General features: G+C 43.2%; 1 pseudogene; it reads left to right on the top strand.

The window, feature by feature from the left end:
• Nucleotides 1–31,352: 31,352 nt before the first annotated feature.
• LOC147726607 (dnaJ homolog subfamily A member 1-like) lies at nt 31,353–45,219 on the top strand (annotated as a pseudogene).
• Nucleotides 45,220–72,089: the final 26,870 nt, after the last annotated feature.

Genomic DNA, 72,089 nt, shown 5'->3' with positions numbered 1-72,089 from the left:
AAAGAATTGTCAGGTTTTTTTTTTTTTTTAATAAGGTGCGATCTCGATCCGTTGGTATTGGAGTGCTTTACATGCACACCACATACGTTACAGAACAACACATTCATTTTTGGTAGGCGTGCTGAGATTGTTATGACACCTGGGTGGAGGGGGTCAAGGCTGCTCTTGTTACACTCTGTGACTCCGGTTTCCGCTCCCGTATTGTGTATTGCTTGTTTTCCTAGAAATAACAAATGGGCCGGCCCCAGATGCAATATGATTACCATAGGTTGAGACTTCTCAAACTGTACAACAGGTGAACATCATTTTAGCGTCGTTAACACCCAGAATACAGTTTTTTTTTTTTTTTTTTATTGCATATGATGTCCATAATCACTCCAATTACCAGTGCTGGGATCGCACTGCACTGCAAATGATACATTTATTTGCAAGCAGTGGGAAAGTTGGCTCTCTTTCGATGTGCTTTATTGAATGCTATTGGGAGATGATCAGCGTGCAGAGTCAATGTGAGAAGATACAACAGGAGATCGTACAGAAAAATACTGGGCTTTTTTGGCAACAGAGTGGGCTTACACGATAAAGTTCGGGCTCTTGGCATGAAGGAGTGGCCATGTATGCACCCATGGTGTGAATCGGAGGAGGATCAAACAAAGACAACATGGGAAGGTGCTCACGCATTAGGCATAGTATCCAAGGTATTGTATTGTATTAAGATATTTGTATAGCGCTTCCTACCCCTATGTGGGTTAGTGAGTGACAATTTTTAGACTGGGGGAGCTAATGCAGGCCACACCTACATTATGCCTATTGGTCGATCCGAGTGTGAAGCAACAGCTCTAGATCAGAGAGAGTCCACTGTCCGCTTTCCTATTTTCTCATACTGTAGTCCGTGCAAGAGGACGGCGACCCTAACCCAATAAAGTAGCCATGGTGAGCCAGCAATTTTCCGTCTTACATCCAGTGTGGCACAAACTCAATGGATGAGGATGTGGGGGAATATCAAAGTCTGACCACCATGTCAGACGGCAGAGAATACAATGTGTATGTCTGCTGCACATTCTTGTAACCCACCCTCCTCATTCTTGTTGTTTGCCAGACCCAAACCCCCCTACTGTTTTTGCACTTGACGTCGCACAGCAGTACATTCTGTAAAATAAAAATAACACTATTACGCAGTTAATGATGGCTGCGTCATGGCGCTTTTTTAACTTTTTCATTATTCATTAAGTTGCTGTTGTGCTCTTGTTTACAATGCAAGAAGTGTTTCCAGATATAAATATAATTGTTTGCTTGGTTTTGACCCTTGTTATAGTTTATTATTAATTATTAATGATAGTATTGATTATTTAAAAAAAATAAAAGCCATTGTTATTTGTAATATCAATACATCTAAGTCATGTAAATACAACACATATTGCATTACAAATGCTATAGATGTCACATTTGCGAAAGTTAAAACTATTGGCATTGTAAATGACAAAACTATTAATTTCGCTATTTTCAAAAACCAACACAAATAAAAAAATTCGTCATTTACAATACCAATAGCTCAAACTTTCCTAATGCGAGACCTATTGCATTGCAAATGCTTGTTTTATAGTGTCATCACTTTGAACCCTTGGCTGCGGTGCTGTTTTCCCCACTGTGCTGGGGGAGTAGGGAGAGGGCGCCCCGGTGCTCATGACGAGGTCAGCTCGTCATGACCCACGGTGCTCGTGTGCTCATGATGAGCTGAGCTTGTCATGACCACACCCGATTTCATAGAACGCTCGCACAGCAGGGGAATTAACCCAGCGTGCAAGTGTTTCAACGGTCATGGCGAGCTCAGCTTGTCATGAGCACACGAGAACCGTGGCTCATGACGAGCTGACCTCGTCATGAGCATAGGAGGGGTTAAACATTTGTTTTAGGTCGTGGCATAGGGTGGTACCGCATTTACTTGGCCAATGTCCCCAATAAAACATGTCTAGTTTTATTCAAAGATGTTTGCCAATTAGTGTTTCCCTAGTGGCAACGTTTTCCACCAATTACTGCTCAAATTACCTAAATAGATATCCCAAGAGGTTAATGGGGCTACTAAGAATTAAAGATCACACATTGGAGTCGAAGGGGTAAATTGGCTCATCTGTTTACACTGACTGCCCTTCTGACAGCAGATTTCTTGGTGATATCTAATATGTTAATGTATTGGCTGTGGGCCTTTTTATGTCTTTATGCTTACCGACTCTCTGTTTCCCGTGCAGTAAAGTATGTGTCAACACTATTTTGCGAGTCGTTATTCAGTTAGCGACTTGCATATTAGGTTTAGCAACTCGCTATTAGGAAGGGGCGTGCCAAGGGCGTCCCTTCCTAATAACGAGTCCAGAACCCAAGCATGAATGTTTTATGGCTGCAATGGCTGGCAGTTTACCAGCCTTCTCAGAAGGGTGGTAAGGCACACGCAAACAGGAAGGGGTCCCCAGGGCCCCCCTTATCCTGTGGGAATGCATGCACAAATATTTTCTAAGAGCAAGCAGTGGTCCCAGGGACCACTGCCTGCCCTTCAAAAAATGAAACTGAAAAAATTAATTTGTATTTTTTAAATGCAGCCCTTTTTCCTTTAAGGAAAACGGGCTGCATTTAAAAAAACACCACCGGCTTTATTGACAAAGCAGTCCCAGACACGGTGGTCTGCTGACCTCAGCAGGCCACCATCCCTGGGAGTGCTAGCCATTCCCAATGGGGTCGCAAATTGCAACAGCCTCATTAATATTCATGGGGCATGCAATTTGCGAGACCCATTGTGAATTGCAAACTGTATCTCAAACACTGTTGTGCATAGCATTTTACGACTCGCAAATTGCGACTCGCAATTTGTTGCAATTTATGAGTTGCAAAATGCTATGGTCATACATTTGGCACGGTTCTTTCAGCAGCCTTCAGATGTATACTACTGTCACATTTTTGTTGCCTGGCTCTAATTCATTTTCAGCAGAGGTGATATACCTCACATACCTTTATATGCAATAGATGATAAAGAGTTGTGGCATGTTGCCACTAGGAATGTTACAATCAATTGTGTTTAGCTCACAGGCATGGCCCGTGCAGGTAAGAGTGGTGGGGATGGGAGTCAACCGACAACGAAGAGGGAAACGTAAATTAAAAAAAGGAAAAACACTCCTTGCGCTTGCCTCATCGCAGAGTCAGCGATGCTGCAAGCCCAAGGTAAGTAGCTTTTGTTTTTTTTGTTTAAGTTTCTCTTGTAGTCGTCTGTCGATCTCCCTCTCCCCCCCCCCCCCCCCCCCCGACCGCTCTTACCTACATGGACCGCGCCTGGTAGCTCCCTCCCTCAAAAGTCCTTCTAGCTTCCAAACTGCGAACTTCGGGGTAGATTTGGAAGTTTGGTTGCATAGGACTGCGCAGCTACCCACCTTGCTGCACTGCGTGACAGGGAAAGGGCAGGAATGCACCATATTTAATGCAATATGGTGCATTCCTGCATTTTCGCCTGCGCTGGTGCCATTTTGGCTGAATAGCGTCAACGCAAGCTTCCTTGCTCCCTGCTGTGCATGCAGGATTGTTTTTGCACAGGAAGGGGCACCTTCCTGCACAAAAAACAATCCTGAGAGGAATATTCCTCTTTCTATCTGTGCTGCAGATTGCAGCACACATAGAAAGAAGAAGTAACATGGAGAGATAAATATATTTCTCCTTGTTACACCTCTCCTGGGAAGGCATATCTTTTTGGTGCATTCCTAGGTCTACCAATTCTGGTAAATTTGTGACTTTGTCAAAAACCATGGGAGTTCCGTGGGAATACCCATGCAATCTTCATGGAATGCCTACCCAGAGCCGAGTTAGGCAATGCAGCGATTTGTGCTGCATTGCCTTACTCCAGATTGAACGAGCCACTCAGGGCCACGCAAAGTAGCCTTGAGTGGCTTCATAAATCACATGTAAGGTTTGTGCCACTCTTGCACCACTTTGCGTGGTGCAAGAGCAACGTAAATTGGTTCATAAATACGCCCCTATGTGTTCCTCTTTATCAGCAGTTGAGTCCAATAAACATATATAAATGTACATTTGGCCATTAGCATTGTTTAAAGCTTAATAGGAACTAAAAGCAATTTCACAACGGAGAGAACTGGAATTTGATTTTGTCCATTAATAATTAATGCTGCATTCCAGGTGCCCATCGTAAGCAAATTCAGGTCATTAAAGTCCTATTCCATTTCTACTGCTTTGCGGTGGTAATGGTCAAATTCTAAACCCTCGATGAAGCGCATTCGTGGCTCACCAGCATGTGCACCTGGGCCACACCCCTTATGGACTGGTTGGACGCTTCCCTTTGAATTACTGATCCAAATCATCAAGTATTAGTGTCTGTCTGGTCTGACATGCTTTGCTTCCAAGCCACGAGGATGTGGAACAAATGTCCTCATGTTTGTGGCGAAATCTAATTCATAGGAAGGTAAATATCTACAACGATGCAGATGATATGCTGTTGGCTTTCCCAATTGAAGAGACAGAGGACTCTAAGACATTTTTTCAAAGTACCATGCTATTTATCAAAGACTGGATGATTCATAACCACCTCAAATTGAACTCTGATAAAACAGAGATAGTCATTTCAAACAACAGACTACACCATTGGACGCCAGCACACTGGCCGGATACATTAGGAACTCCACCAATCCCTAAGAACTCTGTAAAGATCCTTGGCATCCAAATTGACGCTAACCTATCGATGCAATCGCAGATTAACATGGTCACACCATCTTGCTTCTATCAACTAAGGATCTTCAAAAAGATCAGGAGATTCTTCACTAGGGAAGCAAGTGCAGTAATCACGATGGCTATGATTATGTCCAGGTTGGATTATGCCAATGCCATCTACTTAGGCCTCTCAGCCAATCAAATCCACAAGCTTCAGCTGATACAGAATCAATGGCAAAGTAATTAATCAACAACCGAGATACTGCCATACTAAGCCATTGATGAAGGAGCTTCATTGGCTTCCCGTGGTCCAGGGGTCTATGTTTAAGACAGGCTGCATGATCTTCAATGCAGTCCACGATAGGGGCCCCAAATTTATTTCTAAGTAGATCCATCCGTAACTCCCTTAACAGAACCCTAGATCAGCAACAATGAACATACAGACGATTCCAGAATTTAAGCCCAAAAAAATGGGTGGTTTACGATTTTCTATGCTAGGCCCCAAATTCTGGAATATCCTTCTGATTGATACGAGGCAAACCTTGGATAACAAGTGTTTCAGGAAGAAACTGAAACTTGGCTTTTCACCCAGGCCGATTGCTAGACATTATCTTTGGGGTGGCTTACTACTCAGCTCCAAGAGACCTTTGGTGTACGTGCGCTCAATAAATTCCCTATAACATAACAACATAGCATTGCTCAAAACTTACCACAAATGAAAGAATGCGCTTCCTGTTAGACCGAGGTAGGGGTGCACGTGGGAGAGCAGACACAAGGGGGCGGCCGTAGAACACTCGCGGTGTTTGATTCTTGATCATGAGGTCACCATTATCCTACATGCTGTAGCAACAACTCAGGCAAAACTAAAGTTCAAGTTTCTCATCTGTGACTCATTTCCTGAGAGACGCATGCTTATTTCAATGAATAGTCTTGTCATGACTATGATGGTTATGTAAGAGGGGAGTGGGCCCTTCTCGCGAGCGCTCGTGACTTGTATTAAATAAAGGGTATTGAAGGGTTGCTATTAAGGTTCTTAATTGACACATTACAGATCCACCATGACACTTGGCGCTTAATTTTGACATATCGAAAGAATGATCTAAAAGATGCCTGTCAGTCATTTTTTTTTTTTACTGTAATGTTATGTGTTTAGCTGTAGAACATGAGTTCACTGAATTCTGGCATCTTATTCTTTGAATGTTAATGTTGAATAATAAAGAAATAAAGAGCAAAAACAAGTTTCCACCAGTATAACAGTTCAGTGAAAGTGTGCAGCACTAATCAACATCTTTTTCATGGGTACTCTGATTAACAATGTGATGGGCAGGTCAAGGGTTTAAGAATGTGACTTCTTCAGCAGTGGTCTATTTATAAACAGGGTCTATCGACCCTACCCACCACTTGACAAACTGCGTTTGTGGTTTTCCCGGTGCTCAGAACCTTGGCCCGCCCGCAGTGGTCTCGCGCCCGCCCGGATACGCAGTACGGCTCCTGGCATTTGTCCTCGCGGTATATTAATCTTAATAAGAATTCCGTTTTTACGTCGGGAGTCTCCAGAGCTCATTTAACCTGCCTCTTGCTGTCAAAACCTAATTAGCATTGCATGAGCCTTGCCTCGCGATGGCTGTAACACTAAATTATTAATTACAGTAAACACAACGTGCCGCCTGAGCCACGACCCCGGCAGTTAACGGCTCATCACAATGGCGGCGCGGCCTGTCTGCCGCAGACATCCAGTCGCCCGGGAGATATTAACGTGACTTCGCGTCATCTCTGCGTCTGAAACGAGCATGGTGGATGCAATGTTTTTTAACACATACCTTGGCTAGGCGTGCATATGCTTCCACATTTTATGGAAAACGAACCTTTTCATGATTATTTAATATGGGTGTTCTTTGCAACAGCACTAGAGCAGGGACTCGGTCATTTGGAATGCATTTGGACGTCAGAGCGTGGATGTGAAGCCTAGGGGAATGCGCTTGTACACCAAGGGCTTCCCGCTAAAACTAAAAGTGTAGGGGCAGATTTATGTTGGGAATGCGTCACGTTTGCGTCACGCAACTGCGGCGTAAACGTGGCACTTCCCTGCGACCCATTTACAACGTGACGCATCTAGGCAGATGCGTCACGTTGTAAAGCCCTGTGCCACTTGTGGGTGTTCCGGCGCAGGGTGGGCGTTCCGGGGCAGGTGCGCCTCGCAAAAGTGGCTGAGTGAAATCTATAAGATTTCACTCAGTCACTTTCAGGCCAATGCTGCGTCAAAACCCTGCGCCTGCTTGAAGCAGGCGTAGGTCTTGACGCAGCATTGTGTAGATGGGGCACCCCCGAGCCTTGCTGGAGCTGCGTCACGCTTGCGACGCAACTCCAGCAATGCGGCACCTTTACGGCACAGATACGTCACGCATCTGTGCTGTTTTTGCCCCATGGTGCGCCGCATTGTAAATGCGGCGCACCATGGGTGGCGGAGCAGCGGCGCAAAATAACTGGCGCATCCCTGGGGATGCGCCAGTTATCATAAATCTGCCCCTATATATTTTGCTTATCTGTGTCATTTTAATGGTTTCAGTGCACTTATGAGTGACATTCGACTACTAAATGAATGAAAACTAGAATGACACTTTTTTGCAAGTAAATCCAAACAATGAAGTCCATGGAAAGAGATAAGTATCAGAAATGACACACTTTTGAGTAACTAAAAGCTTTAAAACGATCTTTTAATTGCCACAAAGCACTTCGGGTCAGTTGTACGGTCACAAACTGGAAATCGGCCCCTTTGCAATGCCAAAAGTTGTCTATGCAATGTACAAACCCTATTTTGAGAGTCAGTAACCTATTACCGTCTTGCAAAATTGGGTTTGCGACTTGCTATTAGGAAGGGGCGTGCCAAGGGCGTCCCTTCCTAATAGCAAGTCGCACTTCGATGTACGATTGTTTTGCAACCGTAATTGCAGTGACAAAACACTTGCAGTTTACCACCTATTTCAAAAAGGTGGTAAGCCACTCGCAAATGAGAAGGGGACCTCTTCCCCATTGTGACTGGCAGCGGAAATATTTGTAAGAGCAGGCAGTGGTCACACGGACCACTGCCTGCTCTTAAAATATGAAACAGAAACGTTTCATTTTTCGTTTTTAAATGCATCCTGTTTTTCTTTAAGGAAAACGGGCTGCATTGAAAAAAACTGCTTTATTTAAAAAGCAGTCACAGACATGGTGGTCTGCAGGGCCGTTTCTAGGTATTTTGCCGCCCTAGGCGAGAATTGAAAAATGCCGCCCCCTCCCTTTTACTACCATCACTCTCTCTCCCCCCCACTCACGCCATCCAGGCTAGAAGAATCAATTAACAGGTGAGGCTTGTGAGTACCAAGGAACATCACTCCGGTTCTATGCATGATGATAAGCAGGTGACGCAGCCCAGATATAGTGTACCGAATTCACCCACCATAACTGGAATGCGCTTTATTTTATTGACTGGGCAATCATTGAACTACAAATACAGGGCCATATGACGTGGATGCGTGTTTGTGCAGGGTACAGATGTGTGTTTGTTTTTAGGTGAATTTAATGTGACTTTTAAGCTGGGGACCAGGTTGGAGTCTGGCGGGAGGCTCAATCATCCTGTGAATCTGGGCAAATCACTTAGGGGCAGACTTACAATTACTGGCGCATCCCTGCATATCGGCAGGGATGCGCCAGTAATTGTGCACCGCAGCTCCGCCACCCTTGAAGCGCCGCATTTACAATGCGGCGCATCATGGGGCAAAAACGGCACAGATGCGTTACGCATCTGTGCCGTAAAAGCGGCGCATTGTTGGAGTTGAGTCGCAAGCAGAGACAGACCTACCTAAAAAGTGGATCTGTCTATAATCATTCAAGGACCACCAAGATTGGTAAAACAATGGGGCACCTGGTGCTGTTTCACATATGTCTGAATTTGGAGTAGTTGCAAAACATGTCCTAATGAAAACGACAAAACCATAATTTAGAATGAAGAATTGTTATGCCATATCCCCAGTAAAGTCCAGCTAATAAGACTGCACCTGTCTATTACCTTAGTGCTTGTGGACGATCAATTTGTCTGATTGAATGAAAGTACTGTCCTATGATCATAAGATGATGACTGTGTGCCCTGCTGCTAAGTCTCCAAACGTTAAAGCTCAAGGCTGTATTGACTGTATTGGATTTTGTTTCAACAAACAACGGCTGTATTGACTGTATTGGATTTTGATACATCAAGCTCACCAAGCAACAAAATTTATGAATAAAGAAGAACGTCACGACCTACATATAATTGTGGACATTAACTTTATATTTTGACACCAGATACGTTGGAGTGTCATACCAGCATTAGAGGAATAATGACTATTGTTCAATTTTGACCAGTTAATTATGGTCATTAAGATACTGTGATAGAATTGTGATTGATTATAAATTCACGTGTGTAGCTTAATTTATTATTTTGAATTTTACACTTGGTTTACCCAATTGAGATATTTGGATGCGCAGGTGAGAACCCCCACTGTAACAACTATTACCTTTCTGATACTTATTGGGAATCCCAAATATGAAACACGTTATCCCGCTGGCTGGTTTAAAAAATAGGGTAATTCCTAGATGAGGCCCACTGCAAAATTTATAACCTATTTCTCATAGAAACGTTCTTCCTTTTTCGAGCCTGTAACGCCAAATATAAGCAAACGGAGGTCATGAGATTATTATATATACCTAAAATTTTCAGAGACACCATACGTATGCAAATGCAATACAGCTGGATCAATTGCTATAAAGTGTCCTATTGTGTAGTCTACACATATGAAGATATCTAGAAATGACACTCTATATGTCGCAGCTGTAAAAATGTAATAAAGATACCTACTCAATGTTACGCACAAAAGAATACGGGGATGTTTAATGGTTCAACACTCCAACCCCAAAGTTGCTTTGTGCCTATGCCGAGATAAGATGGAAAACTGCACCTAAATCATATTTACAGGCAAAGTAGTGGAAACGAAACTTTGCTTCCTAAAAACACCCATGCATGGGTTCCTCACTGGAAAAACTAATTAAGCACAAAGGCTCACAATGCTAGACTGTGCCAAGAGATAAATATTATGTTGGAAAACTGCCTACCAGCTATGTGTTCAAGCATAGTGATAGAAGCAAAACTTTGTTTACAGAGGCTGCCAAACATTAGCCCCTCACTCAAAATGCTCGTAAAGCACAATACCCCCAAAGTTGCTTTTAAACAGGATGAGAGCGACCTGAAAGCTCGATATAAATTGTACATGCGAGCAAAAAGCGAGCGCACCCTAAAGGCCTAGTTCTTACCTGTGTCTCGAATGTAAAAAATCTCTTAAGAGATCAACAGACACGTCGGTGTCCGCGCTGTTCATGAAAAGGGAAAACTTCATGTTTTGCCTACAGCTAAATACATTTTGTCCTTTAGATATATTCCTTTTCAACGGTTCGAAAGGCATCTTGGTTTGTTTATATCATAAACAGCTTATTGACAGACACTGTACAAAAAAAACAACTCTATTAAATAAAAGGCACACAAACGACCGTGCAGAGTTTTGGTGTCTGCATCCTGTGTCGCCCCTTTTAAAGTCTTCGTCAACTACATTATCTTTTTCAGAAGCGCTTTCTCTAACAAGCACGGCTACATGCGTGGCTGGTTACAAATGAACCAGCCTGGGTCAGCACAAACTCATGTTTTTGCCGCCCTCCCCCTTTTGCCGCCCTAGGCGGCTGCCTAGTCCTGCCTAATGGTAGAAACGGCCCTGGTGGTCTGCTGATCCCAACAGGCCACCATCCCAGTGAGTGCTGGCCATTCCCAATGGGATGGTAAATTGCGACCTGCCTCATGAATATTAATGAGGCAGGTCGTTTGCGACCCCATTGAGAATTGCAAACAGTGTCTGAGACACTGTTGTACATTCCATTTTGAGAGTCGTAAATAGCGAGTCGCAAAACGACGCAATTTGCGACTCACAAAATGGAACGGTGGTACATCTTGCCCTTAAAATAGGTCACAAATTTGCTACCCCTTTGTAAGTTGATCGTATTGTAAAATGTGGTGATTGTCTGATGGAATCACTGGAACGTTCATGATGGTGACAAATATGTATTCTTTTCAGAGGTAAAGTAAGGGTGTGTTTCCAACCGAGTTCTGTAGTGCCTCCTTTTAACAGACACTTTCTAACAAGCATTCACAAAGCCAATAGGTATCGCTTATGAGACCTGTCAGCTTTGTTAATGTTTTTAGCCATGTTGAACAGCACCATGGCTACCAGGGCACCAGGACAGAAAAAAAAGACCGATTTATGCAACTGTTGCATCATTTTGTGGGCACACGCATGCGTTCAACACATATGCACACAATTACAAAGGTCACTGTTTTGGCTTTTTATTAACCAATCTGAGATGGATCAGTAAATTAAAAAAAAGTAGTCTGTAAGCGCTATTTTAAAGCTAAGCTCAAAACACTTCTTTAAAAGAAAAAAAAATAACGCATGAGCTGGTTGCAGGAGTGGGTAGGCAACGGGGCGGGTGGGGAGAAGCAGGAAGTGGAAGAGAACATATGCGAAGGAAAGCAGCGTGGAGTGTGGGGGCAGAAGCATATGGTGAAAGAGCAACATGGAGTGCGGGGGAGAAGCACAAGGACAAGAGAGCAACACAAGTGTGGGTCGTGTGAGAGAAGCTCATGGACAGAGAGGGCGAGGAGGGATAAAAGCACATGAGGGAGACAGCTGGAAATCACATACACTCTCATGGAGTGCCTAAACCAAAAGAAAAAGTTGTTCTCTAAAAGCGAGCAGCAGAGGCACAGACGTCAGCCAATCAAAGACATAACTAAAAAGGCTATACTTCATGGCAGGTACAAACGCAAAACTCACAATTAAAAAATCTAATAAGAAGCAGGCAAATGAGAGGGTTAGGACAGAAAGTAATAGTAAGCAATGGGTGGGGTTCAAGGCCCTATGTTTTTGGTAAGCCCACAATAAGTATTTTGCAACCAGACAACATGTGCTGTCTGGAAGGCCTGACCTAAAAAAACTTTCAGGTGGATAACAAAACACACTGAAAACCAGATATAGCCAGGTTTTAGATCAAGAAGCTAAGGTTAGTTAAAAGTGGAAACAAAAACGCATCTGTGGCTAAGTTAATATTCATGGTGAGCAACATAAAACAGCCTCTCACTGTTTTAATAAAACATGTACAGCTCTGTACGTGATGTGGCTGTCTCCTTAGTGGTTCTAGAAGATGACGATTGTGTACTATCTTTATTTCCTCCGGGATAAACCTACAGAAGCCCTACTGGCCAAACTCACATCTTGGGTTCAGTTTATTTTTTCTCTACCAGTTTATCGTTTATACATTTCTTGATACTTTCCTTGTTACATGCTAATAGTAGCCACCCTACTGCTCTTAAATGGAGCATTCTTAACAGTCAGATATTGTGGGCTATGAATATTTGACAAAGAGATGCATGAGATGATTAAAACGTTCAATGAGTGGGGGTTATCCTAGGAGCATTCTAGAAAACACAAGAAGAAGAGCCAATGAAAAATGAGGGAATAACTCTTATATCCACAAGAGACAGATACACATATCACAAAGTGAAAAGGTTATATTTAGAACATAGTATTGCACAGACCAATATTAAGAGGATAATACAAAGAAAATGGCATGTGTTGAAACAGGATAAATATTTGAAGGATATTGTGCACGCCGGCCCTTAGATAACATTTAAAAAAACGAAATCATTGGGAGATCTGTTGACATCCAGTCACTTTGATTCTAGTAGAAATGATAGAGATTGGTTGTCTAACAATATGAGAGGCTTTTTAAAATGTAGTTCTTGCAAAGCCTGTCTCAATGGATTACATTTTAAAAGCTATCAAGATTTTGAGGGCCGAAACTACACAATTAATGATAGAATTACCTGCAACGCGGACCATAAAGAATATGTTCTGAAGTGTGGATGTGACAATCTATATGTGGGGACCACGATTAACAAACTGAAGAGAAGAATTTCACAACATATGAAGGCAATCACAAATGGTGATAATAATTACCCCCTGGCTTGTCACTTTGAGCATTATCATTAGCGATCAATGGCAACCTTTCAGTACTATGGAGTTAAACATATCAGAGCTCAAGCAAGAGGTGGTGACAGAATTGCGGAGACAAGAATCGTGGCTCATTGTAACATTGGGAAGTGAAACCTGGTGGGGGTACAATACCGATGCTGAACTGTATGTTCATCTATGATTGGATTTTTCTCTCTGTTGGATGCCCTTCCATCTTTGGTGTAATGGCTCAAGGAGCTCCATAGGTTGATAATTGTTGGACATGTACCATATCCCTCTCAAAAAATTAATATATGGATTTTTCAAAGAATGTGACAATTTATTATATGTTTGGGACTTATATGAATACTGCATATAGCACTTAATTTTTCTCTTTCTCTCTTGTTTCCTTTCAATTGGTATACAGGAATATTGAACATAGCACTTTTTCGTCCCGTTCCATTTTCCATTTTCCATCCTCTTTCCTCCCACCTTTTCTGGGCTTGCCAGTTTTAACCTAGAATGAATTGCAGGAATCCTTTGAATGTTTTAATTGTTTAGACGTACTTTCTAGAGTCATGATTTAAGGGTTTTTTCTATATCTGCCCTATATATATCATACTGAGATATTTACAATTCCAGCAGCACTCTATGCATAGGACGGGCATTAGTAGAGTTACCCTTTATCGATCGATTGCAATACCTGTTGCATATCTTCTCCAGAGTGCTTATAGAAGGTGCTATAACATAAGATATCTCTCCTCTTTAGGAAAAAGAAATGTGGAGTACTTTGATCTAATTATGTTTACATAGGCGATATGCACTTTAGTGTTATATCTGTGTTTACATATTCGTTATACACTTTAGGATGGATTTTAACACCTTCAGCGCAGCACAAATTTTCACGCTGTGCTAAAGGTTCTAAAAACGGGCGTGGTCGTGATGGAACGGTTCTGTCATCAGCACAGTCCAACCGGCACTGATGACGGAACCGTTCCGTCATAAGCATCGAAGGGGTTAAGTGAAATATGGCATAGAAATTTGTACCACTGAACGTGAGAAGTGATATGTGCTATGCAATTTAATACATTAAGCCTCTTACAAAATGTTCTCTGATATAGAATCATAAATTAAGAAATATTACGCTTACTGAAGGAGAACCTAGAGGTGTGAAAAAATTGGATATGTTTACATACATGCTTAATGCACTTTAATGGTTGGGAGGATTACTTCACAATGCTTTTAAAAGTGTGCATTATTTTGCACAAGGCACTATGCACTTTGAACATATGACATTTTTCATTTGAGTGATTTTGAAAATGTATGGACTAATTTGAGGATTATCAATAGATTCATTTACAATAGATATATTTAAAGATTGCGGGCCAGATGTAGGTAAATCCGATTTACCGACTCTTAAATACCAAGTCATACCGATTCGGTATTTAAAAGTCGGTAAATTGGAAGGAGGCAGATGTAGGTAAAAATTTACCGAATCTGTAAGAGTCGGTATTTACCGATTCTGTAAATACCGAATCTGTATTTCTCATTGATTCCTATGGGCCTTGAAGCCCATAGGAATCAATGTGAAATACAGATTAGGTATTTACAGAAACGGTAAATACCGAATCCTGCAAGGGTGCAGGGGGTGTCACTTTGACACCCTCTAGCACCCCAATTCTGGACTTGTGTGCAATGTGGCACACAGACATGCCCTAAGGGCATGTCTGTGTGTCACATTGCACAGGTGTGCATGCACAGATGTGCATGCACACCTGAATTCGGCATTTTACCACCCAATAGGATTGGGTGGTAAAATACCGATTTTTAAGGGCCTGTGGCACTCTTAGGAGTGCCACCTACATGTGGTTTTTCCGAATCGGTAAATATACCGATTCGGTATTTTACCGATTCTGTAAATTTACCGATTCGGTAACTTTACAGAATCGGTAAAATGTAGGCCCCCTACATCTGGAAACCCTAATACCGGTCAGTAACGGCCGAATTCGGCCGTTACCGACCGGTATTAGGGCTCCTACATCTGGCCCTGCATATTGTATAGAAACAGACATTGAGTATACATCTGAAAAGGATATTGGATAATTTATGATGTAAAATGTATGGGAAAACAAAATGTAATATACATATGAAATGACCGACCTTAGAAATTGGGTAATTTGATGTTAGAAAATGGATGATGCTTCTTGCCAAAGAAATGCTGCCAGTTATGGCTCTAGTGCTCGGGGGCCAATGCAATTGAGAGAGGACTAGAGGTTAGAATAGTGTTCATTGTGGTTTTTACTAGGCCCGGTTGAAGGCATATAACCGAAACGCCTCAACCTGATTTTTTAATTATCTTGTACTTTTTGGACATGAAGCATTCAATTAAATGATGAAACTCATCACCAACCCAACTGAGAAGAATCCTGTATTGTGCCTCTGTGTCAGTGTTGATACGAAGTACGCTGTGTTGAGGCGCATATATATATATATATATATATATATATATATATATATATATATATATATATATATATATATATATATATATATATAACAATGTTCCTGTTTCACCAATCCACGGTGAAAAAAAGATCAGGTAAGGACCTCTTGACATGACTTTTCCTTTTAAATCAGGCAAATAGAAGCAGCAACAATGTTATCCAGTGAAAAGTAAGTATCTATTCCACACAGATGAAATAAAGAGACATGGTGTCGTCCATGACGCGTTTCACTCCTATATATATATATATATATATATATATATATGTATATATATATATAATATATATAATATAATTATATATATGTATATATATAAAAGCAAGCGGAATTGCAGGTAACCCACTGGAGGGTTTATTTGGTTTGGTTGCCATACTACGAATACCGTAAGGTAGAGGGTGTCTACAAGGGATTTAATTGATTCAGTAATTTCATTTATTCATACGCATTAGTCTTGGAGTATGTTGTAATCAATCTTACTCAGGCGTGTCAACTAGACATCTAAACAGATTCAAAATTCAATTAAGCAAAAGGAGAGAAGAAAAGAACACATCTCAAAGGTGGACCACCTTTGAGATGGAGGAGGAAGCCGCTGGTGAAAGGGGACGCCTGGCAGGGGAATTCTCCATCTATTGATGGCACAGCAGTTTCAGAAACTAATGAAGGTGCAATGACCTCCGGGGCACACTGAAGTGCCTAACATTACAGTGGACTGCTAAGAAACCACTGAAAACTTGCATATTTTTCATGTCACTGGGGGACCCACTGTGGGAAGTTAAAGGCAGAACTACAGCTCCCAGAACTCACTATGAGCGATCATGTGCTACTAAGTGTAAACACCTGAGGCTGTACTACGATATACAGCGTCAGGTATTGAGCTGGAGAAGCCTTACAACATCGCATTGCCGTGAGCCCAGGAAGAAGGTGCAGACAGCACTGAAACGTGTAGGCTGGCAAGCAAAATGACGGATGTTAAACCACCTTTAAAATATGAATAAAAGAGGATTTTTACCTTGCTGCTGTCGTATGCGCCTCTGCTGCAGAGCAATTGGATAAAAAAATAAATACATATATATATATATATATATATATATATATATATATATATATATATATATATATATATATATATATATGATACAAGCGCCTCCTCTCGCAGAAAGAAGCAGAAGCCACTGTGGGGGTGAGAAGACAGCAACTTTTAATGCAGTAACAAGGCGAATGCATTTCGTCCGGTTTGGCCTTCGTCAGCGCCTGCGGTTAATAAAAAGGAAGTCCCAATGTTCTGCAGGTAAAATGCACCACACCGCACTCTGATAGGTGCATTATAACAGCTCCGCCCCTCAGCAATGTTAATCTCAAAAATGTGTTTCAGCTGATCTGAGGAAGTCAACGGACTCAATCCCCCAGGATGCACCAGTGGCTCCCAGGTAAGTTTTGCTGACGGGCGTTCTTGATGAAATATAAGAGAATAGCGGGGGTAGGGTGTACTGCAAAGCATAGAAACCCGCAAATGTAACTGCTTGTGCTGCCTCGGGTCCCCGTGTCTCGTCCACCGAAAGTCAGAGTAGCAAATCAAAGGGGGTAGGAGGACAGTGCATCCCGTCCTGGCAGAGGCAATGTCTCAGTAAGCCAATTCAAATTGCTCTGACTGCCGCGGGTCTGGAGATTACCACAAACGTGAAGAAACGAGCAATGTCGTAGCAGAAACCAGATTCTCCAGGCCACTTGCGACGAGCGAGCTTCTGAACGCGCCTCTGGCATGCACGTGAAATGAATGATACAAGCGCCTCCTCTCGCAGAAAGAAGCAGAAGCCACTGTGGGGGTGAGAAGACAGCAACTTTTAATGCAGTAACAAGGCGAATGCAATTCGGCCGGTTTGGCCTTCGTCAGCGCCTGCGGTTAATAAAAAGGAAGTCCCAATATATATATATGTGTGTGAACCAAATCCTGTGTTCAAAATCCTTCAGAAAGCAGGCACCGACTCCGTGGGATTCATAATCAAAGGTCTTTATTAACAAGAAAGACGACCAGACGCGTTTCGGCGGACAAGTCCGCCTTGCTCACTACATCTGGTTTCACCAAAATTGTGAGTCATATTTATAGTGATAGGCAGTAACCCATTGGTTCAGTGAAAAACGACAGAACTGACATGTGACAAAATCATAGACATGGAGGGTGAAAAAATACATCAATTTCAGGCAATCATGTGAAATGCAACATTAAAATGAAATAGAATCTCTGTAAATTTGATTAGTTTCACATTTTGAGATTCTGCAAACCCTCCTATGTATTGTGCTCCTCTTAAATCCGAGATTGTACAATATAAATAAATGTACTGCGCTGTGCCGCAATTATGTGCGTTAATTGTGGACATAGAAGAAAGGTTGCAAGGTTGCATTTCCCTTAAAGCCTATCAGCGCCTTCCTGATCTGTAACTTTCCAGCCACTGTATCCCTTCTGGCTCGTGTGCGTGGACACTGGAGAAAACCGTGAGTAAAGGTTTGCTCCTGTCGTGGATGTTTGTAAGATCATGTTACAACAAAAGAAGGGCTGAAATGAAAATAAAAGTGCACGTTCCACATTCATTTTGAAACGGTTTGGTGAATTTATGTTAGCGATAAATGTCGGGAGAACCTTGTGTCACAACATAGAAGGGCGTCGAAGACAGGCCAGGTGCAAGAATGTCGAGTGTGGGAAACAGGGAGCCGTATCGGATTAAGATAGTTAACATCAGGTCTGGGGCACGATATAGTGGACGCACCAACAGAATATATTGAAAAGTGTTATGGACATGGCCCACTCATGAAGCACGTTTGTACCTCGAGCAATACATGGTTCATAAAAACCACCGTTAAGCATTTGTAAGAAGGTCGGTGCGTGTTATTGCCCAAGTGGGCTGTGACAACTTGGAGGAAGTCTGCCGAAGAGCCTGTATGACTACGGTCAGTGAATCATGAATTGAATAATTCAATGCGGTCTCTGTGGTTGGAATCCCGCAAAATAGAGCACTGTGTGTGAATATTTCCAAACAAGTATGTATATAGATACACACACACATATATATATATATGTGTGTATATGTATATATATATATATGTATATATTGATATATACACACAGACATACATACATACATACATATATTTATGAATAAAACACATCTCCGGACAATATTTATATATATATATATATATGTATATATATTTTTTAGAAAGACCAGGGAGGTGGTCAAAACGCTTCACCTGTAGCCACAATAAAAATCCTTTGGAAGAGAGCCCGAGCATGCTGGAGCCTGTTTTTATATGTCAGCAGGCAAATTGAAAATATGTATATATTCTCTGAAAAAACCAAAGGTTACTGGGACGTTATAGTTAGGCTCAGATTTCACTTGTACAAAACCAGTGAAATTCAGCAGGTATAGTTACCTGAGTTAACTATAACTTATGCCCCGCAATGCACTGCTCATGACCTCACATATTACATCTCTCATGACATGATCAGTGACACCACTGATGACATCTCAAATGACATTACTGATGACACTATCCAGTAAGTGTAAGTATTTTGTAAGAGTTTATGATTGTTAAACATATATACTAAGGTACTACAAATGTTAAAGTAGAATACTAGGTGTACTATTAATGAGTGATACAACTTTTAATATATATCATGTGAGTGGCTGTATGACTGTATGTATCCTTGTGTGTATTGGTGTGTGAGTGGCTGTAGGGGTGTATAAGTGGTTGTGTGCATATGTGTGTGGATGAGTGAGATGCTGTGTGAGTGGCTGTATTGGTGACTGAGTTGGTGTGTCAGTGGCTGGATGTCTGGGTGAGTTACGGTGTAAGTGGCTCTATGGGTAGGTAAGTGGGTGTGTAGTGACTGTATGGATGAGTGAGTGGGTGTCTGAGTAGGTGTTTCATTAAGTGAGCTCATGTGTGTGACTGTATTGAAGAGTGACTGTCTGTGTGTATGGTTGTATGGGTGAGTACAGGGATGTGTCAGTGCTTGTATGGATGTGTGTATGTGTATGTATGTGGTTGTGTGAGGGAGTGTTTGAGGGCTTGTATGGGTGAGTGAGTGACTGTATTGAGAGGCTGATTGGGTGAGTGAGTGGGTGTGTGTGTGACTTTGTAGGTAAATAATTGGATGTGTGAGTGAATAGCCTTATGGATGAATGTGTGGTTATGTGACTGGCTATATGGGTGAGTAACTGGTTGTATGAGTATCTGTATGGGTGAGTGAATGGTTGTGTGAGGGCTGTACGAGTGAATGAGTCAGTGAGTGAGTGGCTCTTTGGAAGAATGAGTGGCTGTGTGAGTACTGGTGTAGTTCTGTGAATGTGTATGTCAGTGGTTGAGAGGGTGTGTGAGTGGGTGTACGAGAGGTTGCATGGAGGTGTGAGTAGGTGTGTGAGTGGATCTGTAGATGCTGTCATCAGTGATGTAATCAGTGATGTCATTTGAGATGTCATTTGTTATATCATCACTGATGTCATTGAAAATGAAAATGTCATGAGTGATGTAATATGTGAGGTCATAAGCAGTGCTTTGCAGGCGTAAGTTATAGTTAGCTCAGGTAACTATAACTGCCAAATTTCACAGGTGTCGTATGAGCGACATCTGAGCCTAATTTTAACCTCCCTGTAACCTTTGTTTTTTTCCAATTAATTTCTATGCTTTAAAAAAATTGTATTTGCTACCTATAATGACCCTGTAACCTTTAGTTTTTTAAACTCTATTTCCTAACTATAACGTTCCTGTAACCTTAATTTTTTTTAAAGTGATATTCTATGGTTTTTTAACTAGTAGTCGCATTTGCAGAATGGTGGAGAAAGGGGCAGGTCCTCCAACAAGCTCTCAGGAATCCCGCTATTTCGTAATTACTGGAGGTAACAGGAGGTCCTCTTAGCTCCCAAGGTCCTTCAGGAGTAAAGTGGACTTCATACCCCAACCAGTAGAGCACCAGGAGGCATGTTTGCAGAGTGGAGGAGAAAGGGGGCGTTGCCTCTGAAGACCTCTTAGCAATCCCTCTGTGTGGGACTTACTGGAGGTACAAGAGGGCTGTGCTGGCCCCTCTCATCACTTTTCATATGTTTGCCCCAGGGAAGTGGCGGTCCCCAGGGCATGCCACATGGGCACCCCAGCACTATTATAAAAACTGCTCCTTGCTGAATTCTTTTTTCTATTTTTTTAATGCTTTTTTGGTCCTGAGGGTCCTTCTGGTAACCCCCTCCCCCAAGAGGCCTAGGGGGTCAGGGTGTTTCTACCTTTTTCCTTATCTTTTCTTTAAAATGTTCAACCAAGTCACAAGAAGGCTGCCAGCATTTCCTGGTATGAAGTGTTGGCAGCCAATCTGATTTTAGCACGAGATTGGAGGGGTCGTGGATCCTCTGCTTTCCAGATATACAACTGGAAATTTCTTTAAATATCTCTGAAACTACTAAATGGATTTACCGCATTTAACAAAAAGGCACTTTCTGGACCAACAGCTGCCTTTCTGCCGAATTTGATATAATTCCATTCAGCAGTTTGGGCTGTGTCTAAAGTTTCCTATGCAAATGAACATGGGGAAATGCATTTTGGGACCCCACCCCTTTTTCTCCATCCCCACTTGACGGATCACCCCTTAAACGTCCAGCACAGCAGCTGAAGTAAGTGGCAAATCAGTTTTGAATTTTTTTTGAAGATTTGTCAAATTGAGGCCAAAGTTAGTGGCAAATGAAAAAAATGCTCTTCCTATGGAAGCATTTTGGGTCATCTCCAGGTTTACATTGTATTGTAAATCTGGGGAAGCATCAAAATCCATGGGTGTTGTGTGGGAACACCCACAGCAATGCCCATGGAATGCCTCCCTAGCTTAGAGTATGGCAACGCAGCGATTTGCGCTGCCTTGCCTTACTCCATATCTATGAAGCCTTTCAAAGCCATGAAAAGCGACTTTGCGTGGCGTCATAGATATGATTTCAAGGTTTGCTCAGCCTGACCATTACAAAAAACGATGCTATGGCAACGCAAGGGGCTCATAAATATCCTCCCAATTGATTTGCCCAGAATCACAGGATGTTGAGTTGACGCCAAGACTTGAACCTGGTTCCCCAGTTCTAAAGTCAGCAGTTCTTGCCATAACACCACAACCTCTCCTTGCTTAAGCAGCTTAGCCTATTAAAGAGTAAGGGAACCAATGGGACCACTGCCTTACCTTGATACTCCTGTGACGTGCCCCCACTTCAACCTCTCAGTCCCTGCTTTGTGTATTCATTGATTTCCATGTATTGTTTATGGCCACCACATGCTGGCAGAACATATGTGGTAGTTGGCTCTGCTTTTTATCATTGGGTGATTCATGATTCGCCAGCACGGCACTCAGAGTTCATTGGATCATCATGTAAGTCAAGTATCGGCTACCAGAAACCATGTCGGACACTGCCTCTGTGGTCTGGAATCATTTTATTTACAACACCACGTGCAGACAGTGAAGAGAGGTAGCGGGCCCAGCTAGATTATTTTTGGCTCATCGGGATATGTATTTGTCAGACTTTCACACCACACTCTCCATAGAGTACTATCTCTTCAGCACGCTTGCAGCTTAATTGCAGCTTCTCTTAGAGTACACCTCTGGGTGGTCTGGGGTAACTATAAATGCATGACTAATGCATTTTAGTGCAGTTAAGCGGATACCAGCACTAAAATGCTTGAGCCTAACCTCTGCGGCGTAGTACTTGGCAGGGCTGTATATAGGCGTTTTGCTCTGCGCTATTAGTGGGCTAATATTGCTCTGTCTGCATGACCTATTGTTGCCGCATCTTTACATTATGCATAGGGGTTGGCTTTACCTCTCACATCATGCTGTTGACTGTTTGAGGTATCATTTCATTTCATACGAAGTGTTTTCATTGCAACGCATAAGGAACTATTTTATACCTCTGGAGTACATTGAATCATCTCCCATTAAATTATTTATCTCTTACACGCATTGCATTCACAAAATATTAATTTGTTTATTCATTCACTACAGAAAGGTTTTTATAATGTTTTTGTCTGGACTTGACTACATCTTTTCCTTGCCTCCGCCTTTGCTATTTTTCCTCTGTCTCTTTCTCATTGACTTTCCATTTGTGTTTATTTAACATTGTTTAATCTCTGCATTAATTTCTGCTAGTTGTATCCGTGTGTCCCTTATTTCATGTTCTTTCACCTCTGTTTTCCAGAAAAAGATTTTTCCAAATCTATTAGTTTTACCTGTAATGAGATGAGACATGCCAATACAAGCATGCACAGATGCTGTTTCCATGTGTTAGCACATAAAAGGCAAACCTATTGGATTTACCAGTGCTTGTTTTTTGGGGTTATGCGTGCTGTATGAGCTTCAGGAGCTCCCTTGATGTAGTTGAACCTCTAGAAATCACATTGAAACAGGACTAGATTCCGTGGATATTTTTACAATAGGAGATTATTTAAGAAAAAAAGGAAACCTAACAATGTGTTGCAGATATTTGGATAGTCATTGCTGTATTTCCATGAATCCAAGTGTAGTTGCAGTGCCTAATTTACATTCTCTTTATCTTAATTATTCTTTTTTTGAGAACAGCATAAAATCCATTTCTCCCCCTCGGCCACCCTTCCAAGCACATCTGTAATTGCAACAGAACTACCATCACAGTGAGTTTCACTAATTGCCAGAGCAAGATTAGCCGGTATGATCAGTAATTAAGTACCCCTGTGTATTGTCGAGCAGCATTGGAAATTCGTATTTCTGCACCAATTTCTGTATGCGAGTACAGGGTCAAAATTATTTATATACTATTAAATAAGGTATTTTCAGCCTTATTCATGAAGGCTACATCGGCTCGCAAAGGGCCGGATTCTGAGAATCCGGCCCTTTGCGAGTGCGATTTTTGCATTTGGGATTCAGCATCCCAAATGCAAAAATCGGTAATTGCTAAATCGCTAAATTGCGAGGAATTACATTTAAGGAATCTCTATTTGAGATTCCTTAAATGCAATTCATGAAGCATTTGAAAATTGCGAAAATGCAATTTTGGGCCGCTATTTACCGAGAGGTCAGACCTCTCGGTAAATAGCAAAAACTTAGAAAAATGCTTTTAAAAGCAATTTTCTAAGTTGCATGTTGCACACACACATGTCCTTTGGACATGTGTGTGCGCAACACCTGTTTCAATTTGCATTTAAGGGGTGCTACAGGGTGTCCTTTGGACACCCCTGGCACCCTTTAAATCGCTATCTTATTTGCGAGTAGCAAATTGCTAATCGCAAATAAGGAATAACTCCCCATGCATTCCTATGGGCCTTTTGGCCCATAGGAATGCATGGGGAGTTATTCCTTATTTGCGATTAGCAATTAGCTAATCGCAAATAAGGAATTAGTGGGAATCGCAATTAATATTGCGATTCCTACATGATTACCGTTTTGCGAGTCTCAAATAGCGATTCCTTATGATTCGCTATTTGAGCCCCGCAAAACGGCCCGATCATGAATCAGGCTGTTTGTGTTCTGTTATATTGATTTGTCTAGCGCACTAATCAACAAGAGGGTATCCAGGCACTTGAGCGAGTGTGTAGGTTTGTGGCCCCAAGGTGCTTACACGAAGAGCCAGGTCTTTTGCTCCTTGCGGAACTCAAGAAGTGAGGAGGAGGCTCTGATGTGTTGAGGGACAGCGTTCCATGTCTTGGGTGCTATGTAGGAAAATGAGAGACATCCAGGTTTGCATTTGCAGATGAGTGGAATGGGTGGGAGTGATGCAGAGCGTATGTGCCTGGTGAGATTGTGAAATTGTATGCAGCTGTTATTGTATGTGTGGGCGAGAAGTTTGAATTGGCTGCGCTGGTGGATGGGGGGCAGTGAAGCTTCCTGAGGTGCGGTGCAATGTGAGTGTGGCATGGGTGGTCGAATATGAGTTTTGCACCTCAATTTTTTCTTGTAAGAGCCGAGAGAGAGTATTGAGTTGCTCAACACTCAGAGTATCATGTCACCGGTCCAGTGGCCCTTGATTTCGCAGACCTTTCCCCTAACTCCGCTTTACTCCCCGTGCCCTTAACCAGTCAAACTGAGGAGCCCACTTTCCCTGTACCACATTCTACCACTCTTCTGCCTCCTTTCACACACACACACACACACACACACACACACACACACACACACACGCACACACACACAAACACATGCGCGCACACACACGCGCGCGCGGGCGTGCACACACACACACACACACACACACACTCGAAGTGATTTTACAATAAGCAGTCTCATTGGCTAGACAAAGCACTATCAGGCTAGCCCTACAGTCACTGATTCTGAATGGAAACGGGCAGCTCAGATTTCCATCATAAAGGACACACACTACACTTTGAGCTGCACGGCAGATGCTCCACGGAGACCATCATTAAAGCCTATGCTCTGTTTATAAATCCACTTAACGAGAGTAAGTACACACCATAAAGTGTCCTAATTAGTTTAGATGCACAGCCGTTATGTGTCACAAATCACAGAGACTATATGATGTGCTATTTAAAAATGAAGCAATCTGTGCCTCCTGCTAACACCAATCTTTAATTAACTTGAGTATGGACCTCACCTTCACTGTTACTCATTATTTGTTCCTCTTGTTCTCTCCTCCAAAATGTAATTGAAATAAATCACTTAGATAACCCACATAAAATCAGGAAATGAAGATCTCTTGTTCATTAGTTTCCTATCACAACCAAAACATCTGCAGTGTTTAATCCCACTATTAATTTGAAAAGGCACATATGACAAAGAGCCTCATTACGAGTGGCTCGACAATTCAGAGGGGGCTGGTAATGAGCGTTGTCGGCTGAAGGGGGACGGGTCAATACATTTACAGGGAGAGCTGAGCCAGAGCCAAACCAAGGGCCTCATTTATGAGGCAGTGCGTCACTTTTACGCCGCCGGTGCGTCACTTTTTGTGACGCACCAGTGGCGTAAAAAATGCGCCTTGGTGTGCCATATTTACAAAGTGACACATCTAGGTAGATGCGTCACTTTGTAAACCCCTGCACCACATTATACCTGCGCCGGGTATAATGTATGCAAGGGGGGGCGTATTGACGCAAGGAAGGATCGTAGAAGTGACGCAGTGAAATCTATGAGATTTCACTGCGTCACTTTTAGGACGCCGTTGCGTCAAAATCTTGCGCCTGCCTCACAGCAGGCGTAAGACTGACGCAGGCCCTTTCACATGGGTCTTGCCCCATGTGAAAGGACGCATTGCTGGAGTTGCATCACTTTTGTGACACACTCCAGCAATGCGTCACTTTTGCGCTTACAAATACGTCAGAAATACTGACGTATCTGTAACTCCTTGCGACATGATACGTCATACAATAAATATGACGCATCAGGAATGTCACAAGGAGTGCGCACTGAGAAGTGACGCATCGCTGCTTTCACGCAGCGATGCGTCATTTCTCATAAATGAGGCCCCAAGAGTCTGGCTTGGATCTTAGAGCATGAGCCGAGCCCTGAAAATGTTTGGGGTGTAAATCACACAACAAATATCACTTAAAATATGATAAAGCCACTTCAAAATTCAAGAACTGCTCCGAGTAGTACTTATTAAAATTGCGCCAATTTTGCGTCACTTTTCCCATGTTAAAAATGACACAAAAATGGCGCAAGGGGCTTGTAAATCTGCCTGATAGTTTTTACACATGAACCATTAATGCAGTAAGAGGCAAGACAGTAGTCATGTAAACCTTGTATGTTACCCAGAGTATTTTAGAGCAACTTGAAAGTCTATTAAATCAAGCACAATACGTCTTTGTACTACTGGGACTTACATTGTTGAAAAGGTTTTTTATGCGCGCTAAAAGAAAAGTGAGTTTTGGTGAAATAAAATATTTGCCCAGGATCACACAATTAAACCATGATGTATGTCGTAATTTATCCATGCTTTCTGGTTTCACTTTGTACACAACTGCCTGGAAATGAGGATCTATGTATCTTTACTTATGTTAAGGCTTTATTTTGTCCTCTTTGTTCACTGCTCTGCAGTTTTTCTATAGTAGAAATTCGACCGGAAGATATTGGGAGAACTTTACATGAGCATTAGTTACATACCACAAGGTCACATTGATTGTTTTTCAGGGTGGTGGGGAGATTAAGTGAATTGCATATAATATTGAGCCGAAGCAGAGACTCAAACCTGGTCAGCAGATCTGGCCGTAATGCCACATCCTGGGTAGAAGGAAGCAGGAAGGCAGAAGCCACATGAAAGTGTAGCTCTTTATGGGCTCAAGGGTCCAAGAGGACCGTGAGCTGAGCCAAACCAAGGCGTCAGGCTCAAGCCTGTCTTGAGCTTTCAGTGACTCGCCCAACTCTAATGCTCACCCTGTTGGAATGCATTTTGCTGGAACACCACAGCTTTATGGTGTTTCACTCAGAGATTTCAGAGATATGTTAACTGATTTGTTTAGAGCAACAACTCACTACCAAAGGATTATCCGGGTGCTAATACTGGGTCTTTGGAGGAAGATGAAAAGCTTATTAACTTACAAGATCTTAAAATAACCAAATTTTTATACGTTTCTTAAGAATAAGAATGTTTTGAACAAGAAGGAATATGGTCTGCAACAGATTCCAATTATATGGGGCAAATAGAAAAAGAACACTCACCATTCTGGGTCAATTGAATCAGGCAGGGTAATGCCGGTGCCATATTTGAGGATCCAAGGCATCTCCATGGATAATGAAAACTGAATATATATTGAAGATAGTGGGGCCTACCGTGTACAATGCTCTAAGAGCATGGCAGGGAAGTTTAAAAATATGTTTCCTGATGGGAAGCCAGTGTAAGGACCTTAACATAGTGTTAGAAATGGGGTCTCAACTCTCAAGTTGGTTGAGGTATGCACTTTGTCCAAGTAGAGACCTTCCTTCTAATCAGGATTACACTTATAAAATAACCCCTGCTCACCCCCTTGGTAGCTAGACACGAGCTGTCAGGCTTATCTCAGAGGCAATGTGTAAAGCATTTGCATATAACACACAGTAATACAGAGAAAACACTACAAAATGACACCACACTAGCTATAGAAAAATAGCCACTATTTATCAGTGTAAAACAAGACCAAAACGATAAAATTGCAACATACAGTAATCCATTAATGAATATTACAAGACTGCCCAGTTTCTTGAATTTGATTGCTCAGTCCGGGGCCATCACGGCATCATGAACAAACAAATCCATCAGTGCAGACCGAGCCATACAAAATTTCACTCGGTCAGACAGAGCGATTGTCTGCTACGCTGATAGCGCTTTTAACCTGTTTTAATTGTGTTTTAAAAATTGTACTTTGCACCGCCTACCTGTCTTCTCCGTGTTCCCCCTGGTCCGCCGCGGCTTGTGCCATTTGTGCGGAGGGGACACACACATCCATTTCTTCGCTCCCTCACTTCCCTGGATGCTTAGGCAGCGGTCCATGCGCTGGTGTAGTTCCGCCCACTTCCTGTAGTTCAAAAGGAGGTGCGCCGAGCGGACACACAGCTGAGCCTTACAAAATTTCACCAGGTCAGACAGAGCGATTGTCTGCTACACTGATAGTGCTTTTAACCTGTTTTAATTGTGTTTTAAAAATTGTACATTGCCCCGCCTACCTGTCTGCTCCGTGTTCCCCCTGGTTCGCCGCGGCTTGTGCCGTTTGTGCGGAGGGGACAGACACAGCAATTTCTTCACTCCCTCACTTCCCCGGACGCTTAGGCAGCGGTCCATGCGCTGGTGTAGTTCCGCCCACTTCCTGTAGTTCAAAAGGAGGTGCGCCGAGCGGACACACAGCTGAGCCTTACAAAATTTCACCAGGTCAGACAGAGCGATTGTCTGCTATGCTGATAGTGCTTTTAACCTGTTTTAATTGTGTTTTAAAATTTGTACATTGCCCCACCTACTTGTCTTCTCCGTGTTCCCCCTGGTTCGCTGCGGCTTGTGCCGTTTGTGCGGAGGGGACAGACACAGCCATTTCTTCGCTCCCTCACTTCCCCGGACGCTTAGGCAGCGGTCCATGCGCTGGTGTAGTCCCGCCCACTTCCTGTAGTTCAAAAGGAGGTGCGCCGAGTGGACACACAGCTGAGCCTCACAAAATTTCACCAGGTCAGACAGAGCGATTTTCTGCTACGCTGATAGCGATTTTAACCTGTTTTAATTGTGTTTTAAAAATTGTACTTTGCACCGCCTACCTGTCTTCTCCGTGTTCCCCCTGGTCCACCGCGGCTTGTCCCGTTTGTGCGGAGGGGACAGACACAGCCATTTTTTCGCTCCCTCACTTCCCCGGACGCTAAGTCAGCGGTCCATGCGCTGGTGTAGTCCCGCCCACTTCCTGTAGTTCAAAAGGAGGTGCGCCAAGCGGACACACAGCTGAGTCTTACAAAATTTCACCAGGTCAGACAGCAATTGTCTGCTACGCTGATAACGCTTTTAACCTGTTTTAAAAATTGTACTTTGCACTGCCTACCTGTCTTCTCCGCGTTCCCCCTTGTCCGCCGCGGCTTGTGCTGTTTGTGCGGAGGGGACAGGCACTCCCATTTCTTTGCTCCCTCACTTCCCCAGACGCTAAGTCAGCGGTCCATGCGCTGGTGTAGTCCCGCCCATTTCCTGTAGTTCAAAAGGAGGTGCGCCGAGTGGACACACAGCTTAGCCTAACAAAATTTCACCAGGTCTGACAGAGCGATTGTCTGCTACGCTGATAGCGCTTTTAACCTGTTTTAATTGTTTTAAAAATTGTACTTTGCACCGCCTACCTGTCTTCTCCGTGTTGCCCCTGGTTCGCCGCGGCTTGTGCCGTTTGTGCAGAGGGGACAGACACACCCATTTCTTTGCTCCCTCACTTCCCCGGATGCTAAGTCAGTGGTCCATGCGCTGGTGTAGTCCCGCCCACTTCCTGTGGTTCAAAAGGAGGTGCGCCGAGCGGACACACAACTGAGCCTTACAAAATTTCACCAGGTCAGACAGAGCGATTGTCTGCTACGCTGATAGCGCTTTTAACCTGTTTTAATTGTGTTTTAAAAATTGTTCTTTCCACCGCCTACCCGTCTTCTCCGTGTTCTCCCTTGTCCGCCTCGGCTTGTGCCGTTTGTGCGGAGGGGACAGACACAGCCATTTCTTCGCTCCCTCACTTCCCCGGACGCTAAGTCAGCTTTCCATGCGCTGGTGTAGTCCCGCCTACTTCCTGTAGTACAAAAAGAGTTGCGCCAAGTGGACGCGCGCAGCGTCGCGCCAAAGGCAAGCCCATCTGTGCCCGTCCGTGCCAGACCATGCCAAATGCCAGACACCCAGCTCGCTCTGCTGCAACCCCCCTCATAACCCTCCCCCACCACCAATGTTGACTCCTTATCAATATACGCGCCAGGAGCTTCTCTCACTTAACAAAAGCCTACCCGTTAGATTAGGCGCTATTCCTTCTCATATCACCAGGATGCCTTCAATTCAAAAACTTCTTCCTATCAAAGGACAAACCAGACCAACAAAGAACAAAGTTAAACCTCCACAACTCAGTCCAGACCAATCCGAACTTAAACAATTAACAGGCCTATATTGTAATACACATTCGCTCCCTAAACACGCACTTGAGATCTGGTCTCTCCTAGACACCAAGAAACCTGACCTCTTCTTTATGACTGAGACATGGCTACATGAACTATCACAACCTGACCTCTCAGTTGCCCTCCCACCTGATTACCAAATAATTAGACTGGATAGGAAAAATATGAAAGGTGCCGGCATAGCAATTGCCTTCAAAACAAATATCAAAATCCATATGGTAGAGGCCATTCAGACCACCTGGGGTGAACTCTGCATTTTCACTATTGAGAACTCAAAAAGAGGAACCTGGAAAGACTTCCTTCTTTACAGACCAACCGGAAATAAAACCCACTTCCCCAGTAACCTCATTGAGACAATTGCACCATATGTACTAGCTGCAGACAACTTTCTGCTACTAGGCGATTTCAATTTCCACGCCGAGCCTAACACAGATCCTCACACTTGTGACCTTATCTTCAGCCTAGAAACTCTTGGCCTAAAGCAGGTGGTCACCGGCCCTACTCATGTTGCAGGCCACACTTTAGACTTATTATTCACTAATTCCCCGAATGTAAAAATAGATCAACCTATCCCTATTCTCTGATCCGATCATCATGTTACAAAATTCCATCTGAGCAGGTAAGAATCACAACCCCAACCCACAAAAGAATACAAGCTAAGTAGATCATGGAATAAAATAAAACCAAATTCCTTTGCCGCCCATCTTACTCCCCTCCTTCTCTCTGAAGAAATGAATACTAACCAGGTAGCAAAAAAGTTTGACTTAGCAATCAATATTTCCTTGGACATTATTGCTCCGAAGAAAATTACCAAAATGCCCAAAGAAACTATCCCCATGGCTTACCCCGACTTAAAAAGTGAAAAACGAATAGTAAGAAAGGCAGAACGCAAATGGAGAATCACGAAAGATCCTGTGGATAGACAACACTATAAAACTTTGCACCACCATTACATGGAAGGCATAGCGACAACCAAAAAAACGTATCTAGGCAACCGGATTAACCAAGCAGCTAACTCCCATAAAGAATTTTATAAGATTGTGAAAGAATTCACCAACCCATCTCTTAACTCACCATCTCTAAGCGCCTCCCAGGAATGGGTAGACTCACTCTCAGATTTCTTCATTACCAAAATAAATGACATCCACAAAGCATTTCCTCAATCAAACAGTTCTCCACTGCAGCAAAATTCTGCGGTATCTCTTCCCAGCACTATCAAATATCTGGAAAATTTCAAAACAATAATAAGGAGGAAATATCTCTACAACACTTAGGAAAATGAAATCCGGTTCGCCAGATGATCTAGCATCTCCACAAATTCTATTCAAGATTGAACAAACTCTCATTCCCAATCTGACCAAAATCCTGAACTTATCACTAGCACAGTCAACAGTTCCTTCTCACTGGAAAGAAGCCGTAGTTAGACCGAAAAAAAAAAAACATCTGCTGACCCTAAACAACTATCAAACTACAGGCCTATCTCACTCCCCACCCTGTTCGGGAAAGTAATGGAATCCATGATCAATATTCAATTATCCAAACACTTAGAAAACAATAAAATCCTTGATCCATCTCATTCGGGCTTCCTGCCCCATCACAGCACAGAAACGGCCCTGGTTGAGATTGCCGATAACATCAGGCTCTCTCTGGATGCCAGGCAGTTTGCCATCCTAATCCTGCTTGATGTGTCGGCGGCCTTCGACCCCATATCTCATAGCATCCTTCTGGAGCGCCTGAGGGAATGTGGTGTCAAAGTTCCCGCTCTACAGTGGATTAGAAGCTACCTCTCAGACCGGTCCTTTAAGGTAAAAATAGAAAGATTCTCATCCAAAAGCCAGTTCATCGATAAAGGCATTCCCCAAGGATCAATTTTAAGCCCGACCCTTTTTAACTTATACATGTCACCCTTGGCTAAAATAATTAGAGCGCATGGTTTCGATACCGTGACTAACGCCGATGACACACAGTTACTGATCACTCTTGGTCCCGACCACATCAATACGCAGCACAGATTCATACAGTGCATGTTAACTATCAATGACTGGATGTCCAACAACCATCTCCTGCTCAACGCAAGTAAGACTGAGATTCTGCTTTTTGGTGACTACCAAAACCTTTGGTCTTCCGACTGGTGGCCACCCTCATTAGGGCCGTGCTCCCCACCCAAGCACGCTGTCCGCAACTTAGGAGTAATAATGGACAATAAGCTTTCTATGGCTGATCACGTAAACACCCTGGTACGTACGTGCTATGGCATAATGCGATCCCTCAAGAACATTTTTAAATGGATCCCACTTCAGTCTCGCCTACCCCTGGTTCAGGGACTAATTATCAATCGCCTAGACTATGGAAATGCACTGTTTGCATCCATAAACAATAAACTCCTATCTAAGCTCCAGGTGCTGCAGAACACCGCAGCACGACTGGTTTTAAATCTCCCTCCACTCTCCCCATCGGTTCCCAACATAAGGACTCTTCACTGGCTCCCCATCAGAAAGAGGATAAACCTATCTGGAAAAAAAATTGACCAAATATCAGCCAATAAGAACTCTCCGTTCAAACAGCAAGCGCCTTCTGACCATCCCCAAGGTCCGCACCATGAAGAACAGTTGTAGGTCCTTCTCCAGAACTGCGCCAGAGCAATGGAATGCACTGCCCCTACAGCTCCGCCTAGAAACCAACCATAAGTCGTTTCGTAAAGCCCTTAAAACGTGGCTCTTCGAAATGCTCTGTCCCGACCCGGCCTCCAGCTAGCGCTATGAGACCTACGGGTGAAATATGAGTGTAATAAATATCAATACATACATACATACATACATACCGTGGTGACGCGGGCAAGCTACGGTGTCGGGAAGACCCGCAAACAGTTCCTTGGAAATGCAGGGCATCATGGACCTTGTGCTTAGCTCCAAAGAAGCAGTGTCATCGGCATCAGTTGTGGAGGTTGGTCCAGTAGTCTTTGGGCCCTGGAAGCCACATGCGTTGTAGATAGAACTCCATGAGGTTGATGTCAGGAGTGCAGGCTTCAGCAGGCGTAGGGGCTGTGGTGCAAAGTGGAGCGGTGCGGCATGCGGTGCCCTCAAGTTGAGGGGCAGGCGGTGATGTGTCTGTGAGACTAAGGCTGCGGTGTGAAGTGGGGGGATGCTCATCATGGTGCTGGCAGGTAACAGTGCAAATAGTGTTGTCATCATTGCTACAGCGCTTTTGTCGGTAGACAATCTGGAGTCGATGGTGCTGGCATCAGTGGTTCAAGGCTGCAGTGTGGGATGGGGCAGTGTGTCGAGTGACTTATGGGCGGAGCCCTCAGGTAACGGTGCAGGCAATGGCATCAAAATGCATTGTTGGGGATATCAGGGCGGCGGTTGGAAGCAAGGCTGTGTGGAGTGCGGTGCCCTCAGGTCACGTGCAAGCAGCGACTCAGTTGTGATGTCAGGCGACTATGGTGAGACCAGGTTTGTGGTGCGAAGCAGGCGATGCGCTCTGCGGTGCCAACAGGTCACTGAGCCAGCAGCGGTGTCGTTGACTACATCTGGTTGCTTTATCTTCTGTTGCAGCACAAAACACACAGTTCCAGTCCTGGTAGAGAATGATCTTGAAGTCTTTGCAGAGACTTTTTGAACAGGGGGCAAGCTCAACCTCAAACCCTTGGAGAAACTCAGAAAAATAAGTTCTAGAAAGTCCAATCCAGTCATTTCACTGCCTAAGACAGAAGCATTCACTGCAGACCAACACAGTAAAGCACACAGCAAAGTGGTAGTTCCTCCTGACAACTTCTTAAGCTCTTCTTCTTGGCAGGTTCCTTAGTCCAAAAGAGTTCTAAAGTTTTTGGGTGAGAGCCCCAATATTTATCCTCCTTTTCCCTTTGAAACTTTCGGCAGCAAGCCCCACTTGCTCAGTAGAATCCAGTTATTTCCTCTCAAGTCCAGCTTAACTACAGGAGGTGGAGACCGCATTGTGAGAGCAGACAGCCTATTCATGTTCTAGTTAAAAACTCCTCCCACCACTCTAAATGCAGAAAGGTCTATTCAGCCTGGTTATTAGTCACCCAGGAAAGCCAAGACACACCTCAATCCCCCTTGTAGCTGCCTAGTGTGAATGCACATCCCTAGCTCTTGTCACTCCAAAACCAGACGGTGAATACGCAAACAGGCAGAGGCACACATGATGGTTAAACAAGAAAATACCCACTTTCTAAAAGGGGCATTTTCTAACATACAATTAAAAAACCACCTTTACTAAAAGATGTGCCTTTAAATTCTGAGCCCAGGGAGCCTAAACCCCATTTCACTATATTTTCCCAATTGAAAGTTACACTTGTAAAATGTTATAAGGCAGCTCCAATGATCTCCTATGGGAAAGACAGCCTTAACATTGTGAAAAACGAAATGCAGAGTATTACACCAACAGGACATGTAAAACACACCATTCATGTCCTACCTTTCACATAAACTGCACCCTGCCAATGGGGGTACCTTGGGCCTACTTTAGGGGTGCCTTACATGTAAGAAAAATGAAGATTAGGGCTTGGCAAGTGGGTGCACTTGCCAGGTCAACATGGCAGTTAAAAACTACACGCAAATACACTGCAGTGGCAGGCCTCAGACACATTTGAAAGGATAATGTGGGTGGCACAACTTGGGCTGCAGGCAGACTAGTAGCATTTGATTTACAGGCCCCGGTAACACAGAGTGCACTTTAGTAGGGACTTATCAGTAAATCTAACACCCAGGGATCACTTGCTCTTTGGCACCAATCAGCAATGGCAAAGTGACCAGAGTATCTAAAGCGTCAAAAAACGAAATCCAGCACCCAGTCAAAAAATACAGGTGGTAGAGGCAAAACGACTGAGGAAACCACGCCAAGGATGCCAGGTCTAGCAATGTTTTAGATTTTTGTACGACGTGAGATAAACTGTTGTACTTTGGAGTGCCCTGATGAGCTGCAAACGAAAAGAAGGTAGCTCCAAGCACTCGGAGTTTATGGTGATATGGTATATTTGTGGTCATAGTAGCTTCTGAATGTTTTTGTATTGGATCTAGTGCTTTGAATTTATTCTGGGGGAGTATGCATCACCATCTTTCCGATTTCTTGTTCTATGCCACACTTTTCTCTCTGTGCTCTAAGGTTTGTCTTGTGGAATCAGTCATGTTTGTTTGTTGCTGAGTCCTGCGAAGAATAACCCATGTTTTCAAAATGTAAGTTCACATACATCACGACTAGCATGTGCTTCCTAACAAGAGCCCTTGTGAGTGCATGCTAATGGGCACTTCAGTATAAATAGCCCTTGCTTCGTGCTGTCTTTATTAGGGCGTCGGGGTAGCGGCTGTGGGGAATATTTGAGAACATGTGTAAAACGCATCTTCAAAAACAACAAATGCCACAGTGTTTATTAGCAGTGTTGTTGTGTGCATAAGAAAATTAACATATGGCAAAGGTGGCATAGATGATTAAAACCTCTGTAGTCTGGTCGAGGACGGCTCTATTAGGTGTAAAGTATGACATTATAAGATTATGCCAGCTCCACCTAGATGGGAATCATTCATATGTTTCTTGAACCTCTAGTGTTCACTGTCAGCAACAGCATCTTCATGACCTGCCAATAGCACTGGCCCTGCCTGATGGGTACCTCACTGTCACTGCCAAAGTCTATGGCCCACAGGGAATGCCAGCTTGCCCACCATGTGATGTCAAAGTAAGTGTATGTGTATGGAATATTATATGAGCATCGTGCTTTTCAGAATGCATCATTTCTGCCTTTATGGTGCAATTTACCAAATAGGGGCAAGGAGAAGGTTTTGGTTTTTGGGTCAGGCTATCAGCAAAAGTAGATGAACATCTACAGATATGCATAATTGTCGATATTCATACACCTCTACAGGTAGTTTCACAACGCTTAAACACAAGCATGGTTCCAACCGGACAGAACATGAAGGGTTCTCTCCATGACAGAAATTATTTTAACAGTTGAGCAAAAAAGTTGAATATCAAAATACACATTTGCACACACCTTTGCACCTGGTGGAAATTCCACCTGCATACATTTTATGTTTTAGATTTCTTCTGGATATGTAAGGTTCTTAAACAGTAATTTAGTAAAACTGCGGGAGCCTCCTCTGAATCCCCTTCTTGTCTGCAATGTGATTCAAAACATAGGAGAAATCCAATCAGAGTTGGCATCAGGCATTGGGTGGAGAATCTTAATGGTTTAATGGCTGCAGGCACAATGTATGTTTTGGAAATGATCCACTTAGTTGGGTTATATCACTAATCCTTTAACCATCTCACAGAGTAGATGCCCAAATGTGCACATTGTACATTATCTCCTCTACAGGAAAACCATATTGTCAAAGGTGGTGGCTGACACTCCCACAGACAAGAGTCAGATCTATGTAAAAGCTGTCCTAATGAGAATTGATTCACAGCCATCCTACAATTTGTCACTGCCCCTGCAAAGCAGTGCACATCACAAATATTTCCTCCTTAAAGGAGATATGTTATGGTCTAAATGGGGGGTGGCTGCTTAATGCATGCACTCCCGCTGCAGGACGAATATGATCCTCTGTGCAAAACCACTCCCCCACCTCCAGCAAATCTGGGAGTAATCTATTCCCCTTCCTATCCTGGTAAACTGTTGACTGTGATAAAAATCCGACCCTTTCCAGGGGAAAGGGGAATGAAAGGAGGTTGTGAATGCACCTGTACAAATGTACTTATTAAGGGCGTTCACACAATTCCAATGGTACCCACTCCTTGGAACACCTTCAAACTCCCGTTGCTTCACACCATGAGTGGGATTTATGGGTGAAGAGATCTCCATGCCCGGAAATGGGTTTATGCCTGCCCAAATCTCTCTGTGACGTCCTAGCAGAGGTGATACAAGTACATTCGGCCATAAATGTACTTTTACGATCACATTTTCTTTTCTAAATAATTTGGTATTTAAATACAAAATTTTTCGTCTGGAAGAGAACATTGGCAAAATGTGTCAAAGGGCTCATTTAACATGGGAAGGGGTTTTGATTACCTGTACTTCAACAATTAAATTCGTATAAAAAGTTGAGCACGTGCAGTGAAGTCAGAACAATTTTGCTTCAGGAATGAGAATAAAGCCCAATATATTTGTTCGCATCTGCTTTCCTGTACAACCACTTTCCATCACAGTTCTGTCAGGCGTAGAGTAATATATTCTTCAAAGTACAGCACACATTTTTTTCCATTGCTTATTCACGCAGAACTAGAATTAGGAGGGGTCTTTCGTGTGGAGAACAACAATAAAACACGTGGCTATCCACCAAGGCTGAATAGAAAGAGGAATAACCTATACTTTAGTGTGTGGAGAGGAATGCTAGTTAATAGGCTCACTTAAGATGTGGGGGACTATGCACAAAGTCATTTTTAAGAAGTCCTTTAGTACTCTTTCCCATATTCTTACATGTCTTTGAGATTTGGTTACAAAACATTTAAAATGGGAATATTCAGATATAATTAATTTAGATAGAAAAGTACTGTGTCTTCCATGCACTTTTATTAATTGGGTGTTAGGAGTTTTTTGGGCTGATTCACAAAGGCATGTAAAAGTGTGTAAAAGAGTACCAATTGCTGTATTTTTTAAAGCTTTTGTGAATCTATTTGTATATGTAGTCTGCTCCCTTGGAGAGGGACTAAACGGGAGGAGGTGTCCACATTCCTGAACTTGTGACCTGGGTTGTAATTACATTTTTGCATTTTAACCTAAAAATATTATCACTCTGAACAAAGCACTTTATCCCACTGTACCTAAAAATGTACATCTATAACATCCATTAACAGTCAATAGGTCTTGCATTTAAAGGCTAGTGCTGACCTATTGGCTTTGCTAATGGTTGCTGTGTGTAATAACGCATTCATGTGTATCTGTTGGGATTCACACGTGCATGTGTGCACACAGCAGACATCTTCTCCACCCTTCTAGATGGCTGCCCTGCGTACACATTCTTGTGTAATGATGCCATTGGTGTCTATTTTACTTTACCATTCCAACATGGCTGACAGTCATGTTGAAATGATAAAATGCAAACCAACGAGCTCAGCCAAACTCAATAGGTCTTGATAGCATTTTCTGTTACAAACCAGAGCTATCTGTTTGCAACCTAATAGAGTTGTATGTTATCTTGTTTGTGTTTTAAAATATACTACCCTCTTCTATAATAGCATGAAAAATAGTGGTGTATGTTCTCTCTCTGTCTCTCGCTAGTATATTTAAGAACTATTATGAGGAATTAAGATACTGCTGATTGTGGCAGGGCTTTACTGCGAGTACATACATTACATACAAGTGAGACATGATTGTAAGTCAACATAGGAGCACTAAATCATTAGGGTACGTGTGTTAGTCAGGCATAGAGCATAAAAACTAAACTAAGGTTCTGAATGGTAATTTGTGAGATCACCACCTTGTTTTTAGATAATATTTTCAGAGCTGTAGGTTATATTTAGAATGCAAATCCTCACCACCAACTTCTCCTGTCCTAGACTCAATACGTTACGAGATTCAAATCAAATTATGTTTTACATGTATTATTTTCCATATTTAAAAACATATACATACACATATACATATATCATATTTCTATTTTCCTTTTGTCACCCTATGTGGGAAGGGTATGCCCAGACGTAGGTCCCATGCTCACTGCGCCACTGGATTCAAGCTAGTCAGGCTGATGAGGGATGATGCCCTGAAACTGGTTCCAGGATTCTTGTTTCCGGTCCAGTATGGACCTGGCTTGGCAGTTCGGGCTGGACTGTTCCCATGAGAAACAGTATCTTGACTGATTTGCATGTGGCTGGGTCCAAACTAGGGTGGTGTGGTGAGAAAAAGAACAATGGATTAAACCCAGATCTTTATGACTGGGGATGAATGTTTGCAGTGTTCAGCATTCCTTCCATCATTTATTCCTTTTGCTTTAATCACCCTAAGTGGAAAGGGTATGCTCAGATGTGGGTCCTGTGCTGAATGTGGCACTGGATTCTAGCTAGCCTGGTTGATGGGGGTGATGCCCTGAAACCGGTCCCAGGAAGCGTGTTTCCTGTCCAGGGAGGACCTGGTTTGGCAGTTCAGCTGAACTGTTCCCATGAGTAACAGGGTCAAGACTGATTTTCATATGGCTGGATCCAAACTGGGGTAGCGTGGTGAGCAAAAGAACGATGGCTTACACCCAGATCTTTGTGAATGGGAGTGAATGTTTGCATTGTTCAGCGCTCCGTCGATCATTTGTTCCTTTGCTGCAGGCCCACTAGTAGCAATTGATTTACAGGCCCTGGCACACTCAGTGCACTTTACTAGGGACTTACCAGTAAATCAAATATACCAATCATGAATAATCAATCATAATAACAATTTCCCTAGGGAGCCTTGCACTTTGACACTGATCAGCAGTGGCAAATTGCCCAAGGCATCTAAGCCAGCAAACACGAAATCCAGCTCAGCATCAAAAATAAAGGGGGTAGAAGCAAAAAGTATGGGGAAACCATGCCAAGGATGCCAAGTATAACAGTCTCTACAAAAAAATGTTGGTCAGCTTGTTATACTGTGATTGAAAATGTTGCATATTTTTCCAGGTATGAGAAAATTTAGTGAATAAATAATTCCCTTTGTAATGAGAAGGAGAATTGATACCATATAAAATTGGTGACCGGGCTGTTAGGCAGAGGACAATCAATGGTATCCCTAGCAAAATGTTACCACATTGGCAAAGTTAACATTTTTTAAATGTTCTTCTAAAGGCAACAGGGAAGTAAAACTATCAGGAGAAGAATCTAATCACAGTATGCTCTCATTATCAATTGCCTGTGTAACATCTTGTGCGCTAGTGCCTAAATATAAAGTGGGCACCCTAGTAGCATTTCTTAGCTAGGGGGTCATTGTGGTAAAAACGAATAATATAATTAAAAAAATGATGAGTAAGAAGGGCAGGGAGCATTAAAAGTCAGGTAGTGGTGGGTTTGGGTGTAGAGAGAGTGACTGTGGTAAGTAAATTACTTTTTTAAGCAGTTCAGGTCCGCAATAATCCATAAATTGAGACCACGGAGGATGGACAGCCCTGTTAGCCATGTGAGAAAGCCATCTGAATCACTGTTTTGATGGCTTATAGGGCTATTAAGAAGCCAAATTGTATGTATGTACATGGGTGTCTTTGTGTGTATATGTGTTGTGCATTGTGTGGTGGCATAAGGTATTTTACAAATACGTACAATATATTTTCTGGGAATAATCACTTTCCAGAGTAATGTGCTGGCTCTTGCATGGGATAAAGTGAACACAGGAGATTTTCATTCTTTTCTGAAATGTAAATATCTGATTAATATAACTTTGGATAAAAGCCTTCTGTCATGGAAACACAATTTCCTTTTTTTCTACAACTAAATTGGTAGACATCTACTTGTGAATATCTTGTATGTAGACACTATTGTGCATTTCTGGAGTACCTCAATGTACCTATATTTTAATCTCTTTAAGAAGAAGCTTTACATTTGCTATTAAACTAATGCAGGAGCAATGCAACGCCGTTTCAACATCACTGGTTTCAATCAATCATGTCAAGAGAAACAAAGGGGATATGTACAAGCCCTATCGCCACTGGAACGTCACTTTTTGTGACGTTCCCCGTGGCGATAGGCGCCTTGCCTTATGTATGAGGCAGAGTTAAGCTACTTAATGTGGTTCTACGCTGCCTTTGTAGCCTTTGGGCGTGCAGTGGGTGTTGTAGTGGGCGTTCCACTGCAACATCCATTGTATTTGACGCTGCCCCCTATGTACAAGGTTGCTGTATATAGGAGGCAGCGCCAAAATTACGATCAGGAAAATCCTGGTCTTAAGTTGGCGAAACGAGGAGAAATGCATTTTTTCTCCTCTTTTTTTCTTTTTCCATATGTGCTGCCTTGTACAGCACGGTATACAACTGTTTCAATGCAGCTTTTACAATGCATACTGTTTCAACGCACACCATTACAACGCAGGATCCTTTACAACAAATGCCTTTACAACGCATGACATTACATAGCAGATGCTATTACAAAACATGCCATTGCAACGTAAGTATAGGTAAGTATATCATTTTATTTAAACATTTTTTTAATTACAATTTTTTTTTAATTAATTTAAAAAATATTAAAAATAAATTAAATAAATTAATTTAAGTAATTTTATATATATAGTTTGGGTTATGGGGTACAGGGGTATTTTTTAGTGTTCAGGGCTAGGTTTGGGTTTTGGGGTACAGGGGTATTTTTAGGGTTCAGGGCTTGGTTTTGGTTTTGGGGTACCGGGGTATTTTTAGGGCTCAGGGCTTGGTTTGGGTTTTGGGGCACAGGGGTATTTTTAGGGTTCAGGGCTAGGTTTGGGTTTTGGGGTACCGGGGTATTTTTAGGGTTCAGGGCTGGGTTTGGGTTTTGTGGTACTGGGGTATTTTTAGGGTTCAGGGCTTGGTTTGGGTTTGGGGGTACAGGGGTATTTTTAGGGTTCAGGGCTGGGTTTGGGTTTTGTGGTACTGGGGTATTTTTAGGGTTCAGGGCTGGGTTTGGGTTATGGGGTACAGGGGTATTTTTAGGGTTCAGGGCTGGGTTTGGGTTATGGGGTACAGGGGTAATATTAGGGTTCAGGGCTTGGTTTGGGTTTTGGGGTACAGGGGTATTTTTAGGGTTGAGGGCTGGGTTTGGGTTTTGGGGTACAGGGGTATTTTTAGGGTTGAGGGCTGGGTTTGGGTTTTGGGGTACAGGGGTATTTTTAGGGTTCAGGGCTAGGTTTGGGTTTGGGGGTACAGGGGTATTTTTAGTGTTCAGGGCTAGGTTTGGGTTTTGGGGTACAGGGGTATTTTTAGGGTTCAGGGCTTGGTTTGGGTTTTGGGGTACTGTGCATTTTTAGGGCCCAGGGCTTGGTTTGGGGGCACAGGGGTATTTTTAGGGTTCAGGGCTAGGTTTAGGTTTTGGGGTACAGGAGTATTTTTAGGGTTCCGGGCTGGGTTTGGGTTTTGTGATACTGGGGTATTTTTAGGGTTCAGGGCATGGTTTGGGTTTTGGGGTACAGGGGTATTTTTAGGGTTCAGGGCTAGGTTTGGGTTTTGGGGTATAGGGGTATTTTTAGGGTTCAGGGCTGGGTTTGGGTTTTGGGGAACTGGGGTATTTTTAGGGTTCAGTTTTTAAATAAATATTTTAAATAAATTAAAAAAATTAATTGTAATAATTTTATTATTTATTAATAATAGTTCTTTAAAGATATTCGGGTTCTTATTAAATAATAACACCAATAATATGTATTCCTGTCAGTGCACAATCAAGTCTGGTCTTATGCCAAAGACCCAGTGAGTCATCTGTGCCCACGAGTCTATTGTATCCTTGATCAGTGTCACCCATGCCACAGAACCCGCTTTCTGACTCTGCTGGTGCTGTCCGTGCTGTAATACAAGTCATGCTGCCCGCCCGTCGCGGAGGACTGGAGTGAAAGCGCACTGCGCTTTTATTATTGCGAAGAGGAGCCCCCAAAGCGTGTTCTACAATGCATTATGCACTCAGCTTCGGCTTTTGGAATATATAGCAGTACTCAGCAGAAGTTAAAGAAACATGAAACGTGGACCTTAGGCAAGCATGTGTATCTCTAGACAGGTCTTTTTTAGTTCAGGGCTTGGTTTGGGTTTTGGGGTACAGGGGTATTTTTAGGGTTCAGGGCTGGGTTTGGGTTTAGGGGTACTGGGGTATTTTTAGGGTTCATGGCTAGGTTTGGGTTTTGGGGAACTGGGGTATTTTTAGGGTTCAGTTTTTAAATAAATATTTTAAATAAATTAAAAAAATTAATTTTAATAATGTTATTATTTATTAATAATAGTTCTTTAAAAAATAAAATAAAGTCATTGTTATCCCTACACTATCCAGCACTTACCCTACTATTACACTCCCCTGGAGTTAGAATATTATTTATAAACACCTAAACTATTTTTTAAAATATATATATATATATATATATATATATATATATATATTTACAAATAAATTAATTAAAAAATAATTTAATATATAAACATAATTAAATATTTATTAATTAATTTTTTCAAATAAAATAATATACTTACCTATACTTACGTTGTAATGGCATGCGTTGTAATAGCATCTGCTATGTTAAGTCATGCGTTGTAAAGGCATTCGTTGTAAAGGAATCTGCGTTGTAAAAATTGCGTTGTAAAGGTGTGCGAGGTAAATGTATGTGATGTTACGTCATACATCCGTTCAGCACACATGGAAAAAGCAAAATGCCATGGTTTGTTTATGTACAGGAAGGTGTCCCTAACTGTACATAATCAAACCTTTATATAAAATTCCATTTTGTAACTTTCATGTATGCTGCACAAAGCAGCACACATGAAAGTTACAAAAAGGCATTTTAGGATTGTTTATGTGCAATCCTACACATAGCCAATCCTCCCATCCACATAGACACCCTTGCACTCTGGTGCAAGGGTGCCTGCGTTAGCGCTAAGGTTAAACTTAGCGTCATCGCAGGGGGAAATGCACGGCTGCACCACATTCTTGTAAATATGGTGCAACCTTATGTTTCAGAAGTGGCGGAGCGTGTCGCTATGCCAAGGAGGCTAATGACACGATCTGCCCATTCCTTGTTAATATCCCCCAAAGTGCTTTGAATTCTTTGCCAAGGTCATCAAATATATTTATTATTTATTTATTCTTTATAGTTTGATTAATTACAATCTTACATTGAAACAATACTCCAGTATGAAACAGTTAAAACAAGAATAAAAGTGCAATATATAATTGCTTTTAACCCAGTTGCATTTGATAAAATCCATTTTATAGCATATTTTTTAAATGTTCCATACAGTACTAATAGTTTTTTGATTGTGTGGACATCTTTGACATGTTCTTCGGAAATGACAGAAGAATGCAACGGGAAAGGAGAAGAAAGAATGTTGTTCATCAGTTGTCTATATCACTGGAAGATTTATATAATGGTGCAACAAGAAAATTGGCTCTGCAGGAGAATACAATTTGTGATAAATGTGAAGGTTGTGGTGGTAAAAAAAGGTGCAGTGGAATGCTGTCCTACATGCAGAGGCACTGCCATGCAAATGAGAATTCACCAAATCGGGCAAGGAATGGTCCAACAGATCCAATCTTTGTGCATGGAATGCCAGGGCAAAGGAGAGCGAATCAATCCAAAAGACAAATGTAAAAGCTGCAATGGAAGGCAAATTGTAAGGGAAAAGAAGATACTAGAAGTTCACTTGGATAGAGGCATGAGAGATGGTCAGAAGATTACGGGGCATATTACCATGCAATAGCGATAATTATCGCTATTGCTTGGTTAGCGGGAAAAAAATATCGCCGAGCACCGAGGATTTTTACCGCTGAGATACCTTGATATTATCAAGGTTTATCTCAAAAGCAGTAAAAATCCTGCGAAATGCATGAATATCGCTGAAAAATCCGCGATATTCATGCATTATCGTGACAATGCTCTTAGCCATGTTATCCACCTTCCATTGGATAACATGGCTAAGAACTGCTTTTAGCAGGTATTAGCTTTTGGCGATATTTGCGCTTAGCGCGAATATTTCCAAAAGTTGTCAATAGGAGTTAGAGATGTTAGCGACTGTTTTCAGTTGCTAACATCTTGGCACGCCCACTTTGCATGTCATTAGCGATAATTATCGCTGACATGCAAAGTGGGCCCCTAAATGCCCGCTATCGCCTACAAGCTGTCGCTAACTGGTGTTAGCGACAGCTTGGTAATAGGGCGATAAAATTATCGCCGCATTAGCGGGAAAAAGTCCCACTAATGCGGCGATAATGCCCTTGGTAATATGACCCTACATTCCATGGAGAAGGTGACGCAGAACCAGGATTGGAACTAGGGGACATAGTCATAGTCTTGGATCAAAGAGATCACAGCATATTTACAAGGCGTGGTGATGACCTCTATGGAAATCGAGCTAGTTGAGGAACTGTGTGACTTCCAGAGACCAATTTCTACATTCCACAGAAGAACTATCGTCATAACTTCTCATCCTGGACAAATTGTCAAACATGGTGATGTCAAGTCAGTGCTGAGTGAAGGTATGCCAGGTATGCAGGCAATATGAGAAGGGACGTCTGATCATTAAATTCAAGGTGAACTTTCTAGATAATGGGTTACTTTCACCTGAAAAGGTGCCCTTCTTGGAAAAACTTCTGCCATCAAGGAAGCACATTTAAGAAACGGAAGACATGGAACGAGTAGACTTAGTAGACTTTGACCCATCCCAGCAAAGAAGACGTAACTATAACGGAGAAGCGTATCACGATGACGACGAAAATCACCCAAGAGGAGGTGTTCAATGTCAGACACCTTAAATCGGTCCTAGAGGATTTTAATACTTGTTGTGACACCTTGGGTCATATTACCAAGCAATAGCGATAATTATCGCTATTGATTGGTTAGAGACAAAATTTTACCGCAGAGCTGCGGCGATTTTTATCGCAGATAAACCTTGGTATTACCAAGGTTTATCGCAAATGCGATAAAAATCGGCCGCAATGCATGAATATCGCTGAAAAGTCAGCGATATTCATGCATTACCGAGCTAATGCTCTTAGCCATGTTATCCACCTCCCATTGGATAACATGGCTAAGAACTGCTCAGGGCAGGTGTTAGCTTTTGGAGATATCCGCGCTTAGCGCGAATATCTCCAAAAGTTGGTAATAGGAGATAGCGATGTTAGCGACTGTTTCCAGTCGCTAACATCTTGGCACGCCCACTTTGCATGTCATTAGTGATAAATATCACTGACATGCAAAGTGGGGCCCAAGATGGTCGTTATCTCCTACTAGCTGTCGCTAACTGGTGTTAGCGGCAGCTAGGTAATAGGGAGATAATTTTATCTCCGCTTTCTTGGCTTTTAAAGCCAAAAAAGCGGAGATAAACCCCCTTCTTGTTTTGTATTCTGTGGTGGACAGACTAAGGAAACAAAAACCCACGGGTTACTTTTATGCTCGTTTTAAAATTCGACCTTATATGTTAAGGACACAGAATTAATTATGGAAATAAAAATCAATATGTATATGAAGCATCGTTCTAGTGCGTAGAGAGATGCTTCATATACATATGTTAATGAGATAACAGTATTCACTATAGATATAGCATTCCCTTCTCAACATACGTTCTGGGTTCTACAAATTTCTAGAATTTTTTTTCCATCTTTCTCACGTATTACTATTAGAACCCAGGCAACTAAGCAAAAAGGTAAATGTATGTATCATAGCTAGTTCTATGCGATGCTGGGAAGGCGTGGGATACGAACGGAAATGCAGCTTCAGTTTCTACTCTTGAGTCGGTGAGTTCCTTTTCAAGCTGCTTGCTCGTCGCCTTCCGCCGAAGGTTGGCGGAATCTGGCCTCTGTGACTCCGTAGACAAGGCCTTCGCATTTCTTTCATCCACTTCATGAGGAGAGAGAGAAGCACGCGAGGGCCGGTGTTCGTCATCCGGCTAGGAGGGACATGAACATGAGATGATGGCCGCGCGCTGATTGATGCACGCGCCTGGCAGTGCGTGGGAGCATTGAAACATCCTTGTCCGTGCACTGCTTCTGGGTGTACTGAAAAACAAACATATACTGGAGGAAAGTCATCGTTTTTGCATTCGTTTCTTTCCCGTTGCTGAACAGCTCCAGCGCAGGCCTGTGTCAGAATGTTAATGCTTTAATTGTCAGAATAATTGAAATTGAGGATTTCGCATATTTAATTCATCAAAATAAAAATAAAATAAACGACATTGTGTAAAAATGGTAGTATTCGGGTTCTTATTACATAATATCACCAATAATATGTATTCCTGTCAGTGCACAATCAAGCCTGGTCTTATGCCAAAGACCCAGTGAGTCATCTGTGCCCACGAGTTCATTGTATCCTTGATCAGTGTCACCCATGCCACAGAGCCCGCTTTCTGGCTCTGCCGGTGCTGTCAGTGCTGTAATACATGTCCTGCTGCCCGCCTGTCGTGGAGGACTGGAGTGACAGCGCACTGGCTTTTATTATTGCAAAGAGGAGCACCCGAAGCGCGTTCTACAATGCATTATGCACTCAGCTTCGGCTCTTGGAATATATAGCAGTACTCATCCGAAGTTAAAGAAACGTGAAACGTGGACCTTAGGCAAGCATGTGTATCTCTTGACAGGTCTTTTTCATTTCTGACTTCATAATGCACAAATCATTTCGACGCCACCTCAAAGTGCACTGAACCCATTTAGATGCATGTGAGCAATGGGTTAGTTGAATTGCTGCTTACGTCGAAGCACACCTAGGGGCATATTATCAAGGGGGAAAGCGGAGATAAAATGATCTCCCCATTACCTAGCTGTCGCTAACACCAGTTAGCGGCAGCTAGTAGGAGATAGCGACCATCTTGGGCCCCGCTTTGCATGTCAGTGATATTTATCACTAATGACATGCAAAGTACGCGTGCCAAGATGTTAGCGACTGGAAACAGTCCCTAACATCGCTATCTCCTATTACCAACTTTTGGAGATATTCGCGCTAAGCGCAAATATCTCCAAAAGCTAACACCTGCCCTGAGCAGTTCTTAGCCATGTTATCCAATGGGAGGTGGATAACATGGCTGAGAGCATTAGCTCGGTAATGCATGAATATCGCTGACTTTTCAGCGATATTAATTGCATTTCGGACGATTTTTATCGCTTAGGAGATAAACCTTGATAATAGCAAGGTTCCTAAGCGATAAAAATCGCTGCAGCTCGGCGATAAAAATATCGCCGCTAAACCAACATAGTGATAATTATCGCTAGTTGTTGGTAATGTGCCCCCTATTTTGCTATGTAGAAAAACATTTAAAAAAATGTAAAGACTCATTTTTCCGAGGCTTATCAATCCGTTTCAAAGATCTGGGGGCATATTATCAAGCAGGGCGATAGTCAATTATCGCCGCTTTAGCGGCCGTTTTCGACCGCTAAGCGGCGATAATTCTGTTGCCCTATTAGCAATCTGTCGCTAACTGATGTTAGCAACAGCTTTTAGGCGATAGCGAGTGGTTTGGGGCCCGCTTTGCATGTCAGCGATATTTATCACTAATGACATGCAAAGAGGGCGTACCCAACCAGTTAGCGACTGTAAGCAGTCGCTAACGTCGCTATCGCCTATTAGCAAGGCAGGCGTAGCGATGGAAATATTTGCGCTAAGCGCGTATATCTCCAAATACTAACACCTGCCCAGACCAGTTCTTAGCCATGTTATCCAATGGGAGGTGGATAACATGGCCAAGAGCATTTCATCGCTAATGCGTGAATATCGCTGTATTCTCAGCGATATTCACGCATTTCGCCGCTATCGCTGGATATTTTAGCACAATGGAGAAAAACGTTGCTAATAGCATGTTTTCTCCGCTAACATATCCAGCGATAGGCAGCGATAAAAAAATCGTCGCTTAGCCTATTTATCGATAAATATCGCTACTTGTTGGTAATATGCCCCAGAGTTCATTAAACATCCAATCAGACTTTTAATGGTTTATTATTGCTAAGTTTATTTGTTAATTCATTCTTCCAGAACTCAACTGGCCAACATGTGTTTCGCGCTCACATACAATCAAGAAAGTCGCTTTATCAAGGCCTTATTTAGTGTGAAAGCGCTGATACACAAACTCATTCAATCTAATCATTAAGATCAGTGTTTCTCTACATTTTATGATAATGGTATTCTGTTGGTCCAATATGACAATAAAAAGAATAAGTAAACTATGAAGCTTTATCAGCAACTGGCATGATGACCGTCATCCGATGAGTTGGTACATGGAAGACTCACTGGACGTTTAAAGGACTCTGGGGCATATTATCAAGGGGGTTTATCTCCGCTTTTTTGGCTTTAAAAGCCAAGAAAGCAGAGATAAAATTATCTCCCTATTACCTAGCTGTCGCTAACACCAGTTAGCGACAGCTAGTAGGAGATAGCGACCATCTTGGGCCCCGCTTTGCATGTCAGTGATATTTATCACTAATGACATGCAAAGCGGGCGTGCCAAGATGTTAGAGACTGAAAACAGTCGCTAACATCGCTATCTCCTATTACCAACTTTTGGAGATATTTGCGCTAAGCGCGAATATCTCCAAAAGCTAACACCTGCCCTGAGCAGTTCTTAGCCATGTTATCCAATGGGAGGTGGATAACATGGCTAAGAGCATTAGCTCGGTAATGCATGAATATCGCAGACTTTTCAGCGATATTCATGCATTGTGGCCGATTTTTATCGCATTTGCGATAAACCTTGGTAATACCAAGGTTTATCTGCGATAAAAATCGCCCCAGCTCAGCGGTAAATTTTTGTCTCTAACCAAGCAATAGCGATAATTATCGCTATTGCTTGGTAATATGCCCCCCTGTCTCTATCTCTGAAACTGATGGATCGACCTCGAAACAATTTAGGGTTCATTTATGAGCTCCTGCGCCACTTTTGCGCCAACGGTGTGTCACTTTATGTGACGCACCAGTGGCGTAAAACATGTGCCATGTTGCGCCATATTTACGAAGTGATGCATCTAGGTAGATGTGTCACTTCGTAAACCCCTGCGCTATATTATACCTGCGCCAGGTATAATGTATGCAGGGTGGGCGTACCCCGCAAGAAAGGGTCATAGGAGTGGTGCAGCGAAATCTATGAGATTTCGCTGCGCCACTTCTAGGATGCTATTGCATCAAAACTGTACAGCAGGCGTAAGGGTGACGCAGGCCCTTTGTCTTTTAGTGTTTGTTGAAGATAGTGGCATCTGAGTTCAGCACTAAATAAGTTTGTAGAGGCCTGATAGTCTTCTAAAGTAGGCCTTATATCCCCCCTCCTTTTCTTGTATAGAAAAAGAACGTATTCAGGGACACCTTAAAGATTTTGGGGGCCCTGGGCTAAACTTACTTTGGGGGCTCCTTATTAGAAACAGATTTGAATTAGTGATCCAACTCTGTTATGCCCTCTTTGGCCACGTCACTGACAGTGCACAGGTACAGTGGTTAAATTGGTTAAATTTTATGATGCGGAATGAGTTTTATAATGCTTATTTAAGAGTTTCCCTTTCCTAATCCTCGATAAAAATGCCATGCATTTGGGGACTGAAATCTCTGTTCAAAGCAAAACTTCCACATGAAGGAGCAGTATGTAGCATCATGGGTTTAGGGAGTAGCTTACCTTTGTATAACAGGAGTAAGTTAAAGTGACTAACACGAAAAACACAACCTTTCATTGTACCATAATGTGGGAGTAAATGATGCATAGCCTGTTCCATAATATAGCTCTCCACACACCAAAGTACAGCTTCCCACGATGGTGGTTTTTCCTCTTTCTTCTACTGTGGTTGTTCCTCTTTCCTGCAAATTCTTTGCCACATTTCTGTGACCTAACCTAAAAGACTGCATTGTCAATTGAGATAGCCAGATATACTTCATGCAGGGGCGGCTCCACCATTTGAGCGGAGGAACATTGCCCCACAAGCTGAAAAATAAAATGGAAATAACAGTTATTTATTATCATTATATTTTCAGCATCCCGTCTTGAACTGAGTACCTGGACGGGGTGGGGCCAATGCTGCCGAGTGGCAGCAGCAGGGAGCTGAGTGCTTTAAAACGCTTATGTCTCTTTGACCAACCGTCTTGGGACGGCCAGCCAGACATGCGCATTTTAAACTTCTCTTACCTAGCTGTCTTAGACAGCTGAGTTAGAGAAAGCGCAGGCCTCCAGTGCTCCTAGGAGCGCTGGGAGAGCCTGCTCTATCCAATCCTGGTGCTGCTCTCATGCTGTGAGAGTAGCACCAGGATTGGGTAGTGCAGTTTCCTGCATCAGGAGCTTCCAGAAGACACTCGAGGGAGGAGTACGTCGCACTGCTCGTGGAAGATAAGTCTATTTTCTTTTTCTTTGTGCCCCCGCCTCACCACCCTCAGTACATGCCAGCCACCATTGACATCATGTTTCTGGATTAGAGTACATGCAAGGGCAGCCTCTCAGTGCACAGAGTACATACATCCCAGAAAATCCAGTCCCATATATGCAAAACAAAATGTGGGAAGATAATGTCAAAAGATGCATTTTTGTACCCTGAAAAGAGAGGCCTCCAGCATAATTTAAATTGCAAGGCCGCTAACAATCCCCAATAGATCTTAATTAAAAATCTTCCAATTATCATCCTCATGTTCAAGTTGTTAGTGATGGTAATGGAATGCATACATTTAGCAGTAGGTTGAGGGAGGTTTCAGTACAGCCCGGACTCAAATTCTGTCCTTAGTGCTTTTCTTTTGCTGCATCCCATGGCAGAGCTCATCAGGAGGCAATGGCTTATTTGATCAGTTTAGAGACAGGAGTCTTTTAAAGAGCAGATTTAGGGGCATATTACCAAGATTAAGCAATAATTATCGTTTAACACGGTTAGCGGCAATATTATTATCGCCGAGCTCCGTCGTTTTTTATCGCAGATAAACCTTGCTATTATCAAGGTTTATCTCAAAAGCGATGAAAATCGGCCGCAATGCATGAATATCGCTGAAAAGTCAGCTATATTCATGCATTACCGAGCTAATGCTCTTAGCCATGTTATCCACCTACCATTGGATAACATGGCTAAGAACTGCTCTGGGCAGGCGTTAGCTTTTGGAGATATTCGCGCTTAGTGCGAATATTTCCAAAAGTACGCCTTTGTAGGTAATAGGAGATGTTAGTGACTGTTTACAGTCGCTAACATCTTGGCACGCCCACTTTGCATGTCATTAGCGATAAATATCGCTGACATGCAAAGCGGGCCCCAAGATGATCGCTATCTCCTACTAGCTGTCGCTAATTGGTGGTAGCGACAGCGAGGTAGTAGGGAGGTAAAATTATCGCCGCTTTAGCGGGAAAAATTCCCACTAAAGCGGCGATAAGGCCCTTGGTAATATGCCCCTTAGTTCCTCTGTCAGGTTTGGATTAAGATCTCTTCACTCCTGTGAATTAGGATCCCTTCACTCCTTGGATCTTCCCACACTGTTTTACCCACTGACATTTTTATAATGAATTATTTGTATTAATACCTAAAATAGGAGGATAAAAAATACTTTAGCCTATTCGGGGGTTCTGGCTGGTATGTAATTAACAGTGCAATTTTGTTACAAAAGTATTTAACAACACACAGTCAGATAAAATCTGAGCTACAATAGAGTAGTGGAGAAATGTCCAAATGCTCCATATCGCTTCCATTGGCAGCCAGTAGCATGAATACTCCATTTCAAATCAGGTTATTTACAGCAGCGAAAAACAAAGTTCATCTTTTCACCGTTTTGATGCATGCCAGTACCTGTTTCAGTGGTGCTTGCTCAAATGTCTCAGATTGTATTCTAAATCCTTTTTTAGTACGAATGTAGTGTACATTGTCTGGATAATACACATATGGGTGTAGTTAGTCTGTGTCTTTAATTGCACTATATAAGTCTAACACTACCTTAAGAGCGGAGGAAGAATGTTATTCACCTTAGTTTAATATCTACAAAAAGAAGAACATTCAAAATACCATGGCTCTGTCTTCTTTGCCTTCAAGGTAGATAGTTATGAGTAATAGTGAAGAGACAGCAATTACTAAAATACCTGATTGGCAGATTTACACATGCTTTCTTACTTTTTACTATTGGAGCAGCACAATTTAGGCTCCACCCTTCCAAGTCACAGGAGCGCAATATTTAAGTGCACTTAACACTATATACTCTGTGTGCCTTAACTTTATTAACGTGAGTGAAGCATTCAAATGTACTCCTGAAGTGTATTCATTGTAAACAAGCATTTGCAATGCAATAGGTCTCGCATTTACGCAAGTTTGAGCTACTGGCATTGTAAATGACAAGCCTTTTTTTTTCTTTTTTTGATTTTTAAAACCAAAAGAAAAAAGGCATTGCCATTTACAATGCAAGTAGCTTAAACTCACGTAAATGCGAGACCTATTGCATTGCAAATGCTTGTTTTTAGCAGATATGAGCCTTTCATTTATCATCAACATGGACAAGAGGCCAATATGCTCCACCATAAGCCAAGCCCAATGTACCACCTACTGCCGGCAGGTAGATGTGTAATTGCATTGCTACACTGAGTATTAACATTACTACAAATAGCATTTAAGTCTGTGCCACACACCTGATATGTTGTGGAACATTGTCAGGTCCTTTGCAAAGGTTAGTCGACTTTTAGTTGCCTGCTGCAGTAGTCATAAGTTAAACCAGTAGAGAGGGAAGCTTTTGCTCCCAGTATGTGTGAGAAAATAGCGAAATAGTGAAATTAGACTGCAACACAATGTGTTAAATTACACCATATAATTCGACTTTTTTTTCTCGAAATTTAGGGACACATACCACTATATGTTTCTATGTCACTGCAATATTCCAGTGGCGCAGCACACAATCCAAGGGTCCTTGCTGCATAGTCACCCCCACCCCAGTATTTGGCTCTTAGATGTTGCATTGCTCTAGTAGCCTTGATTAATGGTAAATGAGATTACCATTGCAAAACACCCGGCCACGTACACAACTTGAACAAAATAAAGCGTGTAAAGTAGCCACAGGATCTCCTCGGGGTGGCCTCAACCTTTAACAGTCCCCTACCTAATGCACATTTGAAGTAGTGATAACATGACAATCACAGGTCCTGACACCACTGAACTCCACCACAATTCTCTCCATGCTCCCTTAAAAACTGTACTTCTATTTATTAGTCTTATTCCTAACATGAATCAAAGAAGGAAACTTTCCCCATTAACGAAATCCAATTCATAAGATGGATGTGCAAGGAAGAGAAGAGTTCCTTTAAACAAAAGCAACAAAGCCATATCAGAGGCCCCATCGCCGCTCCATCACATCTTTGTAGCGGCTAGTGAGCTGCGACATTTCAGTGCGCTACAAAATATCACAAATAACCGATATTTTACTCCTTTTTACTTTGATTGCAGAAATGTTTTTTTTAAATAGTGTTATTGTACTTTTGAATACCTTTCTTAAAATATTGCGATTTTCATTAATTTTAATATAGTGATGTTGTGCAAATTGGATCAACAGCATTTCACGTATTTTTCTTTTCAAATGAACAAAAATCCTGCCACCTTAAGCAAATGGACAACGAGGCTTGAACGTGAAGTTGACCCCGCCCTCCCTCCAAACACACTCACACATCCAATTAAAAGCACCGTCCAGCATGGAGAACACGCACGCCCAATGGCTTTAGACGGCTCGCATTCCCAAAGAGGGTGTGTCCCATGCTCCTGTCAGGACCGGACTGAAAACAATAAACAAGCATTGGTAAAGATGTTCCCGCAGCCCCACACAGGCACACCTTCGAGCTGGACTGGCACTTTAACTCGTGCTGCTTTGCATGCAGAGACTCTGGAGCCCAGGCGGGCAATGTTTACAGTGAACATACATGTGCCAATAGTGTGACATTCAGTTGATTTATTTGGCAGCAGGTGTCAAATATGACACGAGTGAAGCGGCCAGTTAGGGGTTAAGTGGCAATTGCGACAATCCATTAGAAAGGCGCTAAAAATGGAAAGAAAGCGCTATGAAACCTGGCACCACTGCCGAATGACCAAAACTAGGTGAACAGTATTCCTTTCGCTCCCCAGGGGGAAACAAATAGAAAGGGCTTTAAACCCCTCCCACAAGGACCACCATGAGGAATCGAAACTTAAACAAAGAAAAGCAACATGAAATACACGGGAAGCCCCTCATTTTATCACAACACAGGACCCCCCAAAGCTTCACGAAGGGACCTTCCTTTCCAGGCTACTGGGGCAATGCTTATACTTTCTCATAGGGGGGGGGGGAGTTCACCATAAGTGCCTGTAGTTGCCCCAGGGTGCTTCTAAGCACCTTCGATATATACACAAGCATAAACCAACAGAAGCGGGGATGACAACCTGAAGACTCATAAAGGGCGATTTGCCCAAGATCCCGTGCGCTTATCTAACGGGAAAGCCATTTAAAGAATCGTGACAGCCCTGGTCAACAGCGAAGCGCCTTAAAGCGGTGGCACTATATGAAGTACAACGCTTCTTCACGGACTGGAAAAGGCGGTGGGCAGCTCGATCATATCGCAAACTTACCATGAAGCGGCGGCATCACACAAAGTACATACATGAAAATTCTGCAACATATTAACCATAAAAACAAAATGTCATATACTTTCCAGAAACAACAGACGAAATGTCACTTTTTACCCAAATGTAATGCCTGGGAAGGGGGTGTGGGGGGGGGGGCGAAGCAGCAATGAACCATCGCCCACCCTAACACACCCCTTTCTTCCCCTCCAAAAGCAAGACTCTTGGGTTGTCCCATTTGCAGTGGGAGCTGTGCATCCTGGCACGGATCTAACAAGTGCATTCTGGAACTTGTAGTCTTGTTCTACAGTGCATCTAGTGCGCACTACAAATCACTTAGGGAACGGGCGACCAACGCGGGACACATTACAAATCCACGTCAAGAGCAAAGGGTATTAAAGTTATACCCATGCCCACCCATCTAATGAATAACATAAAAATAAATAAAATAAAAAAGTACCCCTGATTGTCAGGTGGGCTTGTCGATTAGTGTGCTATCAAAGTTGGTACGGAGGAGGACTGGTCGGGGATGTGGTAGGCGTGTGAAAAAGGGCCCCCTAAAATTGGTGGGGTGTAGGGTCGCTCACCTTTCTCCTGCAGGGGGCTGTTCACCTCCTTTCTGCTGACCTGGGTGATGACGGACTGCCCAGCCATTCCCCCCTGAGGCTCCTGCCCTGCTGGTTTCGAAGCGGCCCCTTTCGTGCCGGGGCCCCTCCGGTCGCCGTTTTTGAATATTTGGTTTTGCTTAAGGGTAGGGAGAAATGGGGGTGCAAAACGAGGGGGGAAGGGGTAAAGAAAAAGGGGGGTGAAGAGAAAAAAAAACAAGGAACAGCAAAGTTTAAGACTAATGGGAGTAACAGCATGCTATCAGACAAACACCGGAACCAGGTAGCGTGTTCAGAGCGTTCGGGACTTCGGGTTGAAAGAAATGTTATCACAAATTTAAACAAGTACTCTGCTGTATTTTATTTATTAACTTAATCCAAATGTTCTTGTAACGTGAGGGTTGTGACGTACTTTCCAGAAGGCAGTCAGAATTAGAGCTCCGAGGCGTGGAACGCAGGCAAGAGAGGCGGGCTCTACTTCGATAGGCAGGAGCCTGCGAAGTTCCGGCAGATTCCCCGCCTCTGTAGCAGGGTAGCGGTGACGTAGGTCGTCCGGAGCGCGGTACCTTGGAGGCATAGGGAGCCCACAAGCAAGCAGGGATTTCGGGAGAAAAAAGCAGGGATTCCAGGAGTCATGCGGTTCTCGGTAGAGAGCAGGAAATGCATAACGGTGCGAGGAAGCAAAAAGAGCCCGGTGAGTGGGGGGGTGGGGCGCGTGTGTGGGTGTAACTGTGTGTGTGCGCTTGTGTAGCTGTGCGTGTGTATGTATATGTGTGGCTGTGTGTCTGTTAGCTCTGCGTGTGTATATGTGTGTCTGTGTGTCCCGATGCATTGTGCCTACGTGGGTGTATGTGTGTGTGCGCATGCGTGAGTGTGGCATTGTGTGTTTGAGAGAGGCTGTGAATCGGAGGCAGGGGATGTGCACGGCGCCGTGCGTGCCCACGAGGACAAATCTGAGACAGCAGAGGCGCGTGGCCGAACGCTGTCTCAGATTCCCAGGAAACTAAAAATAATAGTTGTCGAGCTAGAATGCATGCTACGCATGCGCAACTCTAGCTCGACCTAAAAACTAGAGAATCATGAACTTGTACCAGGGCCGAACTCGGAACTGAAAGCAGCCCAGGCAAAATTTCTCAAACTAGCCCCCGTCCAGGCGTGTAGGGAGCGAGCGCAGCGAGCTAGCCGAACCACTAGTAGTGGGGTTTGGGTGGGGGAGGAGGGGAAGGTTTCCCTCCCAAGAACTTTTTTGAAAAAGACAGACCAAAATGGTGAATTTTACAGAACATTTTCATAACATATTCAATTGTATCAACTTTCAAAGCACAGTAAATGTATGTATGTATGTATGTATGTGTGTTCTTATATAGCGCTCGACTTACCCTAGGACATGTCGGCGCTTGCCTTGGGAACCCGTCCTGGCTTTTCCCTGTGAGATAACCCGTACTGGGCATCCCCAAGGTGAAAGCCAGGCATCCCGCCGCGGGGGGGCCGTAGTGGAGATTAAGCAAGCTTAATGCCCAGAGTTGCAGAGTGTGAACCCGTGATTAGAGTGGGCACTGAAGCGTGAATTATCGAGTCCGTGGACAATTGGGCTCAGGACCCTGCCGAGTCAGGAATTGAACTCTGGTCCCGGGTCTGACCTCTGCTTCAGGATATGCCTCCTCTAACTAGTGAGCCACACTTCTCCACCTAAATAGTAGATGGTGACCTTAAAGTGCACCAGGTTACCCATATTTTTTAAAGTGCTGCCAGTGCAACTACTTTTGTCAGTGTATGGATAGTGTATCACTATTCATTGTCACACTTTTCTGAACATTGCTATTTCCACTGGGACTAAGAGTGCCAGCCCCGCTGGCACGGGCCCCTTTGCGCCACACCTTATTGTCAGTGTGTGTGCTTGTTTTTGGAGCAAATTCTTTCACACTATTTGAATTTGCAGTGACCAAGTCTACACACGGTATTTGTCTTTCTTTCATGTTCAGATTCCCAAATTTGATATTGCTTAAATTTCCACCCATTTGCTGCCACTGTGTAAAACCTTCTGTTTTCACTACCTAAATTGCTTTGCGCTGGTCAGATCTGCTGTGGCTCGAGCAAGCGTTAGCACAGCAAACAACATGTGCTTGCTTTGAGGTATCACCAAAGCGTGCCCCAGACGGTCATCACGAGCCAGTAGTGAGTTCACGTTGCTACGGTGCTCATAGCAATTCTACCTATTGGGGATTCTGATTAGTCAGATATCTGCCGATAAAAATCTTACTATAGATCAACATCCAGAGTCCACTTGTTTATGACATGCACAGATCAATAGTCCACGACTTGCACTCCACTGCACACTGTGCATACACCTACAGTAGATGACACGAACGCACTTATAGTGCGCAAGCTGCACCTACCTATATTGGATGAAATCTACATATCTACAGAGCACGACGTGAACACACCTACAGTTCATGACATGCACATACCTACAGTGCACAACATGCACACACCTATAGTGCACAACATGCACACTCATATAGTGCACAACATGCAGACACCAACCATACATGACAAAAAGCATATGATGTGTATTATGTCTTCTTTGTATTTCCCACAAAGTCGACAAAGATCTCGTCCGTGCTCTCTTTTCCATTTTGGCAAATGAACCAACAAGTTAATGACTCACAGTCCCAATTTAAAAAAACTTAGTTTCATTCGTGCGCTGAAGGATACGGTTAGATACTGCTGTGGGATCAACAAAGCATAGGATTGCAGGGTCAACCACCCATGACTTCTTTTTGCTAGGCGAGCCTTGTTTTCCACTATCGAAAGTTGTTTTGTGCTTATTTTCGCTAGCCGTTTGAATTCCTTCTGACTTACGTGCATACTCCAAAGATCCATTAGGCATCGGGTTGTCAAACCTTTTACCCAATAGTCGTGTCCTGCTCGCCATGAGTTCATATCGAGACTGTCCCACAGGTGGAATCCTAGGGTGCCTTCCTTCGATGACCTCAATTTGTGGCAGCACACAAGAAAAGTCATGGCTCTGGCTAGTGGTTGATGGCAGATTCCCAGTCCCAACCTGATTTGTGACGGTGATGTTTTAGTTGTTAGCTTGAACACTGATCTGTAGATCTTTGTGATGATTTTTTCTAATTGGCCGCTGTCCAGACCTTTTAGGACTTGACTACCGTAAGTTAGGGTGGGAATGATTTTTGCCTGAGCAACCTGTATTGTTGGTGCGAAGGTTGGACCTTTTATTTTCTTTTGGATTGATCCAATTGCGAAAGCAAGTGCAGCACCCTTCCTTTTTTGTTCTTCTAATTGGGATTTGGATTTGTCATTGTTGTTGAAAATGACTCCGAGGTACTTATGAGAGTTGGTTTCAGCAATGCTTTCCTTGTTCAGAGTCCAAGACAAATTCTTAGCTTTCCCTGGACGGACTGCCAAGATTTTAGGTTTTGTGTTGTTGATCTGAAGCTTGTTCTTATTTGAGTATTCGGAGGTCGCGTCCAGGAGCCTTTGCATCCCGATCTTTGTTTTGCTAAGGAGAACCACTTCGTCAGCATATAGGAGATTTGACAACAACAGACCCGTTACTTTGGGAGCGTGGGAATTGACCTTATTTAAGGCTTCTGGCAGGTTGGATAAAAATAGGTTAAAAAGTATCGGGCCAGGACGCAACCCTGTTTAAGAAACTTTGTCGTCGAAATTGGGCGTGATAGTCTTTTGCCTGTAAAGCGAATGGTGAAAATGAGGCCCTTGCAAGAAAAATGCATCGAAAAAGCCCCGATTTTGATTTTCATGTTGACGACCAGCAAGCTCCTGCTCTCGCACCTCACATGACGCACGAGACTCGTCAATTTCGCAAGCATTGCACATATTAAATGTAGGTGATTACGCCACCCCTCTTCTTTAAAGTGTTTGAGCTTTTAGTAAATAAAACACGTTTCAATTGAAATGCCTGGACATGGCTTACCACAGCCAGTGCCGAGCCCTCATTTCATTGCCACCACCCGCACCATGCAGTTGCGCTGCTCGCACCAAATCAAAAATTGTAATCATGATGATTTTTACGGTCCCTGACTGTAACAATGGTAATGATAAACATTTTTGATTTATTGCAGCGAAGGTGCGCAACTCAAGCAGGCCTGAACTCAAGCCACCGGCCCTCGCTCCGCCCTTCTCACAATTAAATTCACACTGCGCAGTCAGATTAGAACCAAGCCGGGGCCTATACCTTTTGCTTTGTTTAATAATCCCGGCCCGGTCGCATTGCCCGCCCTGTGCCAACTGCCCATGAGATGATTGCCGACAGTGAGGACGGACAAACTCACCTGCTGTGGGCGGCAGACAAGGCACAGACCAGGGAGCTAGAAATAATTAAATTATGGCCACAACGGTGCCTTGGCTCCAGCCTCTCTGTCTCTCTCATGCCAGGCAGTCACTCGCACTTGCGCGTGTCCCAATGTGCATGCGGCATGAAGGGACCCACCAGCCCCACCCTAAGGGTGAACTGAAGAGTGGGTGGCGGTGGCGCGCAGACGCGGCGGCGGAGGAGACATGTGCACGCTGCGCTGCCTCCTCTGAGTCCTGATTATTAAATGTACCTGGCTCGCTGCTGCTGCACCGGGTCCGGGTGGTGGTGTGCACGTGCACCACTGCAGTTGTGCTTTTTTCACGGAGGAGTAGACAGTCTGTCTGAGTCTGACTCCACAGCGGAGGTCAGAGAAAAGCGTCCCCCAGTGCAAAACCGGCCCCTAACCCACCCAGCCTACCAGGGGATTGCCCGGGTCCCGGAATTGCCAGTCCGGCCCTGACTTGTGCATATTAATGTTTAGTTTAATTATGAAAACAGGTAGTTCTCATTTATATTTGCACATCTTTCTTATGTCTTATTGCATTCTTTGAAGTGCATTGCATATATAACCATGAACACATTTATTCATGTTGCATTTATTTTGAAGTTATACATGCACCTATAGACATGTATTCGATGTGGCCATGGCAAATGTTTAACTGAAGTTATCATTACTAGCCTTTATTTCTGAATATGAAATGTGTTTTGTTTGTTCTGCATGCTATATCCTTTGCAGGAATGCTTTCGTGATTTCGTAACTAGAGAAAGGAGTGTTATGTATTAGAGATAGCGAGTTACATGAACCTTAAATTGTTAATTTGATTGTCGACTCCCTTTTGTCTCTCAGTCAAACAAAAAGATCTATCAGGTGAGAAATGGTAACTGTTTCCAGCATGCCCACACTTTCATGAAAGTTATTCTGCATGATTTTTTTTTTTTATCAACAGATCCTCATTTCTAGAATGTTACGACTCATCTGTTTTAGATGATGCTGGGCCCTGAAATGTTGCGTAGTTCAGGGCTCAGCAATCCTTAAAATTTGGAGGTTAATGTTTAAATAAAACCCGCATTATTCTAAAATGGGTTAGCAAGGGGCAATTATGTCTTAGGCAGTATTATTATCATCAACTGTGCTTCTATGAATTGGTGGCTTCAACATTATTCTGCATCAGGACTGATAGGAAAGAATCAAGGTTAAAGGCATGGGCGGCTCCCCGCTAAGGCTGAGGAGCATCTCCCTACTGCTCTATGAACAGTAGTTAAGGAAAAGTAAAATGACCATAACCAGCGTTATAATTTAGTTTTCCGTTTCCTGTTGTGGGGGGGCTGTACTGCCAGGGCAGGGGCCAGGAGGAGGAGTGGTTGCGCACATTGCATATTCTGCACCGAGCCTGCATTACAGCCTGGGTGCAGAACATGCCCAGCCCTCCATTCCCCATCTGAGCGCCAAACCACGGCGCTCAGACAAATCCCAATGCTGCAGCATTGCAATTGACTAGGTCACTAGGGGAGTCAGGAGCCTGGGTGTTTCCTGGTTCCGGCTTCCCAGGACCAAAAGGCGGCGGCAGCGAGAGGACTGAGAGGCGGTGGCCGTCAAGGTGGCCGGCCTGAAGGGGAATGCTTTATTTTTTATAATAAAGTATATCCCCCCTCCACCTCTTCCCCCCCCCTCCGCCCACCACACCTGGTAAATTGCGGCCGCCACTAGTTAATGGCACAGATAAATAAACAGCAATCATGGGAAGTTTGTCTTTTGATAGGTTTCAGAGGGAAATGAACAATGTTTATAACATCAGAGGTCTGACTGCATATTGCTGAATAGAATAATCAGTATCTTTTGTTTAGCTCTGTTGAATTTTACCGATTAATTGCTTTTCTTTCCTTCAGGGGCCTGGTCACAAACAGTAGGAAAGCTACTCTTGTATATTTACATTTACTTCACAGTGTAGAGGTCATACCTTTTGGACTGACAAACTCTGCAAGGAATCCTCATGGAAATCTGTGCTTGGAGCAGGTTTCCACGAGGATTCCTTGAGAAATCACATCATTTCCTTGTTTGCACAGTCTGGTAATGTAAAACTTGTAAAGTAAACTGAATAACAAGACCATGACTTACACACTCATTCATCAGACTTGAGTACTCTCTCTGGGTTAAAAAGGCCCACTTGGGGCCTGAACGCCTTTGAATAAAAACAAGTCATGACGTCAGTGACTGCTTGCAATGCACTGCAAGGGCTGCCTTCCTTTCAAACATCACTTACAGCTACAGATGTGGCATGACACATTGATCAATGCTGATGCCGCATAATGAGCTGCTAATAAGACTGATACATACCTCACGAAATGAGTTTAGAGGAAGCATCTGGAATATTCTGCTGCTGTAAGCCATTCATTACCATGCTGGCTTTGTGCTCCCATTAGGTGCGGGAATACATTTCTGAACCCGGAGAACCTTCCATGTCATGTTCATTGTGCAGCTACAGAATTGTGAGATATATTAAGAAATATACATCATGAGCACAATACACTCAGGCAAGTTTTGATCTAGCAAGTTGGCTCTGCTAGTCCAATTATTTAGAAAGCCAACTGACTCTGGATAGTCAAATGACATGTTACACCTGCCACTCAGTATTCCCTCCTTTGCTCACAGTGTCCACAAACATTTCTATGAACACTGGTAACCCCAGTCTTTCCTTTAATATGTTTGCCGTCACTATCCAGGCAGAATGGAGTCTGTACCAAACTCCAGCACCGCAGGCATCACACAAGATTGAAGAGTATCTGTTGCTTCCCTATAATCTGCCCACCAAAGAAGTCACCAAAGATGAGAGCATTCAGTGTAAGGGACTTCAGATTCAGATGGGCATAGTGTCTCTTAACTTGAAAATGCACAAACACACAAAACCACGTTACACGTGCCCCACTGGCTACCAGTGCAACTCAGGCTCAGCACGCCTATTCTTGTAGGAGCCTTTTCTTGGCATCCCTCCTGCAGTCACTGGTGTCCGTGACTCAGGACTCGGAGGATGCGCTCATAATGTTGTGGAATTTAGGCATTTTCCTTCCTAAGACCTTATTCTAACAAAAATAGTCCCTGCTTTCCTTGTACTCCACTCATGTAAACCACATTCCTGAACTTCACAATCACTTTTTGCTGAATTAAAAAGATAGTTAGCTTTTCAAAGTGTTTTTTTGGTAAATTTTTTTTGAGTTCAAATCATTTTTATTAAGCAATAACAAAAAAGATAACGGCCATGTGGCATCCGTAGGATTACAATCGTATCGGAGTGACGCCGTAATCAAACATGGATCAGTGCATATAAAACAATACATACATACATTAGCGGAAAATAAAGCATATTAAAAACAAGAAGGTAACATCAGTCCGGGTCTGTAAATGATATGAGATGAATGAATCAATAGATGGATAAACAGATAGACAAGGCAAACAATAAAAGAAAAGAAAATATGCCATCATTGCATTCTTACGGTTGTACACAGTTCCATAGAGTACTCCATCCAGATCTAGTCATATAACACCAGGTATACTTTAACATTCATGCACATTGTGTTTAAGGCTGGTAAGCCCATGTGGACAGGATATAACCAGTACAATTAATACCTCGACATCCCCGCAAATACCAAGTATGGACCTCATTGGTGGTACTTCATGGTGGGTCGAAGGTAAAGGAGGCCTGGTCTAAGGAAGACCACAGTTTTTTGCTGGTAACCTGCCATGGTGAGGAATGAAGAGCGGGATTATCGGTGCCTCTAATGCAGGATAGCCATTCCCTCCAGGCATTAAAAGAGACCTCAGATGTTGATTTCCAATTGCATAGGACTACCTTGCATGCTAGTATTAGCAAGAGATCCAGGAGCTGACGGTCGTGATCCCCCTTTAGCAGTGGGTCTAGGGCTCCCAGGATAATGTAGATGAATTCCCTTGCAGGGTGTATGTCAAACGTGTGCCCAATCAATGTAGTCAAAGATTTTAGTCCAAAATGTGTGAAGCATGGGGCAATTAAATAACATGTGTGGAAGGTGACCGATACCCGAGGAGCAGTTCCAGCAGGTCGGTGTGTCTCGTAGGCCAACCTTGAATAGTCGTTGCGGGGTCCAGAAGGCCCTGTTAAGAATCATATACTTGGTCTGTGATAGTATCGGCGAGACCTTATGTGTGAGTGCTGATGCATGTATCCTGACCCAGTCTATGCTTATGCCAGTGTTATTTGGTTCCGATTCCCATTTGGTTTCGTTACGCCTCATCGATTTGTTGGGTGTTGGTGCAAGAAGTTTATATACTTTTGAGACAAAATGTCCAGAGGATTGAAAGTGAGGGAGCATAGATTTTAGCCAAGGTGTCGCTAGCTTGAACGTTCTGGTGGATAGGGCTGACTTTAGCTTCAGGAACGAGTAAAAGTCAATCGTCGATAGGGAGTGCCTAGTCTGCAGAGTCGAGAATGGCAGTGGCATGTTATTTTCGTGTAGATCTGCAATTACATTAACACCTTTATCAGACCAGTGGTCCCATATAATGGGTGATCCGCCAATTTTAATTGACGGGTTACGCCATAAAGAAGCAGATGATGAATTGTGGATTTGTAGACCAGTCTTGTGGGCGTGATCTATCTGAAAAAGGGCTCTCTTAGTATTAAGCATGATGTATTTAGAGTTCGTAAGGTGTGAGAGGTCCATTGTGAGCACAGCAGAGAGTGGGGCCTTGCCGATAATGGATTTCTCAATGTCAATGCATAATGGCGTATAGGTAGGGTCCTCAGTGAACCAGGAAGCTCCTTGCCTGCAGAGGAAGGCGGTTTGGTAGTTTCTGAAATTTGGTAGACCTAGGCCCCCTTTAACCTTTGGCAGTTGCAGTTTCTTCATGGCAATTCTCGGTTTCTTCCCTTTCCACAGGAAGTCCGTTAGCAACTTCTCAATTTTATGTAGAAAATCCTCCGAGAAGGTCATGGGAAGCATACATGCCATATAGTTTACCAAGGGACTGATCATCATTTTTAATGTTTCCGCCCTACCCCACCATGAGAGGAACTTTGGAGACCAGCCATCTAAGAGTTTTTGTATCTCCTCATTAATTTTTAGGGTAGTTATCAAGTCCCTTTCAAATTCCAAACCCAAGTATTTAAAACTCTTCGGCTGCCAGGTTAGCCCGGAATCGCCCAAGATGTTTTTATCACACAGATTATTTAATGACTTCACCTCAGTTTTATCCTTGTTCAGGGAGTACCCAGATACACTTGAGAATTCTTCGATTGTGGAGAGTAACGCCGGTATAGCCTTATCAGCTTTTTCACTCATGACCAATACATCGTCAGCATAGGCCGTGAGTTTGATTGTACAGGATGCAAACTGGACTCCTGCAATTTCCGGGTTTTCCCTAATATAGTACAGAAAGGGTTCAATTGCCAGGAGGAATAAGGAAGGGGACAATGGGCAACCCTGTCTAGTACCTTGTTCTAGACTAAACAGGGAAGAAAAGGCGCCGCCAGCCCGTACTCTAGCCGAAGGACGGGCATAGAGGGACATGACTAATTTAGTGAATAGGGGACCCAGGTCGAATTTGTGTAGTACGGCATTTAAACAAGTCCAGTCTACTTTGTCGAACGCTTTTTCAGCGTCTAGTGTAATTGCAACGGTGGGCGTGGATAAGAATTTCGCTTTTTCAATATTCTCGTGTTATCGCTCGAAAGCCTATTCTTCAGGAAACCCGCTTGCGAGGGGTGTATTAGGGACGGCAAGACCTTCTGTATGCGTTTTGCTAAAATCGATGCCAGGAGCTTACAATCCAAATTTCTCAACGAGATGGGCCTGTAATTTTTGGGGAGTTTATGATCTTTGCCTTCCTTGGGTATTACAGCAATTACGGCTTCAGCCATAGTTCCCTTAACTTCTCCTGTGGTGCTAATTTCTCGAAAAACTTCCAGTAGAGGAGTGGCAAGAATATGGGCAAAAGACTTATAAAATGGTGCTGTATAGCCATCAGGGCCGGGGGCTTTCCCTTTTTTAAGGGATTTGATCGCTCTAACAACCTCCGATTCAGAGATCGGTTCATTTAAAGAATCCTTTTCTGCGGCCGTAGGTGTTGGGAGTGTGCAGTTCGAGAGATACTTCTTCATTTTTTCACTGTCAACATGTACATTCCTAGCATAGAGTTTCTCATAAAAGTCTTTGAATATATTCGCAATCTTAGTAGGATCAGAGTTAGGAGTACCGTTTCCATCGAGTAAAGAAGTAATGGTGTTCTTTTGAATTTTAAATTTAAGATAGGCAGCTAGCCCCTTCCCTGCTTTGTTCGAGTCACAGATTTTAAAACGCTTCCTCTTGTCCAGCCAAATTCCTGCCTTCTCACTGATAAGTTTGTTATAGGTATATTTTTGATTGGACAATTCAGTTAGGACTTCAGGGTTTCTACTCATCAGGTATTTGCGCTGGAGCTTTGAAATGTCCTCTTCTAATTTCAACAAGGCCGCGGTGCGGTTCTTATTAATCGCAGAGGATATTTTTATAATAAGTCCCTTTATAGTGGATTTCAGTGCCTCCCAACGGATGGTGTCTGAAGTGTCCCCTCTCTTAGTGGACAATAAGAAGTCTTTAATGGCGGCGTCAAGGGTTTCTTTGTGTTTCGTATCATTAAGAATAGTGTCATTGAATCGCCACATAGATTGACGGGTAGATGGTTTAAGATTAGAAAGTGTAAGGGAGACGCATGAATGATCAGAGACTAATCTGGGAGCAATGTCCGCGTCCTCAACTCTTGCCACCGCATTTATAGATATGAGTATATAGTCAATTCTCGAAAACGAGTCATGTGGTGGGGAATAGAAGGAATAGTCTCTACCATCCGGATGCATTAATCGCCACGTGTCCACCATATGGAACCTATTGCATAGTTTCATGAATGCCTTATGGGCTTTTCCTGGGCGAAATACACATTTAGAGTCTCTATCTAATATAGGGTCATATGGGAGATTGAAATCGCCTGCCAAAATATGGACTGCTGTGTCGGGAATGGAGATGATCTGCTTCGTGAGGCCTACCCAGAAGGACGGATCATGTGTATTTGGGGCATAAATAGTCGTGATAAAGAACTCAGTGTCATCTTTGAGTAGTTTTGCCGAAATCCATCTCCCTTTCGTGTCTGTTGTGGTAGAGACTACCTCCACATTCGCATTCTTGGCCACTAGCATCACCACCCCGTTCTTTTTAGAGATTGCTTCAGACCCTATCACTTCAGTGTAGTATTTGTTACGCAATGTGTGAAATAGCTTCGCCTCTAATTTTGTCTCCTGCAGCAAGGCTATATCTCCACGCTGCCTACGTAAATAATCAAGTACCTTTTGACGTTTAACTGGTTGGTTGAGACCTTTCACGTTCAATGACAATATTCGAAGGTTAGCTACAGTTGTTGTCCCTATTGGAGTATCCATAACAGGAGCCATCAATTATACAATAAGTGATACAGTCTCATGACCCATGCGTATGCGCAACGGTTAGACCGAGAAGAAGGTCTCATACCTTTGTCAGAACCAGCAGTGTCATATCTAGAACCATATTTAGGGAATCGTAGGATAGAGTTTAAGCTCCGGAACAGAATGTGGTGTAATGGACGCAAGCTAGGATGCAAGATGGACAAAACTAAACAAAACAATATACAAAATGCAAAAACAATCCCCCCCTTCACTCCCCCCAGCCTCCCTCCACCCTCCTCCCTCCTCCGCAACCCACCCCTCCCTCCCCAATAGTAGAAACAGCAGAACATGGCGACTCGGAAATGACGACCACGAGGCCGCCTCCAAGCAGCTCGCTCAAAACTATTAAACTTTTGGGCTGCAATCCCAATCTAGTGAAGAAATAAACCAAGCATTTAAGCAACAATAAACGACGAACAACAATGGTACCATGACCTTGAGTACGGAAAGTCAATGCCTTGACTTCAGTATCATAAACCAAGCACAAAAGCACAGTAAAAGGATTATCGTGGGTGCCCCTGGTACCTAGAGGGAGTGTTACAGAACAACACCACAGCACAGAACTTTTCTGAGATCCAAGAGGGACACAAGCAAAATCATGATAGCATAGATAGAATCATTGTGAATCATTTTTCAAATCGAGAATTCAAGAGATCGTTCTGATACAGATCCAGGTTCTAAAGGATACGCTGGCAGAGGGCACAAAGGGTACGTAGACCATCAACGTGTCAGGCAAGTAGACCAGAACCAGATCCCATGTGGGCGTGTCCTTATTGGAATTCATTCAAATACAGTCGTGGTTAACAGCCCTTTACCAGAATCAGACAAGAGACCCTCATGTCAGTTCCAGATCAGATAGTCATTCCTATGTGGATTCAGGAACATGAGAGTAACAGTACCAAAGGTTCAAGCCTAAACTCATCCTAGGCCAGGTGAGGAGGCTCCTTGTTGAGCTGAAGGGGATACTTCCATGGTGTCATCGCCATGGTCAAACAGGAGTTGTCGCAGTTTTCTCGGGTCAGAGTACACATGTGTCACACCTTGTATGGTTACTCTAAACTTCGTCGGACCAATAAAGCCATACATGTGACCAAGTGACTTCAATTGTGGCCTCATTGCGAGGAAGGCCTTCCTTATTTCCATAGTCTCCTTACTGAAGTCCTGTGAGATGAAGATTTTGTGACCTTTCCATAGCACATGGTTGTGCTTGCGGGCGAAGGTAAGTATCTGCTCTGTGTGTTGGTATCTTAGTGGTTTACACACGATCGCTCTTGGGCCCTTCTGGTCTTTAGAAATTCGTCCTGGAATCCTATGCGCTCTATCAAACTCCAGTGGTTAAGTGAAGGTTAGATTTGTGGCCTGCGTGAACCACTCCTCGAGGAAGGGTATGCATGAGTCATGTGATTCCTCCGCTTTTTCCGGCATGCCAAAAATTCTTAGGTTCCCCCTTCTGTTTCTGTCTTCCAATTCCGCAACTTTTCTCACCAGGTGGTCTGAGCATAAGGAGAGGTTCTTGATAGCTCCACATGTTTTATTCTCAAAGTCTTCCAGTTTGCTTATCCTGGTCTCGGACTCCGCAATTCTTGAGTTGTTGTCTTTGATATCCTGGCGGATAGCTACAACCTCTACTTTGGTGGATTTGGCCAAGTCTCTAACCTCTTCTAGCCTGCTCAAAATTGTTGCCATGGCATCCGTCATTTCTTTATTTCCTTTGACTGGCGTCGGTGGGTTAGATTTCAGGCGTTTAGAAGTTGCACCGTTTTCTTTATCCCCCATCTTTTTTTGGTTGTGCGTAGCGACTTGACTTGATGTTGTTATGTTCTGATTCCCACCAGCACACAGCGTTGATACTGAATTGCGTTGCGTTGTGAATAGCGAAAGACGATTTTTATTGAAGAGAGATTATAGGTGTACATTCATTAGTACATTCATCAGTAGGAGCCGTCGCTTTGCACAATGTTCGAGTTGTTTCTTGTAAATAACGTTTAAATCATCATTAAAATCATCAAATGTCATTTGTACCCTTGTAAATATCGATGATAATAGTTGCTGCAGAGGTTCAGCCAGCACGCCACACACGGTGACACAGACTCAATCTACATGCATGTCACCAGACTTCCTAGGGTTTCCGCAGGTCTATTCAGTGCCTCTGATACCAGCTGCGTCAGAGATTCAATTTAGGCTCTGTGGATGTTTACAACTGTTGTATATATATGTGTTTGTAGCGTTATTTCTAGGAAGCGTGGTTAATTTGTTCTGGTGACCTGCTTACAGTGTCTCATAGCACGCCAGAGACCACAGGATACACCGTGGTATTCAGGCGTAGGTTGTACAAACACGATGTAAGATTAACAAAGGACCGCCATTTTAAACAGCCACCACGATCATTCATGTAATGTGCAGGATTCTGCTCGTTGTTTTTAAAAGATAGGCTGTGTATGAGCGTTTGGCCCGATGTACCCCTCGGTTATCTCAGAGATGTGTGCAGTCACACGCGGTTTCTTAGTCTCATTACAGGGTGATCAAATCTCGGAGACAGGCTCTCCGGGTGACCACCATTACAGCTCGTCAACGCTGTATTCCGCATTAGCGCACTAGCGTGCAATCAGCCGCCACACACTGTCAGCCTCGATCCTTACTCACTGCGTGTGTTGCCGTGTCGCCGTGTGGGTACATGATCCTGCATGATCCTGCACTGCCCTGGGAGAGCCTAACAGCCAGTAGTGTGCAGCGCGGCTAAATCTCCGGGAGACCGGGGGACCACGTGGTTGTGTCCGTGATCGGGCTCCACCACGGAGTGTAGCTCCCTTTGGTCAGGACAAACGGGCAGTCAGCTCCTCAACCTCCGGTCGGAACCGACTCAAATTTTCACCATCGCTGGTTCAAGACTTCCGACGGCCAGGCACCCGTTTTGGTCAGGGTTGGAGGCGGATTGCAGCTTCCCACAACATATTCGTTCCAGCCGCTCGGAGGAGGACAGAACTACGCACCCATTTCTCCGGCGTCCAAGCCACGCCCCCCTTTTTTTGGTAAATTTAACCAAATGATATACTTCTATTTGGAAAGCAACTTCCTCACTGTATTATCCATATCACAGGTCACTCTACACTTCGAATCTGCAGACTGTTAAATTTGCTGTGCATTTGTGACAAATTCTCATTCCAAGAAAATGATTATGCACTTGGCTCCTGTCTTTTGAACGCCTCAAAAGGTATTGGTTCCATTGTGGGACGCGGTAAAGTTCCTTATGGCTACACAGAGAGTCTTCTGCAAATGAATTCTACTACCAAAGTCTTCAGCCTATAGACTTATGCTTTAAACCACAACTCCGAGTCAATTCTCCTTTCATGTTTCTATGTCCTCACAGAAAGAGCAAAATACGAGGTTAAAATAATAATTTCTCCTTGTATCGCTATCCTAAGGCCAGGTTTACATGGTCCTAGTTTTTGGCACTGCCCCCTCCTTGTAAATTTGGGTCAGTGTCAAAGAGCAATGGGTGTTGTGGTGGAACATCCACAGCAACACCAATTGACTGCCCCATTGCTGCAGCGGACGGCTGTAGTAAAGGGCATTTTTACAAGGTTGTGTTATGCCACATTAAGTGTCTTAACGCTACTTTTAAATATGGAGTAGAGAACACCACCAGAGCGTCAGAAATTATGATGGTCTGGTGGCATTATGGCTTCTAACTATGCCCCTTTGTTTCTTTCCAAGAACAGGATATGTAAGGCAGTGCAACACTTTTTTATGTTTAAAAGCTTTATTTGGATAATAACAGGAAATACAGAAGGCCAGCAATACAGAGAAGAGCATATTGAAATGGAAACATAACAATAAAATGACTAGCGTAAGAGCACCAAAGAAAGCTGTTTAAGTTTTATAAGGAAGTAAGCGGAGGCAAATGGGAGGGAGGGGAGAGAAAGAAGGGGGAGGAAACATTTTTACAAATTGATAGAATGTGATATTGCATATCTACAAAGAAATGTGAACAATAATCATAATATAATTAATAAATACAATGATCCAACCAGGGTCAGAAGAAAAAGAACAGAGAAAATAAATGTTTAAGGAGGCTTAACATTTTCAGAATTTAAACAAGAATTATCTGCTAATGCCAGTTTGTCTAAATATGTAGTAAGTGGCAACCAGAAGAGATCTCTATTAACCATTGGCTTGCAAGAGACGGTGAAAGCAATATCAAGTCGATGAAAATGGCAGAAACTATTCCACCAGTGTTGGATAGAACGTTTTGGAAGCGTTTTCCAATTAAGAGTTATGTGTTAAAAATCTAAAGCTAACATAAGGTCACAAAGACCATGTTAGTGAGAGGGAAGATCTAAGGAATCAAACAGACTCCCAGAGAAAATAAGAGGAATAGAATAAGGAATGAGAATGTTAAACAATCGAGAAATATAAACCAAATCTTCCCCCAATAGTGAGAAACCGAAGGGCAAAGGAAGAGAAGGTGCAAGAAATCAGCATTAGAAGAGCCACAGGTCCAGCAATTTGTATCAGTAGAGTGGGGAAATCTAGCTATAGCAGTAGGGGTGAAATAAAGTCTATGGTAGAGAAAAAACAAAGATTGAGTGAGAGAAGCAGATTGAGAGATTTTGAGAGAACGGGACCAGAGTTTGTCCTAAAAGTTGATGGCCCATTCATATCCCAGGTCTGATTCCTTTGCACGCTCTATTTTAGTTTTAG

The sequence above is a fragment of the Lissotriton vulgaris genome, chromosome 3_1 (assembly GCF_964263255.1).
Source record: "Lissotriton vulgaris chromosome 3_1, aLisVul1.2, whole genome shotgun sequence".
In the NCBI taxonomy this organism is placed as follows: Eukaryota; Metazoa; Chordata; class Amphibia; order Caudata; family Salamandridae; genus Lissotriton; species Lissotriton vulgaris.
This window is presented reverse-complemented; position numbering and strand designations above follow the sequence as displayed.